This window comes from Ascaphus truei, chromosome 5, assembly GCF_040206685.1.
Source record: "Ascaphus truei isolate aAscTru1 chromosome 5, aAscTru1.hap1, whole genome shotgun sequence".
Taxonomy (NCBI): Eukaryota; Metazoa; Chordata; class Amphibia; order Anura; family Ascaphidae; genus Ascaphus; species Ascaphus truei.
Genome location: NC_134487.1, coordinates 29,945,094 through 30,017,182, shown reverse-complemented (window position 1 = coordinate 30,017,182; position 72,089 = coordinate 29,945,094).

Genomic DNA, 72,089 nt, shown 5'->3' with positions numbered 1-72,089 from the left:
TCTGGTTAGACTGTCCTAAAGTGCACAGGATGGACAGGGAAGTGCTTCCCGACACCTTGGCCTAGGTTCTTGTGGAAAACTCAGGAGCTCCCAGGGTAAATACATATATATATATATATAACAAAACAAAACAAAAAATCAAAATAGCACCTCTATTGTATCCTAACAACTGTGATAAAGTCTACCTAACTGTGAAGTAAACCAATGGGGTGGCAAAGATGGGTATATAAATTTAAAAACCTATGTTAACTTAAGGTATAACATTTAAAAAATATTTAAAAAAATATAAAACAATGTACTAATACTTTAATAGTAAAAAATATTGAAAATTTTTTTGTGTAAAATTGGAGTAAGTAAAAACAATGGATAAAATCCGTAAAAAACCTTAAAAAACACAGAGTCCTGTTCCAAATGAACGCATCCAGGTAATAGGCAGCCCGTTAAGAAGGGATCACTAATCCCTGTAGATACCTATGAAAAAGAAAAGAAAAAAACAGGAGCACACCTAGTGCATTAAAGTATAACAATTCGGTTTATAGAACAATAAAAACAGTCAAATGCCCACTCACAAGTGTACACGGTATATAAGCAGGTATGAGATAGGCTCTCATTAGCCAATACTGCCATCCGACTCAGCAATGGTGTCCTTCTCCTGTGTGCATCTCCGTGTGGTCTCCTGCAACCGGAAGTGACGTCCACCCGGTCGGGTGCCCCGCACAGGAAATCCCTCCGGGAACCAGTACCTTCAGCTGCCTGCTTCTGGTCACTGCACCACCGGGGGAAAGAGGGATACAAACTTCTGCTTTGCCTCTCAAAGCCTGCAATAGTTCTCAACCCGCAGTAAAGATCTCCATGGGAAAATGACTCCTCTGTCTTAGCCACGCCCTACGCGTTTCGTCATCTATGATGACTTCATCAGGGGTTACCCATTGGATGTGCCCCCACAGTATTTATAGCAAGGATATTTGCATATACTAATAAAACAATTAAAAAGTTAATTACAAAAGTTTAACCAGTCTATTGCTTTAATCTTAATGCAGTACAAATCCCAATAGACAGGTTATGAGGACCACACTGTCTTTCAAAAAATGTGATTAGATAAATATTTGTATCTTACAATTTATAGAGATATGCTCAATGTATTGGATATTTTGCAGATTATTGCTTGATGTATTAATGCATAAGCTTAATATGCTATTAACATTGTTTTGTAGTAATTAGTATTTAGTTCTATTTTTGTTTATAAATTGAATCTGATTTTAATTTTAATTACCTCTTATAATAATTTTGAAGTTTGATTTGAACGAATGACTAAGTGACAAATATGTTATATATGAAAAAAGGTTATGTCCAGAATTGGAGAAGTTATTACATGTAGAATGAAACTACCAGTTTAACCCCTTACACCATTAGCCAACAGCTTAGTTGCTAGGATATTACACGGACTGAAGTTCCACTTACCAAGTCTTAGCAAATATACCTGCTGTTATCCATTGGCAATTTACAAGTATATGGATAGCAGTTGGAGTCATAGGTGCAACAAAGGTTGTTATTAAGCAAGGACAGAAGAACCCTCAACATGAAAGTGTGTATAATATAAAAGTACATACTATTAACCTATGTGATGTTGATAAAACTACCTACTGTATATGTGAACCATGAAATAAGTTGTGATGTATATAATAATGATGTATAATATAAAATAAATGTGAATAAATATATGTGTGTGAATTAACGTGTATAAATGTTATAAAGATCTAACTAATCAAATAATGTGTAAAATTAACACTAAAGCTATTTATGTTGTGACTAAATAGAGTAAGGCCATTCGCGAACCAGAACAGACACATCCGCAATATGGTGTAAACCATAGATAAACCAACCTACAATAGGGTTATTATATATAATCTCTAAAGATAACAGTATGGAAAGTTATATTTTTAGACCTGGTTAGCGATCCAGAAATTGGTCATCTTTTGCCAAAACATGCTACTGTAATTTTCAGAAAAGCAAGGAGTATCAAAACAATGATTGCTCCAAGCAAATTAAGCACATCAAAAGTAGTAAACACAAAAAAAGTGGGGGAAAAAATTACTACTCAAACAATGTTAATAGCATATTAAGCTTATGCATTAATACATCAAGCAATAATCTGAAAAATATCCAATACATTGAGCATATCTCTATAAATTGTAAGATACAAATATTTATCTAATCACATTTTTTGAAAGACAGTGTGGTCCTCATAACCAGTCTATTGGGATTTGTACTGCATTAAGATTAAAGCAATAGACTGGTTAAACTTTTGTAATTAACTTTTTAATTGTTTTATTAGTATATGCAAATATCCTTGCTATAAATACTGTGGGGGCACATCCAATGGGTAACCCCTGATGAAGTCATCATAGATGACGAAACGCGTAGGGCGTGGCTAAGACAGAGGAGTCATTTTCCCACGGAGATCTTTACTGCGGGTTGAGAACTATTGCAGGCTTTGAGAGGCAAAGCAGAAGTTTGTATCCCTCTTTCCCCCGGTGGTGCAGTGACCAGAAGCAGGCAGCTGAAGGTACTGGTTCCCGGAGGGATTTCCTGTGCGGGGCACCCGACCGGGTGGACGTCACTTCCGGTTGCAGGAGACCACGCGGAGATGCACACAGGAGAAGGACACCATTGCTGAGTCGGACGGCAGTATTGGCTAATGAGAGCCTATCTCATACCTGCTTATATACCGTGTACACTTGTGAGTGGGCATTTGACTGTTTTTATTGTTCTATAAACCGAATTGTTATACTTTAATGCACTAGGTGTGCGCCTGTTTTTTTCTTTTCTGTTTTTTTTTTCTTTTTTATATATATATATATATATATATATATATATATATATATATATATTATAGTGTGTGTGTGTGTGTGTGTGTGTGTGTGTGTGTGTGTGTGTGTGTGTGTGTGTGTGTGTGTGTGTGTGTGTGTGTGTGTGTGTGTGTGTGTGTGTGTGTGTGTGTGTGTGTGTGTGTGTGTGTGTGTGTTAATGTTTCATATTTGTCATGTTATGTTTACATTAAAAAAAATGAAAATGATCAGAGATCTGTGTAAAAAGATTAAATAAACAAGATATGGGTGGTTTTGTTTAGTCACCGCATCTGACATGTGGTGGTTGGGTAGTGTTGATTATGCACATGATAAAGATTGATCAGTGATCCAGTTTAAAAATGATGGAGAAGGAGTTGCTGGGCTGTGCTAAGGCAGACAGTCTGGTTATGTCCTTCTAGTTTGGCTGGTGGTATTTGTATATCTCCTGCTTTGATGGTACGACTGATGGGTTCTTGTGCGTCATATAGGATGCAGGTGGATTATCAAGTGGGGGTGTAATCTGATGCTGCTAGAAGTTTTTGGTATGTTTAATTAAATCTGTGGCCCATTTTATCCCAAATTTGGAGTCCGTGTTTGGGCAATGTGTGATTAACGGAATGAGGGGTTAACTGAAGACCTCCTGATGTCATGCTATAAATCCTGTAAGCATGGTATAAATGTGTTTGATGAAGAGGAAAAATACTAAAATTCCATAGACAAATCGTCACTATAGCATTTGCATGACAACTTGTACATTGCCGAACATTACTGTTCCTTCTGCCAGAAATGATTACTGTTTATCCTCTTATGGGTCTGGTTGTCATTTTCTTTAGTTTCTGACTACATAAAGCTATACATAATGATAAACATACATACATACATATTCCATGATTGGTTGCTGATAATAAGACTAAGCATTCAATTACAAAGAATAAGGGTTCCCCAGCTCCCACAAGACAATTGAATTATGGTCAAAGTTTTCAAGTGCAGTTGTGGATTGGTGCATAAAAGTCAGATATATCAAAGAAAATGTTCTATTGGAAGCTGAAGGATTTTCCATTCTTCCTGTTTTTTGCACTTACTTGGACCAAGAAAACGTTGACACATGATTCCCAGGACCATACAGACTATGTGGTGCATGCCAACCATTTAAAGTAAGTGACTGGGCCTTAAGGTATTTTAAGGCTTAGCAGAGACATAAACCCTTCAACATTCTAGTAGCCTTATTGGTCCTGGAGAAGTGTAGATTTGTTGTAGAGAAAATCTTCCCCCAACGGGACAGGTAGACAGCAGCACAGCAATGGAAGGAGAGAGGCTGGGTTGAATTAAAAGTAGACTTTAATCAGACATCGTGCTGACAGGTCCTCTGATGCATTTCGGTCCGTGGGACCTTTATCAAAGATTTGTTGTAGGTTGTAATACATTTTAATGGATCAGCATGAGAGGTCCCTATTGATTAAATTCTAGTTTATAGAGTTTGATCCTCACAGATTTCTTCTTGAATATACTTGAAGAAGGGACCCGTGAGGTTTTGGAAGACCTTGACACTATAATTTCATCTACAAAAAACTCTCATGTTAGTCCATGAAAAGATTTTGCAACCTAAAAAAATATACACACTGCAGTTTGTCCAGGCACCAAGCAACTATGTAAAATAGCGTAGAGCTGCTGTTTTAGGAGATAGCATAGTTTTCAGGGTAATTAGGACCTATCATACATATTAAAAATTCTAGCTTTTCCTCTCTCAATCTCTCTCTCATTTCAGGGCCTGGATCTTCTGGCTCTTTATGGTGGCTACATAGAACAAAAAGCATCTACAGACAAATACCAGAAGGCATGATTACCATCTACACTTCTCTAAAATCACCTTTTTTGATATGACATATTGCAGAATTGTTTTTCTTCTTTAACATATACCGTAAGAGAATTTGCGCTCCTATTGTGCTTTTTGGAAGGGTTTAAATTCAGTCAGTAATAATCAGCCCTATTGCAGATTTCAGGAAATGTATATATCTCTAGAGGGACCGTCCGATGGCTGGGAAAATCCAGAGGGATGAAATCATAGATGCAATCAACAGGGGACAAGTCTTTTTCACAAATCACGAAAGCTCAAATGAAAAAAAGAAAAGAATAGCATGGCACTATGAATTATATTATATTATAAACCAAGAGGAAAAACCTTGTGCAAAAAAAATTATAAAAAATTATAATATATGTGATTTCATATACAAAAACAAAAAAAAGTGTCCTGTGAAAGATATTATAGAATACAACCTTGTGGAAGAGAAAACAATCAAGAGTCCAGTTCTTTTGAGAACAGATGAAGCCTGGTTAATCCTGCAGCCAGAGTCCCAGGGGTTTCCAAACCCTTATTTAACAGATCTAAGGAAAGCATGGCTCCAAGCGCATGGATCATAGTTGCCAGGGTATAAAAGAGAAAAAGGAAAAATATAACAGTTCCAATAGAATATTTAAAAAAATGGTATACACATGTAGTTTGTATCTAAAAGGTGACAAAAAATGTTTGCATTTGGAGTATCCAAGATTTTTACATATATTTCAGAGTAATCTTCTTTTTCAGAGGAAAGAACAAATTACTTACATAAAATAAGTTTAAATGGAGCAAACAAATAAAAAAAACAAATGTCTAGAGCAACAGCTGACAAGCAACTAGCTCTGATGAACAAATAATTGAGCACAGTCTCGCATAGAAATGGAAAAGGATCTTGGTAAAAGTCCCAATCTAATGCCAGGCAATACGGCTTGACTGGCACTTAGTGGTATAATGTCCAGCAAGGTCAGCTTTTTTTGGGAGGTACTCAGCCAGGGAAGGGAATTGCCACCCCTTCCCTGTACAAACCTCTAGCAAGCAATCGCACAGACCTTAAAGATGAATGATGCCGAACTCCCTCTCAACTCCTGAGCCAGACCACGACATGGTCGCTGGTCTCCCACACACACACCAATGGTCCGGAGGAGTATTTGCGTCCTTACCCTCTGCTAGTATCCGGCTCAAATTAGCAAAGACTATGGGACAGAAGAACCAAAAGAGCAAATGCAGACGCTGTCTGTTGCTTGGTAGATGCCAAATATCCAAAAGGCACTGCTGACTTTCAATCAGCTGGTATCCACCTCAGACTGTTTGCATGCAGGAGCTGATGTAAGGAAGCTCCTTATGTCCAAAACACCAAACGCGTTTCTCCAAAGAGTTGGATTCTTCAGTGGTGTTGTTAGTCCTCAAAAAGGACATCATTTAAATACCCTTGAAAGTCAAACAATTAACAGAGTATCAGACCTAATAAAAAATGTGTGTCTCTATAAATGTCAATCAATAATGGAAAACCTGATAAAGAATTGCACAAATAAGGTCCATCATATGCAAAAACTGATTTCTAACCTAAATTTACAGTCAGAAATCCATGCATTAGACCAGGGGTGCGCAAACTTTTGGTGTTGATTCCCCCTGCCTGCTCTCACACAGTACTCGCGCCCCCCTTACGTTTGTGCCAGCGACGTGTCATCCGAAGCGAGCTGAATCACGGTAAGTTAAACATTTTTAACATCGTAACTATCTCTATTATCTATTGTTACATCATGTAATACCTTCTTTGAGGTTATAGGATTATAGTTCCTTTTATAAATTATTGTGGTCTAATGCAGGGGGATATTTTTAGGGGTCGCGGGGTCACTGTAAGTGCCGCGACCCCAAAAATATCTCAAGGGGGCGCACCCCCAGTTTGCGCACCACTGCATTAGACCACAATAATTTATAAAATGAATTATAATCTTATAACCTCAAAGAAGGTATTACATGATGTAAAATATAAAGAAATAAAGTGTGCAACTAATAAACCATTTAACCACAACCCACTTAAAGTGATATAGTATCAATAGTGAAAAAGATAGTTACAACCCTTAATTCTTAGGGTGTAAATACATACAAATTCTGTAAGTACAGTGGCAGCTGCAGCTGTTAGATGGTCAGGGTGGCTCAGCACTCCGACAGCACTACAGACAATAAACACAAAAAAACAGCGCAAACTAGAGGAGAAATTGTAATAATATTGATGTCTTTGATCAACAAGCAGGGAAATTCATGAATAAGTTCATTGAGAGGGGTTACTCAGCACACATCTTAAAGAAAGAACTTTTAAAAGTTAGGAGTATGAATCGTGATTCCATGCTGTTACCTAAAAAGAGGAAAGAAATCAACACGAATAGTGAGATTAGTGTGCCTTTTATTACAAATTATAACGTAGCTCAAAAAGAGATTGAATGCATTATTGGCAAATAATGGGGTATTTTGTGCAATGATGTAGTACTGGGCCCTCATCTCGTGAAATCACCTAAATTTATTTATAGAAGAGCTAGAAATGTAAAAAATATTTTGGTCCCCAGTGACATTGGCAGGAGTGTTAGTAATATAATCCCCAGTAATTGGTTATGTAGTAAACCTAGTGGCAACCATATTTGTGGGAAGTGTTCTATTTGTAAATATATGCATCCAGATAGAAAACAGATCATTTCGAAAAGTAACAAAGAATTTTTTTCAGTGGATGACTTTATACTCTGTACGTCAATGTTTGTGGTATATGTAATCGAATGTTTATGCGGCTTACAGTATGTAGGCAGGACTAAGCGCTGCCTAAAAATCCGAATCCAGAAACACATCAGAAACATCAGAAGTGGATATGAGAAACATAGTATTTTCAGACACTTTTTGTTACACCATAGGAAGGACCCTTCAGGTCTGAGATTTAGGGGTATTCAACATATACCTTGTGAAAGGAGGAAAGGTGTTAGAGTTAAGAAACTCTCCACTCAAGAAACGTTTTGGATATTTAAGCTAAATACTATGTCCCCTAAGGGATTGAACGAAGACATAGATGTCTGGGCTTTGTATTGATTCACGAGGAGTGTGTCTCTCTCTCTCTAGTTTGATTATAGTTTTGGTATCTTCACCATCTTTTTTACATTATTTGATGTGTAAATTTGTCTGCCATTTTATGGATTAAGATGCTGTTATTAATATTGTTTTCTTTTCATTTTTAGGTTCTTATTTTAGATTTGGGATTTTTTATGTCAATAAAATAATGTGTAATGTGTTTTGATTGCCAGTGAGTTGTTGATCTGCTTTGGTTACCCCTCCTCTTTTCCACCCCCTTCCTATTATTATTCTGATTGGGAGCTACTAATTAATCACTGTCCAATACGGACAGAGGGAGGTATACTTAATGCAGACTGAATTCATTGCCAAACTAGCCCTTGATGAAGTAGCGTGAGCTATGAAACGCGTAGGATTAGTTGATTTTATTGTTCTATTTTAATTATTTCTAGTGGTGCTATACTGCCTTTTTGTTATACTGCCTGGTGGCTTATCGAACTTCTATCCCCATTGATTTGGTGTATCGGGACTCTGGTACATTCCGGACTCATTACACGATCTACGTGTACCACGAGGACTTTTACGCATGTCGCTGTGACGTCATCCAGACGCGACCCGGAAGTCCGACGGGAACACGCTTGCCAACACCGCTGGGAGGAATTCACCTCCGAAAGAGACAGCCCCACCGGATCGAGTCGTTTTCTCCAGGATCGTGTACCGAGGACGTGCTGATGACCTCAGGAATCTCTGCTGCTGCGATACCCAGAGCTGCCTAACGCCTGTTGCTGAGTGAATTTGATCGTGTACCGAGGACGTGCTGATGACCTCAGGAATCTCTGCTGCTGCGATACCCGGAGCTGCCTAACGCCTGTTGCTGAGTGAATTTGATTGTGTACCGAGGACGTGCTGATGACCTCAGGAATCTCTGCTGCGATACCCAGAGCTGCCTAACGCCTGTTGCTGAATGGTAACTCATCGTGCTTCTAGCACTCAATGTGCTTGTTCTATCTACTTAATGTACGCCTAATACTTATCCTTATTTATGGAACAATAATATTTGATATACTTCACTATGTAGTTCGCGCTGTTTTTTTGTGTTTATTACATGATGTAACAATAAATAAAAGGGATAGTTAAGATAAAAGATTAAAAAAAAAATAAAACACATCAATCTAAAATAGAAATAAAGTTAAAAATATTTTTAATCTCAAATTTATCAATGGGACTATATTGTAAATAGACTTCAAACTATACTTTAAGGAAGGTGTTGATATATGAGGAAAAAGTAGAAACTTTCCAAAATGTCCTCTTACCCGCCATTTTATGAAGGTCAGATCAAATTTAAGCAGGTATATCGAAACAAAATACATACAAATTATACTAATGTTCCTATTATAAAGATATAGCTGCTGGAAACTCTGGGCTCAATATATAGGTATGAACATACAAATAAACAAAAGATGATAATAGTGCAATATAAATGTGAAAATATATATATAACAATAGACACAATATTGCTAAAAACACAACGTTAAATAAAAAGAAGAACATAATTTTACAAATGCAAAACCTGTTGGCAGATCTTAATGTGCACATCAGCCGGTTCTATATATCATAGCTAGTCCAAACAGTACAATTTCAATGGACAGAAAGGAGATACAGTTCTAAAATGAATATCAAAGAAGGCTAAATGCATGGATGAGCTGGAATACACCAATGTAAGGCCGCTACCCACGGCGCCCGCTGCGGCTCTTACCTCCGCTGTCGGGGCGCGCGGCACCCGGTCACGTGGTTCCCCTTCTCCTCCTGCAGCTCCTGCTGTCCATGCACGCCGCCGTGGTAGACCCGCGTGCGCGGCTACAGTTCCGGTTTTTCTTCCCGGCGAACTCAACCCGCCCCTTCCGTCGCGCGCGTCGCGCGCGTTGCTCGCGCGCGCGCTACCATGTCCATCTCCACTGCCGCCAATGTTATTGTTCCGTTCCCACCTGTTCTGCATCCTGCCTCAGCCTATCAGCGCTCTACCTTCATCTGACATCACCGCTGGAGGTTTTCATTGGCTCCAACCAGCCCAGAGCTGATTGCTGAGCATAGTCAGTCTCTAGTTGTGCTTGCTACAAGCTACTTCGCAGTCTGCTCTTGTCTTCCGTTACAGACCCTAGCTTGAACCTGGACTCCCGATCTCTGGCACCCTCGAACCCCGGCTCGCCCAACGGACTTCTACCTTCTCCTCTCCTCGACTTTGGCTTTGGACAGCGACTACTCTTGATCTCTCCTACCCCGGATCTAGCAAGTACCTCTACCACTCTACACTCTCCTGTCCCGAACCAGGCTTTCTACATGACTCTGCTAACCGGACCCGCTCACACGGCTGTAGGGCGGTGGTTTTCCTGTATCCCCACCTCGGCCTCGCGGTCCAGTCCGGTTTGTGGTGAGCACTCCTATATTCTCGTGACAACCAATTGGAAAGGAGCAGGACTTTAGACTCAGATAGAATAAAAACAATTAATAAAATTAGCATAAAATATAATTAACAAATGACGATATTACATTTGACATTCCTAGACTAGATGAAACACATACTACAGAATGACAAATTATAAAAAAGAAGCTTAATCTATGTCTATGTTGAGCCTGCTGGAGACAAAGTTTTCATAGTGTAAATCCAATACGTCTCCCTTTGTGATGTGTTTTGGATATTATTACCAAAAAAAAATAATAAACTAGCACTCGCCCTGTCTACTATAATTCAGCTTGAGGTGATATGATCCTGCATCTATACTGCAAGATACATACAACTATACATAAAAAAACTGGATCGGCACTCAAAGTAAATCAAAGAAAATGAAGGACTTACATCTTACTTTTGATCTCACCAAGTTTGTTCTTTAATGTATCAATACATATATATTGATATACATTAAGGAAGAAACTTGGTGAGATCAAAAGGAAAACGTAAGTCCTTCATTTTCTTTGATTCCCTTTTTGTGTGCTTATCCAGGATGGTTTTGGGATATTATTGCCTCCTCTCCAATTAATTGTGACCAGTTCTATCCATGCCAAAACGCAGGCTACAAGGATTAGATTGATGCACACACTTAAAGTGATCGGACACACTGTGAGTAACTAAACATTGTTCTATATTTTGTGCGTATTCAGTTAATCTTAAGAGTTCTAGTGGTGCGGCCAATATATTGATTACCACAGCCACATTCTAGCAGATAAATAAAAATGTTGCTGTGGCATTAAATATTTTCTTTAATTTCAAATAGTTTCCCCAGTTTGATTGGATAAGAAGTCTCTATTTTTAGATAGTATTAGAGCATGACACCTGCATGCTCTGCAATGTGTACAACGGGGGGAAAACAGGAGTACCTTTGTTTAACCAACATAACTCTTTTTTTTCGCCTTAAAAAAACTAGGTACTAATTTTTGTTTACGATTTGAGACTCTAGAGAAAACAACTTTAGGTCTGTCTGTTACAATGGTTCGCAATAACTCGTCTTTCTTTAAAATGCGCCACTGTTTTTCCAAGACTTTATTTTTTTATTTTTAAGGATCCTGCATGGTAGTTGTTTATGAAAGTAATAAAGTCATTGAACATAAAAGCCATTTTATTTTGTTGTCGATATTGAAGCAATTCCTTCCTGTCTATTTTAGCAACTTTATCCAATGCACTAGATCCTTTTTATACCTCCTATCAATGAACTATCTTGATCAGCGGAACAATTTCTCTTGAGGTGCCTAAATTGGCCGTATGGGATATTGTCTAGCCAATTTTTATGGTGACCGCTAGTTGCCACGATAAAATTGTAAGAATTAACCGGTTTAAAATAGGTTTGTGTTTTAATACAGTTTTCTTCTACTGTAATTGGCAAATCTAAGAATTCTACTTTGTTTTGAGTATGTGTGAGTAAATCTTAAATTGCACATATTATCATTAATGTGTTAAAAAAACAAACAAATAAGACCTGCTTCATCACCCTTCAAAATAAGGATCACATCATTGATTTATCTTATCCAGAGCACCAGGTTCCCGCCATGTGGGTGTGACCAAATAAATTGGTCCTCCCACAACCCATAAACAGGTTGGCATAACTGGTGCCTATAGCTGTGCCCTGTAATTGTAGATGGAACATGACCTCAAACCAGAAATAATTATGATTAAGAATAAAAGATATTCCCCTACTATCGTGCACCTCAGCTCTATAGGCGCGTTGTCGGACCACGAGATCTCATGGATCTCTGTATGGCCCACCACTGGAACCACTCTGTTTGACACTAGGAAGTAGTCTATTCGGCTGTATCTGTCATGGGGGTGTGAGTAGAAAGTGTATTCTCGGGCCCCTGGGTGTTGTTCTCTCCACACATCTGTCAACTGACAATCCTGGAGGCCATTGCGTATGGTTAATAGGTCCTGTCTATGGGCTGTGTTAATTTGGGTGCATCTGTCCAGGTCAGGGTCCATTGTGCGATTTAGGTCACCCGCAAGGAAGATACTTCCCTTAGCTATTTTATGTAGTTTGGCAAAGAATTGTTCGAAAAAAGCGGGGTTTTGCTCACAAGGGGCATACACTGACGCTAAAGTTACCTGTTGGCTTTGTATTGTGCCCGTCAAGATTAGGAATCTACCTTGTAGGTCGGAGTGTTGTTTGTCTATGGTCAGGGCGAGCCTGTTATGTGTGATTATTGCCACGCCTCGCTTTTTGACATCCGCAGATGCTAGATAAAATGTTCTATAGCTCTTATCTAGAAATTTTGGGTGGTTTAGGCGGGAAAAATGAGTTTCCTGTAGGAAAATTATGCCGGCCTTCCTCCGATTATATTCCCTAAAGGCAATTCTTCGTTTAGTGGGACTGTTGAACCCCTTCACATTATGTGAATTCATAATAATATCACTACTCATCTGGGCGGTATATCGTGGACAATCTGTGTAACAGCTGTTCTGGACTGTTTGGTGCGGTTACTCTGCTTATCCCGCTGTGTCCCGGTTGGACTCCTCTCACCATCGGTGTCTGACGTCGTCCGACCTCTCTCCGCTCCTCCTCTGGATCTGTAGGGTCTGTAGCCAGCGGCAAAGGGGGATTGACACAAGTAGGGGGGGGGAGGGTGACATGTTGACAAACATAAAAACAATTTTTAGAACAGTGGTCACTTGACCTTGGTACCAGTACCGCGGTCCTGTGATCCTAGCCCCTGGATAAATGGCTGGGGAGAACTGACGCGCTCCCTCTTGGCGCCCCCCCACCTCCCATGCCGCCCAACCCTCCCAGGGGGCTTTGCCGGGGACCTTGGATGTTGTCCAGGTAGGTCCCGACATGGAGATCATGCGGGGATCAGGGCGGGCTCGAACTCCACCGCCCGTCCCCGCTCTGAAAATAGTCCTTATACAATAACGGAAAACTTCAACTTTAACTTTAACTTTAAGCTGCACTGACCCCCTACTCCCTCTCTTATACCCCCGTGCTCGGGACATGCTGTCTCTTCAGAATGCGGGGGCCTCTATGAGCTAACCCTTCATTTATGCCCTGCTGTGGGCACTTCTCTCTCCTACGGCCCTGGGCCCTCATGGTCCCCCCCATATGCCAATAATTGGAAGGGCTTGCTGCACCTATGTCCTCTGAGCCGGGCTCCCTTGGAGGAGAGGGTGTGTGGATACCGTCCCTTGTTTGTTTCTTTATTTATTTATTTGCCCCCCTCTCTTATATGCTTTACCCTATGGAACCACTCGTCCCTCCGACTCCTAACCCCGTCTATGATAATTAACTTCTTTACGTGGCCTGGCTGCCTTCTCAGTCCACCTCTTATTCCCTTCTACCACAACTACTTCCACTGCTTACCTCCCTATCTTCTATTGCCTGCGTCTAAGCCCCCTACGCTCTATCCACTTCCCCCCCCCATCGTGTACCACCCAGCTACTAGCCTCGTACCTCCTTCTTCCCTACCTACTTTCCTGTCTTAACTTGCTTTTCCCCTCTAGTGTCAGCTCGTGACTTCTAACCTACCTTTTTACCTGCCTTCACTTACCTTCTCCCTCTGCTAACCTCGCCACCTTGTCGTCTCTGCCTCCTTGTCATTTTCACTTGCTGTCTCCCTTTACTTACTTTCACTCTCCTTTCTCTCTACCTACACTCCTTTCCAAACTTGCTTACCTCTCTCCTCCATCTAACTCCCCCTCCTCTCCCCTCTCTCCCTCACTACCTATATGTTCACGTCCCCCTTCCTTTCTTGCGTCTCACCTTCCTTGCCTTTCCTGTACTCTCTCTTGCCCAGTCCGTGTCCTCCCGCCAACCTTATCTCTCGCTCCCCCCTCCTTTCTCTTTGCAAAATGCTATCCCTCTCCTCCCACCGCCCCCAGGAACTCTCGTCCTCTTTATTATTGTCCTGGGTCGTTGGTTCCTGGATCTACGAGCTGCGGTTCCTCGGGATGCTCGTGTCACCCTCTCTGCTCCGTGCCAATGGGGGTGTCACCGCTCGGTCTGCCGGCTGTGCGGGGAGCCCGCTGGCCCCGCAACTTCCTTCCTGTGCCTCGCCGGTGGATGTCCGTCCTGCTTCCGCCGCTCCCAAGATGGCCGCCTCTAGGTCCGCCCCTTCCGCTGACGTCTTTCCCCTGGCCGCCATTTTGGAGTAGGCCGTCCCCAGGAGAAGACGTGTCTGCTGCTGCTGCCGCCCCCTTCATCTGGATAGTTTTCCCGCCTGGTGAGCCCTAGACAGACCCGGAGCAAACTGGAAGCTTAATGAGCTTCTTCTCAAGGCCCCGGCTACCGAAAGGGCGATACGGGACCGGATAAAGGACTTCTTTAGAGAAAATAAGGGAAGCGTGCAGTCGCAGGCCACGCTCTGGGAAGCCCATAAGGCTACTCTCAGGGGATTCCTCATGAACATAGCTGGTAAGCGGAAACGGGAGAAAGCGTCTAAAATAAAAGAGCTGCAGGCGAAACTAACACTCCTCACTGCACAGCATTCTGCGGACAAAAACCAGAACACGTGGCAAGAATTGATAGATACTAAGGCGGCCCTTAATTTAGTGTTATCATCCCGGGCCGAGAACGAGTTAGCTTGGTCCAAACGCAGATTTTATGAAAAAGCCAACAAGCCAGATACCTTACTAGCCAACAAGCTCCGAAACAAGCTTCCAAACTTCCGGATAGCGGCAATTAGAACACAGCAGGGTGACCTTACCTCCGATCCGAGACAGATAGTGGAAGCATTTCGGAAATATTATGCTACACTATATGATGGAGATAAGGTTACCCACAATCAAAAAACTTCAGCTACCTTAATGAGGTTTCTGTCGGAGGCGCAGCTCCCGACCCTGGGCAGGGCTGAGAAAGAGGCCCTACAGGGTGATTTCACCCTGGAAGAGATAACAGAGGTAATTAAGTCCCTCAAACCAGCCAAGGCCCCAGGTCCTGATGGCTACTCTAATTTGTAGTACCAAAAATTTTGTAAGACCCTAGCCCCTCATCTTCTGAAGTTATTTAACGGGATCCTGAAGGGGGAGCCCTTCCCGACCCAGATGCTCCAGGCGTCTATCTCAGTGATCCACAAACCCGGTAAGGACCCGGCAGACTACAAGCGCTACCGGCCAATCTCCCTGATTAATTCGGACATTAAAATCTTTTCCAAACTATTAGCAAACAGGGTGGGTAGCGTCCTTCCGGGCCTGATTCACCCGGATCAAGTAGGCTTTATTGCAGGCAGACAGGCAGCAGATAACACCAGATGGATAATAGATTTGATAGATTTAGCAAAAAAGAAAAACATACCGTCAATGGTGTTGAGTCTGGATGCCGAGAAGGCATTCGATCGTATCGATTGGTCCTACCTACGAGAGATGCTGGGGGTGTTTGGGTTTGGGGGCCGCTTTCTAGAGGCAATAATGGCCCTATACTCAGGACCCACAGCGAGAGTAAGACACCAGGGTTTCCCTTCGGAACTATTTAATATACGGAGTGGGACCCGTCAGGGTTGCCCGCTGTCCCCATTACTTTTTGCCCTCTGTATTGAACCCCTCGCAGCCCACATCAGGTTATGTCCCAATATAACAGGAATTCAAACGGGGGGACAGCATCACAAAGCTGCGCTGTATGCAGACGACGTGATCCTAACTATCTCTAAACCGCTGACGGCCCTGCCCAATGTCTTTGAGATCCTGGGCACCTTAGCATGGTCTCAGGGTTTAAAATTAACCAGGCCAAGTCAGAGGCGCTCAATATCAATCTGCCAAAACCAATTGAAAAACTATTAGAACTAAACTTTAATTTTAAGTGGCAATCCTCCGCAATCAAATATCTAGGGGTATATATCACCAGGGATTACAATACCTTATATAAGGCAAATTTCCCCAAGATGATGAAGAAGCTAAAGGAGGATCTCAGGGTTTGGGCGGGTTACGGGATATCATGGTTCGGCAGGATTAATAGCGTAAAGATGAACTTACTGCCCAAGCTGCTATATCTGTTTCAGACCCTACCAATACCGTTAGTTAAATCTGAGATCCAAGCCCTTCAAGCTCACATCATCCAATTTATTTGGAATAAAAAACGCCCACGAATTGCAAAAAGCCTACTGACAAAACCAGTGCTAGAAGGAGGATTATCGGTACCTTGCCTGATGGCGTATTATAAAGCGGCACAATTAAGCCAAATTATTCAATGGCACGCGGACCCCACAACAGAAGATGGACAGAACTGGAAAGGGAATGTTGCGCGCCAGTGACACTCCACGATCTGATCTGGCTACCAAAACAATGCAAAAAAGGCATTGGGACGCCGCTCTGCACAATAGCGAACTCCTTGGCGGTTTGGGAGACATCCAAATTGAAAGCTAACCTAACGTCACCACAAACACTAATGACCCCCCTATGGGGCAATCCGGATTTTGCTCCGGGGCTGGTAGGCGATAAATTTATAAGATGGACGCAAGCAGGGTACAATCGATTAAAGGACCTGGAGGGTACAAGATCTATCAAGACGTTCGATATGCTGAGGGACGAATCAAAATTACCAAATGTAGAGTTATTTAGATTCCTCCAGGTCAGGGCATTCTATAACAAATTCCCCGTTCATCCCGCACGAACTAATTTTGAACAGCTGTGTTCAAATCCAACGGACACAAGGGGACTAACTTCTCGAATGTACAGGGAGGTAGTCTGTCCGGCTCAAGTAGACAGCCCCCGCCTACGATACATGCGACATTGGGAGACAGAGCTAGGGGATACTTTAGAGGACGAAGAATGGGACTACATATTGCAAGCTGCCGCGAAAAGCTCAATATGTGTCACATTGAAGGAGAACGCATATAAGATCCTTATGCGGTGGTACCATACCCCAGCTTAATTATCTAAATTTGTCAGGGGTTATTCGCCGCTCTGCCCTAAACAGTGCGGGGAATTAGCTGACCTTAAACACATGCTGTGGTCTTGCCCAAGGGTGGCCCCGATTTGGGAAAAAATTCGAGACTGGCTGCAAGGGATTCTCGATTTAGAGATCCCCCTGGACCCGTGGCTGTTCCTTTTGGGCAGGCGGCCCCAGGACATGTCTAGAACGACACACAAATTGGTCATGCACTTCGCGACCGCCACCCGATGTGAGATCGCAGCATTGTGGAAGCAGAATGAGATCCCAATTATCCCCAAAATCAGGAACAGAATTTGGCATGTTTGCCAGATGGAACAGTTGACGAGTTGGGTCAACGACTCTGGCACTAAATTTTTAAAAGTCTGGGACCCATGGCTAGAACAAACCAACATCCCTGGGTTGGACGCCGCCTCAATTTTGCACTAATAATAATAAATGTGTTCTCCTTGGATGGGATAGACTAGACACGGACGTAGGGACACACTAGTCAGTGCCACCCAACAGTTATGCTGAGCAACTTGTTCACGAGAGAGAATACCCAGTCACTCAAGGTCGCCTAGACCCTCCTCCAGAGCTTCGCAAGATCACCCCCCCTCCCCCCTCGCCCACCACATGTGTACCCCCCCCCAGTCTTGTGAGTCGAGTATGTCTTGTCTTGTTTCCCTGTATGTGGTTCGTCTAGTGCTGTTAGTGTCGACAGCTGTTCAACACAAAAATGTGGTTTGACTGTAATGTACGCCTATGGGTGGTGAGTTTCTGTATATCTGCTTTCCACAAATAAAAAATGAAAGTTGAAAAAAAAAAAGATATTCCCCATGCTATATAATCTATCATGCTGGGTTTCGTCTCTCCATAAACTGAAAGGGTGTGTGTAATAGCGTCACAATCTTGCTTATGATCAATGCACATATATATGCACATATATAATAAGGTTAAATCACATGCTATATAATAATCTTTTCCCCATTTTATATTTTTTAAAATGGTAAAACTGTGGTGGTATTGTGTATATTGGAAGAGAAACGGGAAACATAAATTTGCAAATGAGCATCAATATAATCTGATAGATGTTTGAATAAGGGAATTTATCTCTGACACTATTGGTCTCCCAGGAGGGTTGGTCAGCTTTTTGTGGACCTTAGAGATTTAATAGAAGACCGGAATTTTTGGATAATCATTCTTAATATGCTCATTCTTATTTAAAAAAAAGCTTTCTTTAAACTTTCTTCTAAAAATGTTATCAAATCATTAAGAAAAACAGGCCAGATCTTTAAGTATAGATTGATATGTATCTTTATCTCCTAACGATCCCCTTGCCTCCTTTAGATAATATTCCTTAATCAATAACACTGTCCCTCCCCCTTTATTGGTTGGTTTCATAACCTCATTTTATTTTCCAACATTTCCTTCAAAGCACTCCTTTCTTCTTTGGTCAAATTACAGCTCAACCCTGTTATAGCGCGATCCGCTATAACGCGGATCGCTTATAACGAAGTTTGAGCGTGGACACCGAATATTTAAAAAAAAAAAAAAAACATTTTTTTTGCACACTCACTGCATACACACTGCACACATTCAGAGCATACTGCACACACTGCACACACTCACAGCACACTGCACACACTCAGCACACTGCACACACACACAGCATACTGCACACACTCACAGCACACTGCATACTCTGCACACACTCACAGCACACTGCACACACTCACAGCACACTGCGCACACTCACAGCACACTGCACGCACTCACAGCACACTCCCCACACTGCACACACTCACAGCACACTGCACACACTCACAGCCTCCCCTACCCCCCTACCTCCCTACCTTTGGTGTTAGCTGCTGGGGCATCATGGGGCTGCTGGCGGGGATCCGTGCGGGGATGGGGGGGATTGGTGCGGGGCTGGGGGGTGGATCAGTGTGGGGCTGGGGATTAGTGCGGGGATCGTGTGGGGCTGGGGCGGGATCGGTGCGGTGCTGGGGTGGGGATCGGTGGGGGGATTGCTGCTGGGGGAAGTGAGGCTGCTCAGGGGAGTGCGGAGAATGCTGGGAGAAGTACGGTGGCTGCTGGAGGACGTGTAGGGCTTCCAGCGCCTCACTCCACCTCTTCCCCCCTCCTCCCTCCTCCCCCCTCCTCCCGATCGGTCACGCGGTAGCCATTTTTGTAAAAAATTAGCGCGACCCCGGTTTTAGCGAAGTCGGATTTGGTGGCCCCCGAGGACAGCGCTATAACGGGGTTGAGCTGTAATTCTTCCAGGATTAGTTTTAATATCTATTTTTTTCATCCTCTACTATTCTCTGAAAGGTTTCAACAAATGGTCCTTTCTTCAAAGGGGTATGTATAAATCCTCCCTTGGTAAGGTTACTTAAATTATCATTGGTAATAACAGCATTTTATGAACTCATCTGTTTAATAAAAAATCTTTTTAATGTCAAGCGTCAAATATATTTTTGTATGTCTATATAAATTTGAAACTTGTTCATTTTACTTGTAGGAACAAAATCTTGTCCCTTATTTAAAAGTGATGTATGTGACTTCTGTAAATTAAAACTGCTCAAGTTAAAAACCTCATTTTTTTTTACTAATGAGCCTGCCTATTTGCAATAACTAGCTCCTTCTCTACATCCTCTCTTGGTTCTTCCTCCCTTTTTTCCTTTGGGGAGTAGTCGGTTGGAAGGGATTGGGAGAGTTTGGTCTATTTGTGCATATCCCTTTGTCTCAAATTAGTGGAAATGGGATCTTTATCTATTGTTTTCCAATATTTGAACCAATTATTTTTCTAATCTAACTTGTCGCTTCAAAATTTCTTTCTGTTAGTGGCTATTACTGTTTCTCCTATTGAATGGAACTTCTCTTTGATACTTTGTTCTATCAACCTAATTCTGAGAATGGTTCCATTTTCTTCTGAATTTCATTTATCTCTAGATCTAATTGCTTTAGAGATATCCCTCTATGCATAGTAAGGAGTTTCATAAGTACAAGAGCTGACCTTACTGTCCATAATACCAATAAGTGGAAGTCAAACCTTTTTGGCTGGCATTTGATTGTGACTTTTACCTAGGCCCTTTCCATTTCTGTCTGGGACTATACTTATTTATTTTTAATCAGAGCTACTTGATTGACATCTGTGGCTCTAGACATTTGTTTTTTTTTAATTATTTGTTTGCTCCATTTAAACATATTTTATGTAAGCCATTCGTTCTTTCCTCTCAAAAAGAAGATTACTCTGAAATATATGTAAAAAGCTTGGATAAGCCAAATGCAATTATTTTTTATCACCTTTTTCTTTTACAAACCACGTGTATACAATTTTTTAATATTCTATTGGGACTGTTATATTTTTTTCTCTTGTATACCCTGGCAACAACAATTCATGTGCTTGGACCCATTTTTTTTCTAATAAGAAAGCTCTAATGTCCTTCCCAATTTCTAGGTTGAAGGCCACTTTGAGCTCATAAACAGCAGTGTTTTCCTCACTTTTTCCCCCTCTCAAGCTGCTTTAAGCACCAATCTGCATTTGTAAAAAGCTACCCCAAATACACATTTTCGTTTTATCTAAACCTTGGATACACATTTATTTTTTTCCCCAACTTATCCTTTCTTATCCTATTTATACTGTAATTCCCTGTGTAGAACTGCTTGGAAGTTTGTGGGTTTTTTACCAATTTTAAAGTAACGGCTATTTCCACTTAAATCTGTAAAATACAAGGACAATCATCCTTGTCGATTCATTGCTGGATGAAGGCCTCCCCAATTGTCTTCCATGTACTGTAACCGCTCTCCTGCACATTGCTCCAATACATTTTCTGATTTCATTCTGCCATCTTACTTTTGGTTGTCATCTTGGAACTTGTAATTTCCCTTTGAATCCAGTAGAGTCCCATCTTTGTCCAACAATGGTAATTTCTTCATAAGATAAACACCCCCATATATACCCAAATACATCTTTTGTCTGAAACATTGCAGTCACGTAACTAACTTTTCACATATAATGTATCACTAGTAGTATATTTTCCATGTATTTTCATCCTAATGAAGATTCCCCTGGGGACCGAAATGGCGATATATGTCTGCCTGATGAACTGAATAAACCTTGTACTGTGATGGTATTTGATCACTTTCTTATCCTTCCCTTTATCTCTAGATGATGCCAGTGGAATCTGCTTGGAGCGGGACACAGGGCAGCTGAGGAAATTTAGACAGGGGCCAGAGGTAGAGGAAACGGGCCCCCAAATTCCTGTATCCGGCCCTCAGTGCATTTCTTCGCATTATTTACCTTTTATCTTCTTGATTCTACATAATTACAGATAGATAGAAAGTCTTACTCTTGTTAATTGATGCTCAATAAGCAATTAGAAGAAAGAGCTGCCAGCCCAGATGACCCCAATTCCCATCCATAGATACCACGCAGCTGGCTGCAAACAGTTTTGCCCATGGCCAATAGAATCCTCCCAAATCCTAATTCATCAACGCAAACCACGTCCTCCAATTCACTAACTACTCAATAGTCATGTACAGCATGTCTGTATGTCCGCGTCCTATTTTGGTCTATGCAGTAAGATAATTTAGTGTAAGTTTCACGAATGGGACACTTTTCTCAACAGATTTTCCAATGTATAATAAGTTTCCAATGTATGACAAACTCCACACAATTACCATGACGTTTCGCTAACTTGTGTGTGATAGGAAGCCTTACTGTATAGTTTTGACAGTATACAGTATATGAAGAGAATTCTTGAACATTTTAGTAACCAAATACGAATGTGACCGTGGCATTCATTTACCAATATGCCAATCAAAAAGAAAAACATTATTACAATGTACAACACTCTCCATATTCATTGACTTGCAGACGATATTGCAAGTGGCCTTTTTTTCTCTCCCAAAATGCCAGGATTTGTATTTTAAATATATATTGTGAAGCTGAAAAGGGAAGTGGGGACGTTTCTGTTAACAAATGTGTGGTCATTTTTCAGGTGATTTCCCAATACAGGTATAATACTGTAAGTAAAGTAAGAAGAAATATATATAATTATCTCTGGAGGGGACTGCTGCTTTAATCTAAAGATCTATCTGCATTCAACAGTAGCAAGCAAGCAATGAAAGCAATTGGTGAGCACAGAACAATAAATTATTGGTGCAAGATACCACATGGTACGCTCTTCATGTCTTGTCAAAGCATTCTTTCCATTTCTCTCATTACCTCTTTGTCTTGTCTATGCCCTAGCCATCTTGTGCCTCAGAATCCCTTTGTCTGAGGGAATTGTGCTTTCCTGTGACCCTGTCAATGTTATCTTTCATCCTGTGTCCCACCGCACCTTAAAGACTTGTGTTCTATCTACTTGCCTGTGGCATTTTTTTATCCTGCATTTGTCATCTGTGTTTTCAAGTCTTTCATATTTTTCAGTGATTTCCTCCCCTACCAGATCAGCTTTTTTCAGTCATGGGTGAGCAGAAAATATTCAGGCTTTTTTTTTTTTGGGGAGGATTAGAGGAACAAAAGAAGCTGAAGGATGGACAGCTGCTCCTCAAAGCACAGTCTGTACAAATAAGAGAATAGGATGGAAAGAAGAGCTAGGAGCAGGCAACTTTCTAACTTCTGACAATGAGTGGCGAGAGTAGTGCAATAGAGGCATATCTTGCTTGTAACAGATGTATGGCCTGTGTGGTGTTTCTCATTTGTACAATAATACAGAATCTCTATGTATTTACGCCAAACACAAAAAGTCTACCTGATTGGGGCCTGCATGAAGCTGCTTGGATGTGGAGCAAGTGTTTCTGGACCTTTTTTTTTTTATACTCGCCACTGTATGATCTAGCAATTTGCCCGTAAACTTCTGAAGCAACTGTTATATATATTTGCTAAGATTTAGTAAGCTAACAGGAATATTGTGCATGTTTATAATGTAAAATCAATGTGGTATGGAGCCCCAGTGTTGTAAATGCAACATAAAAAAAGGAAGTTTTAAGAATAAACGTGATGTGCAAGAACAAAAGTACTGTATCTCTCTTTCTTTGAATTAGTACTGTCCCAGGTAAGTTTATTATACCTATGTGATGAAATTTTTAACATTTATAGTGTATTCAGTGCTGTTTAATAAAAGTAACAATCCTCACTGTTTGACTCAATAATCACATGTTTAATTTTTTTTATAACATTTGAGACTGTGTGTGCCACTCTCTCTCAAGTCCTGTTTTTTTTTAATCGAGTCCTAAAAAACAGAGTCGCAGAAGGGATTAACCCAGAATGTCTGGGGCACCAGTATGCTCACGTAGTATCAGATGGCCCGGACATTCCCCTGAAGTCCTCCTCTCCCTTTCTGATTATGTCAGCAGCTCTCAGAAAGCCAGGGTTGTGATCTGCTGCTCCTATGTTACCAATGGTTGTGCTGTCCTGGGAACGGCACATGTGCATGTTGGTTAGGGTGCCATTTCTAGAATAGTAATAGAGTGATGATATAGTCAAACAATGGATAATAAAAAAAAAGCATTAATTACACCTTCATTAAAAAAAAAGTGTTTTACGTGTGAACCAAGGTATCATAATGTGAATATAGCTTTATGTACATTTTGGAGGGAATAGCTTCTTTAAGTAAACAAATGATGCTCACATGAAAGTCAGTAATCCACTGTGGCTACAATCCAAAATGTATATCTGAAACCTGATATGTCACATCCTGGAGCAAAAATTGCTTAGACTGAAGGAGTGTGTGCCGGAGCACACAAAAAGAGCTGTCGGCGGAGAATTCCGTTCTATGCTAAGCTCAACCTACAAAACAAACGCTTTTACCAATATCCTGAGTGACTGACCCGCTGTGGATTTAGTCTGGGAGAATAAAACATCTCAATTATTTTCTCTAAAAAAATCATCCTAATTGTGATTGCAGATAATCAAGTCAAACAAATGTAGGATTGATTAGACATTTTATTTATCTTTATAAGTTACCAATCTACAAACTACGACTATGAGACACAATCAATATACATTTAGGCAATCGGGTAGGTAAAATGTAACATTGTAAAGAGAATTAGTTTAGGAGAGGTATGAATTGATTTATTTGTTTGCGATTGTGCTGGCTTAATTAGCATTACTTTTCCTAAAGCTACCAGGCATTAGTTTGTGTCTGAGGGGATGTAAATATTTGAGGTCTAATTGCTTGTAAGATCGGATTGGCTTAAAGAATACAAAGGCAGAAGTCAAATTTGCCGTGACATTTCTTTGAGTACTTTAGAAGCTAAGTTTGAGTCTGATGTCAAGTGTTTAGACTCCTAAACTTTTTGTGATATACAAATCCAAATATAAAATTGAGATACATGATTGATAGGCGGTTATTTACCAAGAACAAAGAGCAAGGTATATATATATATATATATATATATATATATATATATATATATATATATATATATATATATATATATACACACATACACTATATAACTATAACTATATATATATATATATATATATATATAAAAAAGAAAAAAGAAGAGAGAGCGCACGCCCATAGCGTAATAGAGTAAATTTAATGAAGGGAAGGGGGGAGGGGGGGGTAAAAAACGCACTTACAAGAAGTACAATAAAATCAAGCATATGTGATAATAATCACCACAATCCGGTCTAACTGCAAGCTCTTGGGGCAGTCCCAGGCTCCGTTGGTGAAGGAGCAGCGTCTCAGCAGATTTCCAGGACTGATGTAAATATCCGGTCAAAGTGCAGACTTCTGGGGCATTCCCAGGCTTCTATTTGTTCCTTAGAGGCGCAGCTTTTTTCCCTTATGTTTGTTCCATATATATATATATATACTATATATATAGTTACATTTTAAAAAGGAAGTTATGGTAATATAAAAAAACATATTCTAAAGCATCTAACTGGCACAAATTATATATATATTAAAAAAGAAGTTGTATTAATATAAAAAAACCTATTCTAAAATATATATATATACATATATATATATTTTAGAATAGTTTTTTTTTTATATTAACACAACTTCTTTTTTTTTTAAATGTAACTATTTGCAATTCATTACAGATTTATAATTGCTTTGCACATTATCAGTGCTATATAAGAGAAACATGTTATTGCTGATATTCTTAAAATTATTATTATTTTGGATAAAAGTGTCTGATACATTTTCTGCATAGCTAATAACTGACTACAGAACATCCATTTGGACATATAAGCTTGGTTGCTTGCTCTGCATTGGGAATATAATAATATAGTATAGAAACAATACACAAAAGCAGTAGATTAAAGGGATAATCCCTCCCAGGACCAAAGGGAACGAATTCCAGTTTAAGGAATCTCATCTGGGTTATTGATACTTTTTTTTTTTTTTTAACTCATCTGACAACTCTAAGTATTTTTTTCATTCTTTTTTAAAGTGATGTTACTCCCTTTAGTGTGATGTGCCTGTGTGATCAGCGAGTGCTTGTACAGCCAGAATCCCCACTCCCAACCTTCCCTTCCCTTAATTGGCTCTCTGATGATGCCAGAGTGGGATAAGAGTAAAGACAACCCTTGATTGACAAACACTTCCCCACTTAGAGACCCCTAAAAAATGTAACTTTCCGACTAGCTGGAATTGCACCTTCTAAATCAATGTAAAATCTAATCCAATGAAGTTGCACTGCTTTGTTACTTATGTGCTTCAACAGAATAAAATATGCAAGGAATGCTATTACATTATTAAAATACATCATTATGTCTAAATTGCCATAACAAATCATTGTTCATAACGAACTGAAGAGAGAAGACATCCAGTCAGTCGCTTTACAAATCCAGATCTTGGTAAAATAAAACTAAAATATATTCATTGCTTTCACATTTTTCCCATTTTTATCTTGTTATGGAATATAAATAAAATGATTTCATTGTTTTATCAGGTGGCTAATTGAGAATTGGTGTACATTGAACTCAATTTTGTTAGTGCCAAAGACACATGCTACAGATGTAGCCAGACATTGTTTTCGGTACCGTAACAAGGTGCGAGATTACACCCGCGTGAACACGATGTTCACTGCGGCTCGCCCGGAGGCCAGCCACCATATGCCAGAAGATTTATTTCTGGGGTTTATTAATGTAATTGCAATTCGGTATGTCTGGCAGATGGCGCACTAAATATCTTTGCCAATGCCTGGGTTTGACCTAAAAACAATTCACACTTGTTTCTATACAATATACAATGTAACAATATTACTAGAGATGTCCTGAAACACTTTATAACTAAGATGGCAGCCAGATGTGAAGGCCGCCCACTGGATCCCCACCGAGCATCACCACATTCCTGTGCCGGAAGTACTGATGGACAGCATCTGGGTGGTACTTTTCCCTATCAGAGTAAGTGTGAATATGGTACTAGAGTAATAATTGCATGTTGTGTGTCTTTATGTACAATTGATATATGCAACATACTGTTAAAATCTTTTATTACTTTAGGTTTTGCAGAGGTACATTGGCCGAGTGTAAACGCTCCTACGGCTCTATGACCAGCTATGGCACGAATGGTGATGAGGACAATGACCTCTTACGGTGGCTGGAGGAGGGGGGGGGTTAAAGGGAAATACAAGGGGTCAGATGGGAATGGCACATTCTCTACACTTATCCCGTGAGTATCTTGTCTGTGTGCTGTTTGCAGATGCAGAATGTGTATTGAATTACTTGTTCATCTTTTAAAACTGCAGCCAGAACTTCATATTCTACTCCTCCAGCGTGAGGAAGAGGAGGAGTCGCCATCCACCACCCTGGTGAAGCCTGATCCTGACCCATCCTCCAGCTCCAACCAAAGGAAGAGGCCCCCCCCCACTCCAGGACGTCCGCAACTGCCAGCCAAGAAGAGGGCTACTAGAGGCCGTTAGAGAGGTACTTGTGTTTTATTAATAACCTAGTGGAAGAAAATGGGTTCTGAGCTTGCAGAGTTAGTGTGTGGTTGTTAATGTCAATTTGTATTAATTGTTTGGAGTTTTGTGCCCCCCCCCCCTCCCTGCTCAGCCAGCCCACTTTTAAATAGTAGGTTTTGTGATGCACCTGTGAATGATCGGTCTATTAAGACTTCTTCCTCCAACAGAGAGGTAAAGAGAGTTTTTACAGGTAGTGTTAGAGCCTGCAGAAGGGGCATACCGTGGCATGGTTGTAGGCGTAAAAAATAATTTGGCAAAAACAATTAACTAAATGACCCTTGCTTATGAGAAGGAAAATAGATAAGTATTTAACTATATCATTTGTCATATTGGATATAGCGCTGGGGCTTTTTGTCATACTTACTGTACACACAGTATATATTATATGCAAACAGTATATATTACAGTATACAGACACATATTATATTATATATATATACACACACAGTAATGATGAATTCTGAACAAATAATTTGAATCAAAGTATAATTTTTTTTATTAACAGTAAAAAGTACAACAATTAAACAAATGGAGGGAAAAGAGCTTCCGACAGTACATCAGCATATTTTACATAGTGATCTTTGCCTTTTCCTGCAAAACCACCCCCCTCTGCCCCCCAATAAACATCACAAACTTGCTATTAGAGCATTGCAAATCTTGCAAACAGTTGCACAACGAGGAAGGCCCGGTGCTTAAAAAAAGTAGATGCATTTATAATTTACCGTACTGGGCTAAGGTTCCTGTTTTCATGTTTTTAGAGTGTTTCCTGCAGTCATTTATGGCATAATTATCTGGGCATAATTATCCTGCTTTGGTTATACTGTACTGCAGCACACACAGTTATGGCAATACAATACTATACCCACATCAAACTTTATTTTATCTACAATGAACGTACTGTAGTGAGATTGTCATCATCATTTGTGGGAGAGAGTGCTGTTTGGTTTCTGGTGTGTGGTATATAGCCTGAAAAAAAGAAGGGATTAGGAAACACGATGTGACTTTGAACGTTATGATGAGTAGGCCAGAAATGTGAATTTGACGACGCCAGGGGTAAGGAGGCTATTCCTATCAATTTGAGGAGAGCTATTTTTAGATGAACTTGGGAAGCGGTTTACATGCACAACTGCAGGATTCAAGACCATGAAAGACACAATCAGTGGACTTTTATGGCATCAGAAGTCTGTGGGCTGGACTAAATGGTGAATGAAACGGATGACTAAAAAATGACATTTTTATACGTACAGATTTTAATTCAGTAATGTCTTTTTTGTCATTGTTTTATCCTTTTTTTCATATTTATTTTTTTACTGGTTCAGCAGGCTGATCAACATCAACACCTTGTTCTTGTATGAAATACATTCAGCGGTAATGGATAATTAAGGCAATGCACTGTATGCGTTCCATTCAATTCGCAATACTTGTACTGCGTACAAATCCAATGAAATGCATATACTTTCCATACAGTTCACATACCCCTAGAACGCGCACGTGCATGGGCACAAAAAAAACCTGCATATACTTTCCATACAGTTCACATACCTCTAGAACGCGCATGCGCACAAATTCAAAGAAACGCATATGCTTTCCATACAGTTTACATAGAACGTGCATGTGCACAGACACAGCAGCACAGTGTAATTAATGCATATATTTATTCTCAATTATTTCCAGGTGACAAGAGACAGCCAGAAGAAGATGTTGATTAAAGAAGATTGTATTATTTTAGGAATAATTAATTATTTCACAAAGTGTTGGTATTTATCTCTAAACGCTCATTTACTCTAATAAAAATGTCATACTTTAAAAATACTCCTTTGTTATTTTAAGATTTTTATGGGAAAAAAGGGGTGGGTTACATTGCATTTAGATTAAAGACACACTAGCACCAACTATCACTACTACAGAGTACTATGGCACCATTTTGCAGGCATGGTCGTGGGCCACAACATGCAAATAAAGGCTGAGGATTTACACTTGGTTTGGACAGCACCGAAAACAGTAAGTAAGTCTGGCCAAATCTGTATATGGTGCCATTGTTTAGTGCAGAATTTTTGAGGTGGTTGGTGATCATTGTACAAAGTTTGAATTTTCCAAGTTGTCCAGAAAGTAAAAAGAATAACCAGGTTGAATTTACGATATTTATATATGTGCTATCGAACTGCAGTGATAGATGAATTTAATGACAATGCAAAGTTATGTATTTGGTTCTAGGAATTTAGCAAATCTTACTATGTACAGCTTCAGAACATGACAGACAGATGTATGCAGGAAAGATAATAGTCACACAAGCAATCATTGTAATTTAAGTGGGTTACTCACTAAACAATTGTAGCAATCTCTCTGAGATGGCTGACAATGATTGGAATGGCAAATACCGAGCTTTAGTAAATTACGCCCTATCCTAATTGATTTGCAATATGTTTCAAATTTTGTGAGGAAAATGGCCCAACTTACAAATATACTGTAGGATAAAGTAGGTTGCAAAAACGTCATTTTTGCTGGTGTCTAGCCCCACTTTTTTTTTATAGCTGTGCTCCACTTTGTTCCTTGTGAATATCTTCTCTGATGAGGGTACATACATTTGTTTTGGAGGCGCACGGGATCGTTCACGCGAGCGCGCATGCCGCCACTTTAATCGCGGCCTTAGAAGTCCTGTAGCAGAGCGCAGCAGAACTAAAATGCTGAACAATTAACAAACGGGAAAAAAAAGTTAATGTTATACATTAATTGAACAAAAAATGACTTTTAAAAACAAATATATTCCTTTAAATGTATTGCCGTTTAAGAACACAGGACATTTAAAAAAAAAATAACATTGCAAGAAAAGCAGACGTTGCATCTATCAGTGCTGTAAAAAGAACCGCGTGCAATGAGGTAATCCCTGTTGGAAATGACCTCTACAGTTCTGTAGATGTGATTATTAATGAACAAAACAAAGCCTGGATAGTTTTAAGACCACAAAATAAAACGGTAGCACTATCCGAACCCTTCAAGGATAAAGTAGTCAATTTCCTGTTCTGTTTTGAATTATTTTCATACCTTCTACATTTCATGCTTCAATTGTTATATATAATCAAATTTGCAGATTTTACATTCAAAATGTCATTGATATCAGAGGATATACTGTGCAGAAAATTAAATAAGTAATTGGGTAATGAAAATATCAAATAGTGTGTAACTAAAGGGAACGATGGAGTATGTACAGCAAGAGGCTAAATCCATGAATGTGTCAGACAAATGACAAAAGATGAGAAATGCTGTTTGAAATGTATTAGATAACTTCAGACCTACAAAATATGCATAAACAAAACTGTATGACTACAAATAAACAGGTAAAAAGACACACTTAAATATTGTCCTGTATATGTGTTAACAAAAACAAAGCTGTGATGAGTGGAATGTGATAATTAATTGTACAGAGCCTTGTGTTTCATTTAACAGGCATCAATTCATTTTTTTGTTTCTAATTTCCAAGGTGTGAACTGCAGATATCACTACAGTACTTGTACGTTGATCAATTTATGTTTTGTTGGATGAGCGAGCAAAGTCAAGCCTTTAACTAAACTTTGCTGCCACTGTAGGTGTGTGCCTGTGTATTTTTTGTGTTCGTGTGCTCTCTCTCCACTGGCCAAATGCCTTGACCAGAATTTTGCGGCTTCCTATCTGCCATCCTACCTTAGATATGCCAGAAGTTTCAACCAACTTGCTGCATCCTCCATCTTGGAATTATTTTATTGTTTTTTGACGTTTGTGTGTTCTCTCAAAAGGCCAAACACATTGACCGATTCTGATAAAACTTTGAGGGTAGCTTTATGCCATCCTAATTTAAATCTGCCGGAAGTTTCAACCAAAATGGTGCAGCTCCCATCTTGGAATTATTATTTTGTTTTTGGAAGTGATAAAAAAAATTGAACAGTACCTCTCATCGACCCATTCTTGATAGGAAACATTAAATGTACTATTTTGCAACTTGTACTCCATTTTCAGACAATTTGCTGGAACCGTTTCAGAGAAATTAAATATTGAAAGTGAAAATAAATTGGTAACCACGGTAACAAAAAAAACCTGTACAACATCAACCTGAAGCTTTACTTTGACATCTAGGGGGCAGTCATAATTATTCACTGCCCAATAAGTTTTTGATAGTTTTTTCACAATATCCACAATGTCAGAACTTATCTTTTGTCAGGCATTAAAGGGGGGGATCCACAGGGAGATACCAAGTAAGGAGTTGTCAAACTGAGTCAGGAACCAGAAATACAAGAGTTCAGAAAATACTAGGTATTGCAACAGGGAAGAAACACAACCTACCACGGCTAGAAAGGCTGTTGAGAAGCCCAGAGGTGAGGAACAGGTGGCTTCCTATAGGCAGAGGGATTCTGGTGTTGCAGCAAGCATACATGTAGCTGTCCATTGAAGACTTCCACAGAACAATGCAGCCTTAACGCATAAGTCCGTACACTTGCATTAAATGAGGTATGTATGGAAGGGAAAAAAAGCATAATTATGCCACTGTATAAAGTATTAGTAAGACCACATGCCAAAGAAGGACATCTTCATTCTGCCTCCCAAGCCTTCTGCCCCATTCTACATTACTATTGGCAGTACCAGTATCACAACGCTACACACATTTGACTCCCCCCTCATATTCTCAATGTAGCTAAAACCTATTGTTTTTTCCTCTCTAACATTGCAGAGATACGCCCTTTCTTCTATCGCTCTACTGCTTTAACTCTAACGCAGGCCCTCATTCTCTCCCGTCTTGAGTATTGTAACCTTCTAGTGTCTACTGTCCGACCTTCCTGTCTCTCACCTGTCTCCCTTACAATCTTTCCTAAATGCTGTTGCTGGAATCACTTTACTCTCTCCTAAATCTCTCAGCATTTTTTTAATGTGAGGCTTCTTTTGGTGATTGGCAGGTTGTATATTGCCTGGCATGGTGGCAGCTCAAGTCCACGGGGCATGGGTGTGCCATCATGCCAATCAATGTTTTTTTGGGCATTCTTAAGATTCAAATTGAATGCGTTTTAGATTTGAGGCTTGTTTTGGTGTTTGGAAGGTTGCATATTTCCTGGCATGATGGCCTCATGTGCCACCGTGCCAATCAATAGTTTTTTTGGCATTTGTAATGGGTTTTAATTTTCTATGTAATACTTAATACTTAATAATTATTATTATTATTATTAATACTGTGTTTTATTGTGTGCCTGTTTCTTTTAGCTTTCACATTTATTGCTATATTTTTAAAGCATGCCCATATTGTATGGGCAAGCTTTAACACTGTGAAAATCAATGGGTAATGGGGTGGTGTCCCCAGGTAAGATGGGTGGGCAGCAGGGGAGGGTGGGCAGCAGGGGAGGGTGGGTTAACCCCTTAATTACTTTAGCAATAACTAACCGCTGTGGTGATTAAGGGGTGTGGGGCCATTAGATTGTATTTTTTATTGTGCTGTTGCTATTGATGCCCACGGAGGACAAGGATGGTCATGAGGATGAGGACAGCCTTCATCCTGGTAAGGGTAAGTGCCAGTCTAATTTACTTTATGCTGCTGATTTATGTTTTATTTTAAATGGGCAAATGCACAATTATCCATATCTGGATAAGATAATAGTAATTTTGCCCATTACTATACTGTATGTATTGGGGGGGGGATATATATATTTTTAATGTATTGCATTTTTTTATGCACTGGATTGCTACCGCAGACCAGCTGAGACCCCTGGACACCTGCGGGGACCACTTGAGGACCCCTGGACACCCATGGGGTCCATCTGAAGGCCCCCGGACACCTGTGGGAACCACCCGAGGACCCACGTGGGGCCCACGAACACCCACCGGGACCACATCGAGGCCCACGGATGCCCACGTGAAAAACCCCTAGGACCCCCAGACACTCGCAGGGACCACCCGAGGACCCCCTTTGGGCCTCTGGACACCTGTGGGGACCACCAGAGGACCCCTGTCAGCCTCTGGTATCAATCCTGTGCAGAAAAAAAATCAAAATGTTTTTATGTTGGGGCACAGGGGGTGGGTTGTGTATTGGTGGGTAGTACATATTGTAATGTTTATTGGGGGCAGAGGACATGTGTGAAGGGCCAAGTACCCCCTTCACTCACCCCATCTGTAATCTGGGTTCAATCCTACCTCTCTTTATCAAGTGTCGCCTTATGGTGAGTTATATCCTGCTCTAAGCAGAGAACACAAACCAAAAATGTTGCACTTGAAAAAGCCTCGGCCACACCCTCACATATTATGATATATGGAGGGTATTGTGAGATTATTATTTATAAAGAAAGGGTACTCAGAGTTTGTATAAGAAAAGGTTTATCATTTATTGTGTTACAACAATATTCAGAAATATCAGAAATATCAGAACAAGCTTCTTATAAGCCAATGGCTAACAGTTACAGTATGTTACCAATCCATTCCTAACTATGCAGAGATTATAACTAGATATGCATTGTCAATACTCACAAACCAAAAGATATTATGTCAGGTCAGCCAGTCCCAGTCTCATCTGTGTGACTTCACACTTAAGTTCGGTTCTCTTTCTCTCTCTGATCTAACATGGAGTCGGGCCAACCTAATATAGAGTGTATTAGTTACTGCGTACGTGTGTCACGTGTCATGTGTCCATACTCTGTGGTTTGTGACGTATGATGTTTACGATCTTAGGACTTGCATTTAGTAACCTAGGATATTTCATAAGTTACTGTTCAAACCACGGCGTGTTTACCGTTATAAGTTCCCCTTTTTATGTCTTTGTAACCTGTCCCAATATCCTGCCACTTCTGAGCAAAACAAGCTATTATTTCTAAGACAAGAAAACCAGGAATTTAACAATATACTCTAAGCTATACTAGGCCTTACTATGATACTACGTATATAAGTACCTGTGACCTGTATTCATTATGCATTATATGCCAGAAAATACCTGTAATCCATAACATCTGCCCCCAATCTGCCCCTCTGCCCATTGCTATTGTGCCTTATCCCCTTCACTGCCTTATTGGCTAGCCGCTAAGGTAGTGAAGCTGCTTACATTTTATTTTTATTTATAGTGTGCGTGAGCAGGGGGTCTCCTGAGCTGAATAAAGTTGATTTCAGCCTCGGGGACCACTACTTCCTGAGTTACAGGCACCACTATGGGTGTTTGATACTAGAGTGCGGGAGCAGGGGTCTTCTGAGCTGTACCGCATTGATTTCAGCCTCGGGGACCCCCTACATCCCGAGATACAGGCCCCGTTATGAGGTGCCAGTATCCCTTGGCTTTGTTTAGATACCACGGTCACGTGTCCCACAGGATTTTAACATGGGGATTCTGGCACCCATAACGGGGCCTGTATCTCAGGAAGTAGGCGGTCCCCGGACCTGAAATCAATGCGGTTCAGCTCCAGAGACCCCCTGCTGCATTACTATAATTTTAAAATGAAATAATAACCCTGCAATCGCCTGTTATAGGCATGCATGTAGAGTGATTGATTCAGCCTATCTCTTTATGCGCATCTCTTGCAGACAAGTAGACCCTGGTAGGTTTCACACAGCAGGGACCCGTGCGGTGTTAATCCGATGTCCCATTAAATCTGCAGTGGACCTTCTAGGACCTCCACACACTATATTGCGTGATTCAACCTAGTAAATGGTCAGATAACGACCGCTGCATCTGTATACACCTCATACATCGACCGTGGCACCTTGTAGACGCACTTACCAAAACACCTTCCTACTGCTTCTGTACATCTTTCCACTTACCACTTGATTGTAAGCGCTTCGGTTAGGGACTCTATCTTGCCAAATGTTACTTTTATGTCTCAAAAGCATATTCCCCTTTTGTATTATATTATTAAGTCACGTGTAGTACTGCTGTGAAGCGCTATGTACATATACAGATGCAGCAATGAGTATCCGAACACTTGCCTTTGAAAATCTGGGGCAATACCCCAGTAATGCTGCAACATTTCTGTGACATTTCTGCAGACAGACTAATGGCCCATCGGATTAACACAGCGGGGGTCCCTGGCAGTCCCATTCAAACTGAATGAGACTGCCAGGGACCCCCGCTGTTTTAATTCAGTTTGAATGGGACTGCCAGGGACCTCCGCTGTTAATCTGATGGGCCATTAGTCAATGCAGAAATGCCTTAAACTTGCCTTAAACATGATCCAGCATGTACCCAGCATGTACCTGGGTCTTTTTGGCGATTGTCACTGGTTTGTGAGAATAATCGTCGGCACTACAGTACATATACAGGCATACATACACATCTACAGATACTATATACATACATACATACATACATACATACATAAATACATACATACATACATACATACATACATATGAGAGAAAGAACACAAAATGAGCACTCCAGCATACCAAAAAATATCTATTATTATACACTAATAGAAAGTTGAAATCCTAATTAAACGCTCAATACTGCATGAAAATAAGCAAAACAGACTATTTTACCATAATGCACTCTTGGGGGTATAATAATGAAGTCTCCAATATATAAATGGTAAACTGGTGGAAGAAAATCAAACCATGGCCAAAGTTAATGTAGCGAGGAGACATGCTTATTCATAGAAGACAAAGAAATTTGTGTTCACAGCTACATTGAATCTCAACACCCCCCAATGTACATCTGCATTGCCCCAAAGGCAGACAGTCTGATGGGGCTCCCCAACAGCTGCTTCACTCTGCACAGGACCAGCGTGCTAAGGGTTAACATTTGTTGTACTTTGTGGAACGTCAACCACACCCACTGGAATATTAATGAGCAATGAAGACAACGATCTTTGTATTCACAGCTGCATTGAATTTCAACACCTCCAGTGTACATCTGCATTGCCCCAAAGGCGGAAAACCTTTGGTGCAGCCGAAGGACAGCTAAAGTGTGAGAGCCGCTTGGTGCCGTTCGCTGATGTTTGGTTATGTTAAAGTGATGTTAAAGCTGCTCTATTTCAATCTGAAACTCACACGCCCCTTATCCCTTGTACTCAATTTTCCTACTTTATCTGTCCATGAAATGCCTGTGAATTGACTGTTTAACCTCTGTTCTTTTAATGTAACCATGTATTTTTATAACTCTGTGCCGAGGACATACTTGAAAATGAGAGATAACGCTCAATGTATTACTTCCTGGTAAAACATTTTTGTAAATAAATAAAATGCTTGACATAAAGACTAAGGGCTCTATGCAGTAAGCGCCGAAAAAGTGCAATCGCCAAGGGTACCTTATCAGCATGATTCTGCCGATTTTCCCTCTCCGTATGCAATAAGTGCCGAATTCCTTCCGAATCAAGCCGAAAACATTTGCTCCCACTCTGCCGATGATTTGCCGATCATACACAGGTGTATCGGCGTGCATGGCGAGGTGGTGTTAGGTTCCCCAATAAAACTTCTTTCTGAATCTGCCGAAGCAAGCATGTTTTGGATTGAGTGGCCCATTTAAAGGCAGCGTGTATATTTATTCATTCTCTGTGTTGTTGGGAGAGAGAGAGACACACACAGAGCTGGCCGATTTACATATTTCATATTGACTGAGACAGGTGTGGTGTATTGTGAGAGGTTTGTCCTGTGTTGTTTTGTTTACATCTTTGTCTTGTTTTCACTTTGTAGGTGTTCAGTGCGATTGTCTTTAAATTTCTTTTCTGTTCTTTGTGAGTGCTAGAGGTATGGCCGCAATGCGTGGGAAGAGTGATGCTGGTGTGAGTGGTACTGGTAGTCATGTGAGTACGCACCTGAGTGAACGTAGGATTCAGGGGAGTGCTGTTGCTGCGAGTGCGAATGGTGTTACTGGGAGTGCGAGTGGTGTTGCTGTGAGTGCGAGTGCTGCTGGTGGCTCTGTTGCTGGTGCTGCTGGGGTGTCTGGTGGTGGGGTGGTTGCTGGTGGCCCGCTTGTGGAGTGTCTTCCATTGGAAGAAGGAGAGTCCAGTCAGCAGCAGCCAAGCTCTGGGCCTGCACATATTCGGAAGAAACGTGTGGAGCGGCCACGTAATCCTCGGTTCAATGAAGAGGAAAACACAGTTCTTGTCACAGGGATTCTGGAGCACTATGACTGTCTGTATGGGCATTTACTAGGTAAGTCTATCTTTGCATTGATTCTTCAAAGACATGTTATCCTAGGTCATGCGAGATGTCTTAATATCAAAATATTATTCTATAATATCTATCAATTAAACTTAATTGTTACACACATATTCCTTCACGCTTTAGAACGACCATAACAATCAGTCTAAAAATGTTGCCAAAGTTCATACAATATTCATGCAAGCTTCCTTACATTTGTATGTTTACACGTAAATGCTCATGTGGTACACATATTACACCTAAATCAGCATGTTTGGTATCTCTTGGAACAGCTAGCAGTTTAGGAAACTGATCGTTTTTATAATAATAATTAACGTCATATATTTTGTATGTATTTCAAGGGCGGACAAGTTCAGCATCAAAAAAAAGAAATGTGGGATCAAATAACCTTGGCTGTGTCTGCGTGTGGGAATCATGTCAGGGACCGGGCGAATTGTCGGAAGAGATTCGATGATATCAGGGCAAACTTAAAGAAAAAAATACAAGCACAACGGATTCATGCTTCTGGCACTGGAGGTAGGCCGCCAGCACAATCTCTAATCTTAACACCATGTAACGCTGTGCTCTCCACGGACAAGGAGAAGAGTAACACCTGCACCCACAGCTACGGGGACACGCCGGGAAAGTGGAAAATAGGCGTCTGGAACCGTACAGGAGTATAAGATAAAGTAAGATACTCGCCGGACGAGAAGGGAGGTTCCAGAAGATAGTTGGTACCGAGAGCCTGGGGTCCAGAGCCAGAAGGTAGATCAGAATCCGTAAGCAGAGGAAAGATGTCAGAGAGTTCAGGAGGTCAGGACACTAGCCAAAAAGGTCGAAGTCCAAAGCGGATCCATATCCAAGCTGGCTCGGTACACAAAGGATCACTAGAAAAGACAAAGGGACAAGAGCTAAGACAAACACGACCGTGGTTAACACTGGTCATACAGTACTATGCTCAGCCAATGAAGAAATGGCTGAGCAGGGTATATATAAGAAGGTAGACCAATGGGAAGAGGGGGAGGAATGGAGGCGTGATCCCATGGGAGACAGGGATAGGAGGAAGTACTGCCCCAGCTGATTTGCCTGACGCGCAGCTTGTGAGCGGTGCACGCGCATCAGGCGTGTGCCCCGTGCGGTGGAGATGCACGCGGCCTGGGCTGTGGCCAGGACTCCCTCTCGTGGGAGGAGATAGAGGCGCGCGAACGTGTGCGCGCATGCGCACTTCCAGTGGCATCCGCGGAGGCCAGGGAAGGGGAAGGAGAGGCCTGCTCATGGGAAGATATAAAGGTGCGCAAATGTGCGTGCGCATGCGCGCCTCTAGTGGCAGCCGCAGGAGCCAGGGAAGGGAAAGGAGAAGACCGCTCGTGGCGGAGATCCTGTGGAGCAGGAGCCGAAGAGCGCCGGGTGAGTTGTGGCCTGGGGGGAACCCTCTTGGGGAGAGATGTTCCTCAGGGTCTTACACACCATTGAAGGAGCAGATGCGGGAAAAATTTCTTCCTGTCGTCGTGGAGGGTTTGCCCGGGGACAGAGATATCGGAATTTATTCTGCTCCATTTCCACCAGGTGACAAATGTTACTGTACTAGGCGTGTCGTAGGTTACAGTTCTTATCTATATTTCCGCTGCAACTTATACTTTCTTCCCAATATAAGCATACCTACATATATATCTGTATATATGTCTCTCTCTCTATATCTATCTATCTATCTATCTATCTATCTATCTATCTATCTATCTATCTATCTATATATCTATCTATATATATTTATATCTAGTTGTCCTACAAAAAGTAAAAAATAATATATATGGTGGCAAAAGGTGGTGCTCATTTGCATGTAATTTCCCAGAATCCCTTGCTGCAGTGGAAGCGCTGTATGCTCTGCGATAATGGGGAAAGACAGGGTTGCAGACCTGTCTAAGACATGCAAATGAGCATACAGTAATATTTACACTTGCTATATATATATATATATATATATACATAAATTCGTGATAATCTGTTACACCTATAAACAGGCCATTACTGCCTCATCAAGTCTTGCATGGAAGATAGTGCATTCAAAGGCAAACATTCATAATTTGCACAAACACATTTCGTTATGTTTAATTAAAGCTCGTTTTTTGCTTCATGTAGTATACTGAGAGCATAAATAGGAACATGTACCATATGGTATTTAATTGTGTTCATATGTAGCTCACTTCAGATTTGTCGTTCGCTCATGTACCAGTGTGTGAAACCAGCTGCAATTAATATGTAATCACAGCATAGAGGAGAACACAGGGGGTGGGGTTGGGCACAGAGCCAGATCACAGGGTCATGTTACGATCAAGTCTTGTGGGATGCCTTACAGGTGGTAGAAACAAATAAAAGGTCAGGGTGCTGTCACGTCTTTGGGGAGCAAAGCAAACCCCTCAAACAATTTGAAACCCAGTTGACGACTTTGCTACATAATGGTCTCAAGGAAGGGGCGTTAATACAGCAAGAATTAGAGTTTTTGGATGTTAAGTGTGCACGCACTCCTATTTTTTACTTTATCCCAAAAATACACAAGAGCACTACACAACCTCCTGGCAGACCTATCATATCAGGTATTGGATCACTAACTTCAAATTTGTCTTCATTTATAGATCACCACCTTCAACCACTGGTACAACAGGTCCGGTCCTACCTGCGTGATACAACACATGTCCTTCAGATACTTAGAGATCTGCAGTGGAAGCCTGAATACATGTGGGTGACAGCGGATGTCACCTCACTGTATACTACCATCAACCATGACAAAGGATGTCAGGCCATATCACGCAGGTTAGAACTAGACGACACTACATCACCAGCACTAAAAAAAAATTTGGTAGATAGTATATATTTTATTTTGACACACAATTATTTTCAGTTCGATTCACAATTTTATTTACAGACCTGTGGAACGGCGATGGGCACGAGGTTTGCCCCAAGTTATGCGAACCTATTTATGGACAGTTGGGAGATAGATTATATTTGGAACAACTGTCCATTTGGGGCACACCTTGTGCTCTGGCGCCGTTTCATAGATGATATCATTTTTGTATGGTCAGGCAGCCAGGAACAATTAGATTTATTTTTTGAATTTCTCAACTCTAATGATAGGGATTTAAAGTTTACTTTTAATCACAATAGGGAGCGTATAGAATTTTTGGATCTGAGCATATACATCTTAGACAACCAAATAAAAACCAAAACATATTTCAAGCCAGTACAGGCCAATAATTACCTTAGGGCAGACAGCCAACACAATCCAAGTTGTGTCCGGAATATTCCTAGGGGTCAGCTCACCCGCCTGAAGCGCAACTGCTCCGATCCTGGGGTGTATGCGCTCCAGGCGTTTGAGCTCAAGGACAAATTTAGAGATAGAGGGTATCAGGATGAACTTCTTGAGGAAGCGTCTGTACAGGTAGATAAAATTGAACGTAATACATTGTTAGAGTACAAAAACAAGAAACCATTGGAATCTACCAATGGAGTGGCCTTCGTCACCCAGTATAATGAGATGGCGCCAAAAATCAGATCTATTTTCAATAAACATTGGCCGCTACTCCTGTGTGACGATGTACTATCCAAATGCCTCCCAGAGAAACCCAAAATTATTTTCACCAAAGCAGCAAATTTAAAGACACGTCTAGCCCCTAGTTGCCCTCTTGACAACACTAAAACAATGAGAGTTAGTAAAAATAAGGGCTTTTTTACATGTGCGAGCTGTACAGCCTGTACTTTCAGCAACAGCATGAAAACATTTAAATCTAATGTAACAGATAAAATTTATAATATAAAAACATTTATGAACTGCCACTCCACATTCGTGATTTATTTATTGCAGTGCCCGTGTGGCCTACAATATGTGGGCAGGACTGGCAGGTGCTATCAACGAAGAATTTACGAGCACATCTATAATATTAGACGAGGATTAGCCACACACAGTGTTTCGCACCATTTCAGCGTGCATCATAATAAAAGCCCTGCTGGGCTGAGATGTCAGGCAATAGAAAGCACACAAGTGCATTGGAGAGGGGGAGATCAGCTACAACAGATCAGTAGGCGTGAAGCCTACTGGATCTATGAGCTGAAAACCCTGTCCCCAAATGGACTAAACATAGACTTCGATCTAGGTGTCTTTCTTAAATAACAGTTTTATATATACCCATAATAATATCAAGGTTTTTAATTTATAAGTATTTATTTAAAGTTTTTATCAACCTTGGAATTTGAGTGAGTCACTAACCAATTCATTTAATAAGTGTTTTAAAAATTTGGATTTTTAAATATAATTTTAATATTCGTATAAGACACCTTTTACTGCATCTTAGATTTTAAATACATGTAGTTTCCGGTGCAAGCTTTGTAGCATGGATGTAGGATGATTAACTACTTGGAGTCATTTACACTAATTTCATACTTTATATGTCAGGATAACATGCTTGATTAGTTTTATGTTTGTAAGATTTTTGTTAAATGTTGTGTATGTTGTTTATATATGTAAGGCTGCCATAGCTTAGCACAACCATGATTGACAGGTTAATCAGCCACTCACTATTGCTGAAAACGAAAGTGTAAAGACATTTTATTTCCACCAATTGGGCTGTACCTGCCATTACAAAAGGCAACCATGGACTGTGCTAATCATCCCCTGAAGAAGTGCGCATGCGCACGAAACGCGTTTGGTGTTTTTAGAGATCATTTGGAAGAGAGCATCAAAGGAGCAGGTCACAGCACCCAGTCATAGCTCGAGCGAACGGTGTAGACGTGCGATACAGGAGAAAGCGGCGGCGAGTAGCTCCACCTAGCGAGTGACGTCACGGTTGACGAGGAATCTCGCGAGGTTTGGCCTGCAGGGACGCTGAGCCCGAGAGTAACCGGAGGAAGCGCCGGCGGCCATTACAGCAGCACCACGCGCCGAGGATAAGCTGATAAAAGAACTGCACAATATACACACCGCTTGAACCCTTCTGGATTGCTGTAAGTAGGATTCCAGTTTTACCACACTGGATCCTAGACCCGCTCCAAAGCTTCTCTTGTTTTTAGTATTGTCATAATAAATCTCTGTTATATTGTCAGCCTTTCTGTTAGTGTTGTTTGTCATGTATGTCCTGTTTGTATGAGTTATATGTTTTATAGTTTGCAGTGTCACGCTATGATCTTTCTCTTTATCTCCCTTGCATGATACCACGTGTGCTGTTGTGGAGTCTGCAGTCCTTCTACCGGATCAGCGTTTTTGGACACTGCAGCACATCTTTGGACTCATTTCAGTTTTGGACTTTGAGGCGCCGGTCTGTATTGCTATCTCTGTCTTTGGGGAGGGACTACAGTTGTTAGAAGCTGACAAGGTGAACAGAAGTTCATCACATTCATTTGAAATGGTAATTCTATGAAGACTTTCACCCACCAGGCCACTATATATGAAAACGTAAGTTTATCATTCGTTCACTCATATCTTCTTTTAACCTTATAGATACGCCACATTATCACACCAGTAGCATCTGTGAGCGACACACTGCATGTTTTGATGAGTGTCAGCCACATTGAACCCTACACCTGCTTCTCTTAAATGTTCACACAGATAACTAAAAACATTCCTTCACATTTCCACAATTAGTTACTGAATTATAAGCAGAGTCAACTTTGCTGTCATGGTAGTGATGTACATTATTATTGTTAGATTACTACACAACATATGCAGTGTATGTCCAACAGAAAACTTAATTTTACAACGCATTCCTGCATGAACATTGTATGTTGTATGGTTTTTACAATAAATGTGCCAATTAGGTTCACATGTACATTGATGTTAAGATGGATAATGTACAGCTTGCAGAAACATATTGTCATTTCCTTATGTGATGCTGATATTTAGCCATAAATACTCCCACTACACAAACTTTATGTTAATTATGTACACATGTCAATAAAATTCTTATGTTATTCTTCTATATAGTTGCTCCTGAAGCTCATGTGTCACCTGACACTGAACATGTCTCATCACCTGGCTCATCCAGCTCATCATCAAGCATGGAAGGTGAGTGTATGAGGTGCAGCACATCTAATGTGTACATTTCTAGATGTTAATTTGCCATGCTAAATAAATGCCTTTCACATGTAATTAACTTCACATCAGTTATTGTCACAGAAGATGTAGTTTTTCATGACAACATGTATTGTGTGTGTTGTAAACTATCAGCTAGGAGTTGTGAGGTTACAACAACCTTTCATTCATTCTTCTTTCACACTGAGTCGAAACATCATTGTTACTTCAAGCATAAACTTTTAATTTGACACAAATTAAAAATTATGGAAACATGTTATGTGTTACACTGTGAGAACAACTCTCATTATATTGATAAACAAGTGAAAGTTCCATGACAGTTCATAATGTCTTTCGTTATTTGTAGAAGCAGATGTTGCCACTCAAGGACAAATTCACTCAAGTGACCATGAAGACGTTCCCACTCCTGGATTAACCCAGCATTCAAGTCCTCCTGCTCGTGACACCTACTCAGCTATTGCAGCTTCTGAAGAAAGAATCTTGGGTGAAGAAAATCGTCGCCATTCAGAAATGATGTCAGGGCTTGAAAGGATGATATCACTGAAAGAAAGGATGCATGAAAGGTCAATATCACAAATGTCACAAATTGAAAGAGTCATCATCCAAGTTCCTAAAGAAATCAAAAATGTAAACAGGACAGTAAACAGTAAACAGGTACCCCTGATGAAGTCATCATAGATGACGAAACGCGTAGGTCGTGGTCTGTGAGAAGCCGTCACTTGCCCATGATCATTTGCCACTGCTGGTCAAAGAACATTGGTTCCTGCTCCCCCGTGATTATATTGCTGGCACTAAGAACCTGGTGTTGTTGTTGCTGGTTTCCGGAGGGACTTCCTGTGTCTGGCGCCGGTTCGGAGAGACGTCACTTCCGGTACCTGAATACACGAAGGAGAGACGCGAGTGGACGCCATTACTCTATCCTGACGGCACTTCTGGCACATGAGAGCCAATCTCATACCCGCTATTTTTACCTGTACTCTTGTGAGTGGGCATTTGTTGATTTTAATGGTCTATAAACATTTGTTATTACGGTAATGCACTAGGTGTGCGCCTGTTTTCTTTTTTCTTTCTCATAGGTATCTCAGGTAGTGAACCCTTGAAACGGGCTGCAAATCACCTGGTGATATTTATTTCGGAACAGGACTGTATTTTTTCAAAGGTCTTTTTAAAGGTTTTTTTAGTTCAAACTATTCTTTTTTATTGTGGAAACGATTTTTATTATTTTTTAATACAATTTTTTAGTACAATTGTTGTTATAGCCACCAATATTTTGTATCTTTGAAATATATGGTTCATAGTATTTATTAGCTTACTTCATACCACCCCATTGAGTGCTATCACATTTAGGATCATTTTTCACAGCTTTGTTTAGGATATATTAGAGGCACTGTATAATTTTTTGTCTTTTTGTGATATATATATATATATACATATATATATATATATATATATATATATATATATATATATATATATATATATATATATATATATATAATCAGAATGAACAGTACAGACCTTCATGGCTCAAAAGAGGCCTTGTTTGCTGGTAAATACAACTTCTACACAGCTGACTCAAATAGGCCCTCAAACATACTCACCCAGTAATGTAATAAACTGTAATTAAGTGTTAAGAGAATTACAACAAGGCCTGTTAGCACACAAGGCCTACAATGTACAGATATATATATATATATATATATATATATATATATATATATATATCTGTACATTGTAGGCAAATATAACTGTATGCTCATCTGCATGTCTTAGGCAGGTCTGCAACCCCGCCTTTCCCCATTATCACCCAGCATACAGCACTTCCACTGCAGCAAGGGATTCTGGGAAATTACATGCAAATGAGCACACAGTGTCACTTTTTGCCTCAATAACCATTTTTAACATGGTTCCCTATAGGCTTAAGCTTGCTGCATGGTCACAGCTTTGAGCACAGCCAGGGTTAAGGTGCATACCCAGAAAACCACCCACAGACAGCTGTTTCGACCTTGATGGGTCTCATCAGTGTGGGGTTGATTTTACTGGGAATGCAAGAGAGGCTATGGGATAGGCTAAACCATAATACTGAGTTAAGTTATGGTGAGTAAAAAAAGTGACAAAAACCCTCCACAGGAAAGCAAATATGCAAATATAACTGTATGCTCATCTGCATGTCTTAGGCAGTCTGCAACCCCGCCTTTCCCCATTATCACCCAGCATACAGCACTTCCACTGCAGCAAGGGATTCTGGGAAATGACATGCAAATGAGCACACAGTGTCACTTTTTACCTCAATAACCATTTTTAACATGGTTCCCTATATATATATATATATATATATATATATATATATATATATATATATATATATATATATATAGGTAACAGAGCAGATGGCACACAAATACAGATGAAGACAGGTGCTTAGTCCCATATGAATGAATATAATCAAAGGCTCCTTACCAGGCAGACCAGAGAATCCAGGGAATCCAAAGCAGGCACAGCAAGGAAGAGACAGCACACTTGTTAGCAAAAAGAATTGTATTAGGCACAAAACACCTGGTGTTTTGTGCCTAATACAATTCTTTTTGCTAACAAGTGTGCTGTCTCTTCCTTGCTGTGCCTGCTTTGGATTCCCTGGATTCTCTGGTCTGCCTGGCAAGGAGCCTTTGATTATATATATATATATATATATATATATATATATATATATATATATATATATAACTCTATATATCTATATACAGTATCTATCTCTCTATCTATCTATATATATCTCTATATATATATCTACATATCTATATACATATATATATCTACACACAATATATATAGTTATTTACATATACATAAATATATATGTTGATATATGTATACAGGCATACCCCGCTTTAACATACCCAATGGGACCGGAGCATGTATGTAAAGCGAAAATGTACTTAAAATGAAGCACTACCTTTTTCCCACTTTACAATGCATGTTCTGTACTGCAAACATCATATACGTGCATAACTGATGTAAATAATGCATTTGTAACCAAAATAAATACAGTAGGCTTTATTAAAATAAAATCTTTAATGTCAGCTGATTTTTCTTATAAGTGCTGACAGATACAACATTGATGAATGGAAAATTATTTTAAAAATATGTAGGAAGGATGAAGGAGAGGGCCTATCTTCTACTGTACAGTATTTTTACTGAAAGGTCATGAAGGTGAGGTGCATTTATTTGACTGACTGATATATTTTTGGGACTTTGATTTGTGACTTTGGTGAAAACAAAACAGCACAATACTGTACAGTACAGTGTTTTACAATGCTGTGCTTCCTTAAGCCGCGTGCATAGTGCCCGCGACTGGCGACTTCACCCATCCCCGCTAGCGAAAGTTATATTTCGCTTTGCGCGGCGTCGCAGGCTCCAGGGCATTTGATTTGTTCACACAATCTCTCACACACTCTCACTCAGTCACGCACGCACTCTCACTCAGTCACGCACGCACACACACACACACAGTCAGTCAGTCACGCACGCACACTCAGTCAGTCACACACGCACACACACTCAGTCAGTCACGCACACACACTCAGTCAGTCACGCACGCAGACATACTCGGTCAGTCACGCACACACTCAGTCAGTCATGCACACACACTCAGTCACACACACACACATACCCATTCAGTCACGCACACACTCAGTCACGCACACACTCCCTCAGTCACACACGCACTCCCTCAGTCACACAATCTCTCTCACGCACTCTCACACAGTCACGCACGCACACACACTCAGTCAGTCACGCACACACAGTCAGTCAGTCACGCACACACACTCAGTCACACACTCAGTCAGTCACGCACACACACTCAGTCAGTCACGCACATACACATAGTCAGTCAGTCACGCACACGCACACACTCAGTCAGTCACGCACACACACTCAGTCAGTCATGCACGCACACACACTCAGTCAGTCACGCACACAAACTCAGTCAGTCACGCATGCACACATAGTCAGTCAGTCACGCACACACTCAGTCACGCACACACTCAGTCACACACACTCAGTCATGCACACACTCAGTCACGCACACACACTGTCACGAACACACACTCAGACACGCACACACACAGACACGCACACACACTCAGACATGCACACACACTCAGACATGCACACACACTCAGACATGCACACACACTCAGACACACACACACACACACACACACACACACACACACACACACACACACACACACACACACACACACACACACACACTCAGACATACACACACACACACACACACACGCACACATACACACACACACACACACACACACACACACACACACACACACACACACACACTGAGAAAGACACACACTCAGACAGCCACACACACACACAAACAGACACACACACACAAACAGACACACACACACTCAGACAGACACACATACACACACACTCAGACAGACACACACACACACACACACACACACACACACACACACACACAGACACACACACACACACACACACACACACACACACACACACACACACACACACACACACACACACACACACACACACACACACACACACACACACACACACACACACACACACTCAGACACAGACATACACAAGCAGAGAATGCAGTAGAAGAGCACCTCCTCCTCCCCCGTAGCCCGTAACTCACATGCAAAGTTCCGTTCTACAGCAGCAGCAGCAGCAGGCTAGAGCGAGCTCTGAGGAGGAGGGAGGGGCAGGAGGGAGGAGGAGAGCAGGAGGGAGGTGGGAGGAGGGAGGAGAGCGGAGGGAGAAGAGCCAGGAGCTGCAGTGCGGGTGGAATCATTGCTATAGCTGCTGATTGATTGCGTGCCCGATCTCCCCGTTCCCCCTGCCACCTGACCCCGTTGCCCCTTCCCTGCACTCCTACTCAGTAAGGGACCACAATGAAGGAGGTTGCAGTATTGATAAGAGGTGCGCACGCACACCGACCCCTGGTGTCCGTACTCGCGAAGCATGCATACGTACACAGGGGTATGGTGCAATTAAAAATAAATGTACGTACTTGCGAGTGTACGTAAAGCGGGTGTAGGTAAAACGGGGTATGCCTGTATATATCTAATTCTATATATATGTATTTATATATATATATATATCTATGTAGAGGTATCAGTACCGTGTTAGCCGAGCTTCAATAATCAAAAAATAAATAGATTATACCGTTCTGTGGCTAACGAAATGCTTTTATTTGTGCGAGCTTTCAAGATACACTGATCTCTTCTTCCGGCGATGTTACAATGAATGAAGCAAGCAAAAGCTATACCATAAACAGTGTCTATTGGAATGTTATCTGTGCTGGTCCTTCCCCCGGTGTGGAAACTATATCTATATCTATATCTCAACAGAGATTAACAGAGAGAGTCAAAGAGAGAGACAAACAGAGAGAGAAAGAGAGAGAAAGAGAGATAAACAGACAGAGAGAAAAACAGAAAAAGAGACAAACATACAGATGTGTGTGTATGGTTACATCTAGCTAAGTGTAACCAGAAATCTGTTCATCATAGCACTGTAGATGATTTCACACACATTGTTATTCTAATTCAAAGAGTCTACTTGTTTTGCACATGTTGATTGCCTAAGCTGAAAGAAAAGTTTCGATTCCTGTGAAAAGAGTATCTTATCCAAAGAATTTCAGCCAATTATTGTAACAAATTTCTTGTGGGAGAAAATCTAGGCGTATAACTGCTACGTTGTATTATAACCTTGGAAGAAAACGCAAAGATAACATGTAACTATTCACACATTCAGCAGACATCCGTATGCGTTCAACTTCACACAACGTACAATTGAACAGAGAAGAAATGGCAGAAGCTTCCACATTGCACAGCCATCCACGTAAATCATACAAATTTATGATTTATGAAGCAATCGAATCAACGCCAGAGAAAAGTGCAAACGTGGCCAAAATCTATGACTTGATCCAAAAGAAATATCCATACTACCAACAACCTGACATACTACGAAATTTTAAAACTTCTGTACGATTCACTTTATCCGCAAATGAATGTTTTGAGCGTGTCCATGATCTGCTAGATCAACGATATGGATGCTGGCATGTTGCGCCATCATTTAAACTTACCATGGAACATGGAACATATCTTCTGTTAAATAGCATATTTTTGCCTAATACCAGTGACACTGAAGCCGCACCGACTGTCGCGTCTGCTGATCTACCTGCACCCTCCATTCAACCAGACCAGATGCAAAATGGACATAACTACTATGATATGTATCCAAACTTAGATGGGCAATACCAATGTGGATGGGAAAACAACCAACAACTGTACGTACCTCCGGACGTCTTGTTTGAAGAAGCCACTGCAGATCTATATGATGCCCTCATAGAGATGTGTGTGATTCAGGATTCAACGGTTGCCTCAACCATGGATGATACTGTTGTGCCTTCCTGCAGCGAGCAGTTGCAGCCAAATCAGTTTTGACTTCTACAAGAATGGTAAATACAAATTTCGTTATGCCTTTACTCAAATTATATATATCTACATTAATAATATACACCATTTGTTAGCCAAATGAGTGGATACAGCTTAACATTGCAGACAGGCTTACATGTAGCGTGCACAAAGACATTATTTCCTATAACAATATACTACATGACGAACCATTAGTACACATTGGTGACGGAGTCCTACATCCTAGATTATTATTGCTTTTAAAGTATCATTTCAACATGTTACACTAACTGTAACACACACACCTCATTGTTTAGCATTCAACATAAAAAAACAAAGTGTCGCCCACATATGACGTGGGACCGTGGTCATGTCTCAAGGCATCCTTAAAAAGGTTTACCGATGCAAGCCCCACCCCCAACCGACGTGAGCACGTGAAACCGTATTGGCTGAGCCCGTAGCTTATTGTTACGGTCAGTGCAGTGTGTCATGCGCGCGCGTCGGTGGGGCGGTGCGTGCACAGCGCTGGAGGCCAATGTTAATTCAGTGGGAGGGGTATTTGCGTGCATTTCACGGTGCCTTAACATGACGTCACACATCTTTTGTTCGCTCATTGGCTGATCGTCCATTTTTTCCGTGGGCACACGTCCGTATACAAAGTTTAAATATGTACGTGTGTAGAAGTGAATTTGTTTCGCTTCCATATCATAACTTCCAGCCATGACACCATGGAGAGACATGTATTGAACGCACAGCGTACACATCGTTTTGCGCATGCACTAAGACTTAGTCCACACATTCGTGACGTGCGCGCGCAACAGACGTTGTGCGCGCACATTATTATGTATACAGGCACCGGAAAAATCATATCAGTAGTAATGCCAGCAACGCCATTCGAAAAATGACACAGTTCTGTACCTGTAGTTTTATGCTTGCAGTTTAAACATATACGTTACTTATGCGTGAATATCCACAATCATATATAGATGTGTTAAGCGTTGTCATGCTGAGACATATATAAATGTGCCATCTTTGAACATCATGTGTTTGCTGTATTTCACAGATGTCGCAGATGAATACATGGGACCAATGTATGATTTCAGATGAGCCAATCGTTATATTAGATGATTGTGACGACAAAAGAACAACTATTATAATAAATATGTAACAATGCTTTCAATGATTGGTGCCAGATTAACAATCACTACATAATGTTATCCTATTATGCAAATATTTACTATGCACTTAATTAACATAATGATGTTGCTAAGCACTGAATTTAGAACTTATATTGTTTTTTGGTTCTTTTCTACTAACATTATATGTATTGCCATGTGATATATTTAACCAACATTATCACTCAGCAAACACATTAATCTACTATATATTATAATTCCACGTGTGACTTGTCAAAGAATGTAAATGCTACATAACAACTCGTAGACATTGTATCTGAACGTACAGAATAACAATAGGGAGGTGATAGAAACTGTTTACTCGTGTGCATTTTATATTTTCACCTAAGTTATAGTGCTAACCTAACATGCATGAGCTAATAAATGTTAGTTAAAGATCATGAAACCATGAACATTTGTGTGTAAATTTTATTCACACGACTAACTATAGTTTAGTGTTATTAGTAAACGTTCAAGACATACATAGCTAAGTGAGGCCGATGATAAAAGCAACATTATTATGTTTGTTTATATTATTTCACGTAGAAATACATGCATCACACAAAAACTACAACACACACACACTGTTGCTGAAATGTGTGCGTATGCAAATGTCCACTTCATTTATGTTCATATGTTGACATTAGTTATAAAGGATCATGATCATTATGAATAACTAACGTGAATGAAATAAAAATTATATTAACAACATTGTCATTGTGCTGAATGAATTAGGAAAAGTTGAGAGGCCAAAGAACTATACTTTGGAATGGTGTTAACATTTTGACACATGTTACATGTACGTCAAATCAACACACATCTTTCACTTATACATACACATGTGACAATGTAGTAATCAACATGAAGATGAAGTGATACAACAACTAATCACATACATTGCAATGTTAATGATGTTTAAAACATTGGGGTCTTTTCATACAAACATGCATTGAGTGTTAACATCGCTCATGTGCATCAATGGATGTTCTCCTCCCATAATCAATAGCTGAGCAGGGTTTATCTCCTTCTCTCCCCCTACCCCTATATTCCATGAATGGATGTTGTTACGTTTGCTAAATTACATGCTATGTAATGTCCCTAATGGTTTTAAAAGACACTGCACAATAACCACCAAGTGTAGCTAAACGCATGTACACAATACAGAAACGACATGTTTCAATTGTCACATCTTTTCCATTACGTTCTGTTTATACATCCTGTAACTATACCTGTATCGAGGTTTGCACATCTTATGACAGATGTGAATTGAAATACATACCATGAGCAGTCATTGAAGTGATATTCCTTGAAAAAGAAAACATGAATGAATATAAATCATTGTCATGACATGTTCATTAAGGTAAGCAACACACAGAATTGACCATTTTGTGTGTGATATGAAACAACATATAGAATACGTCAAATATGATCTGAAATACACAATAGTATACACATCATTGTGACTCACATGTCACACTGCAAAAGAAACATTGTATGTAACCACACTGCACTAGCTATTGATTATGGACATAGTAGGTTTATTGTGTATGCATAACCAAAAAGAGCATGTACATAAAATATAGATTTAGTACACATTATTTCTTCACGTACACACAACACCTTTTATTGGTAAGAAGTATAATACAACCTGTTGATGAATTATTTATTTATTTATAAAATATTTTACCAGGAAGTAATACATTGAGAGTTACCTCTCGTTTTCAAGTATGTCCTGGGCACAGAGTAAAACAAATAATACATGGTTACAAGTACAGTTACATAAATGAACAGGGTATACATTATATACAAGACATTGCGTGCACAGTTAAAGAAAATATATATTATGAGCGTATGAAACAGTTACAGACCAGGTTAAAATGTGAGACAGCCTTAGATTTGAAAGAACTTAAACTGGTGGTGGATGTGAGAGTCTCTGGTAGGTTATTCCAGTTTTGGGGTGCACGGAAGGAGAAGGAGGAACGTCCGGATACTTTGTTGAGCCTTGGGACCATGCTAAGTCTTTTGGAGTCTGATCTCAGGTGATAAGTGCTGCAAGTGGTAGGGGTGAGTAGCTTGTTCAGGTAGCTGGGTAGCTTGCCCATGAAGAATTTAAAGGCAAGACAGGAAACGTGAACTTTGCACCTAGACTCTAGTGTTGACCAATCTAGTTCTTTGAGCATTTCGCAGTGATGTGTGTTGTAGTTGCATTGGAGAGCAAAACGACAAATTGAATTGTAGAGGGTGTCAAGTTTGCTAAGGTGGGTTTGAGGAGCCGAGCCATAAACTATGTCTCCATAGTCAATAATTGGCATTAGCATCTGCTGTGCGATACACTTTCTGACCAGGAGACTTAGGGAGGATTTGTTCCTGTAAAGTACCCCTAGTTTGGCATAGGTCTTGATTGTCAGGGTATCAATGTGCATCCCGAATGTTAAGTGGGAGTCAAACCATAAGCCCAAGTATTTAAAACTAGTGACAGGTGTTAGGGTGGTGTTAGCGTTGGTTCTAATATGGAGCTCAGTCACTGGAAGCTTTACAAATTTAGTCTTGGTCCCAAATACCATTGTTACAGTCTTGTCAGTGTTTAAAAACAGTTTGTTTTGGGAAATCCAGTTTTCGAGTCTCAAAAAGTCAGACTGAAGTATGTGTTGAAGGTCAGAGAGGCTATGGCTGTGTGCATATAGGATTGTGTCATCTGCATACATGTGTATTGAGGCTTCCTTACAAGCTGTGGGAAGATCATTAATGAACACTGAGAAGAGTTTGGGCCCCAGAACAGAGCCTTGCGGGACACCACAGGTGATATCAAGGGGGTTGGAGTTAGAGCCTGAGATGGACACATGTTGGGATCTTCCTGATAGGTAGGACTGAAACCAGTTTAAAGCATGCTTCCCTATTCCAGGGCTCTGGAGTTTGTTAAGCAGGATAGCATGATCAACTGTGTCAAAAGCCTTTGCAAAATCTAGGAATAATGCACCACTGAGTTGTCCCCGTTCCATTCCACACTGGAATTCATTGCAAACTTTTAGCAGGGTAGTTACGGTGGAGTGTTTGGGACGAAAGCCAGATTGAAATTGGCTAGGGAAATTTGTCTTGGTATAGAAATCGCTTAATTGGGGGTGGACACATTTTTCCATGACTTTGGATAGAATTGGGAGAAGTGAGATTGGCCTGTAGTTTGAGACAGTGTTTTTGTCCCCACTTTTGAAGATTGGGACAACTCTGGCAGTTTTCCAGGTCTTAGGGATATGGCCTGCAGACAGGATAGAGTTGACTATGGACGCAATTGGTTTGGAAATGGCTGGGGCACCAAGTTGTAGGAACCTAGATTGTAGTAAGTCGGGTCCACATTGGCTGCTTAGTTTTAGTTTGAGGAGCGCTTGTATAATCTCCTCTTCAGATACTGGGCCAAATTGAAAATTGTGGGCAGTGTTGTGAGGGGGTGGGACTGTAGGGGTACTCCCAGGATGAGATTCAGGTTTGTGGTTTGGGCTGCGTTTCGCTAATAAGTTAGTGGCACACCCAACAAAGTAATCATTGAATGCATTTGCAATGTCAGTGGGGTTTGTCAGAGTAATACCCCCCTTAGTGATATTACTTGGTTGTTGATGGTTAGGAGGCTGGAATATATTGTTGATAACCTTCCAGAAGTTAGCTGGGATTGATGTATTCTGGTGGAGATTGTCAGGGTAATATTGTGCTTTTGCATGCCTTGTTTGCCTTGTGCACATGTTCCGCATGCATCTGTAGTGATTGAGATCCTTGGTAGTGCCAGTTACTTTGTAGCTTTTCCACAAGGCATCCCTGAACTGGTAGAGTGCTATAAGGTCAGGTGTAACCCATGGAAGGTGGGCCCCCCGTACCCTCATTTTGCGTAGTGGAGCATGGGTATCGCAGAGTTTTAAGAACTCGGATTGGAAATAGTCGAGTGCAGAATCAGGGTCGGGAATTAAATCGATTCTGTGCCATGGGCAGTTGGTAAGGTCATCCAGAAACTGTTGTGGGTTAAAGTTTTTAAATGTTCTAGTGAGGAGAACTTTAGGGCTTGAATGGGGCGGTTTAATTTTTCTTACACAGTACACTATTGCATGGTCACTGAAAATATCAGGAAGGATGCCAGAGGATTGGATTCTGCTGGTGTTTGAGGAGAGAATCCAGTCTAGCAAGGAATGGTTATGCGATTTCAGGTTTATCCGTGTGGGTTGGGAAATGAGTTGCGATAGGTTAAGTGACTTGAGTTGTATCTGGATTTTGTGGTTTTTAGGGTCAAGCCAATTGAAGTTGAAATCCCCAACTAGCAGCTCACTCTTCTCATTCAGAGAGGAAATGGAGCCAAGAAATTGGGTGATATCAGTCAGGGATTGTAGAGGGCTTTAGGGGGGCGGTAGATGCCAGCAAGCAAGATGGGCTTAGAAAAGGGGAGGCAGATTTTGCCAACTAGAATTTCAAAAGAGGGTGGGCTTGGTGGGCAATTTAACAGTGTAAATTGTAATGTGTCTGCAATATAAAATAACACCCCTCCTCCTCTCTTTGACCTATCTCTCCTAAAAATGAAGTATCCCTGAATGGAAATATTTGCATCAGGGTTTTAGGGGATAGCCATGTTTCTGTAAGAACGATGACTTTGGGTTTATGCATAAGGCACCATGCCCATAGTTCGTCCAGTTTGGGCAGCAGGCTCCGGATGTTTATATGGGCGACAGATAGCCCTTTCTGGAATTTAAAGGTGGAATTCTCAGGGGCATGGGACAAAGATGAAATGGGAGGACCTGGGTTAGGTTCAATATCACCTGCTAAAGAGAGTAACAGTATGAGTAGAAATTTGGTTAGTTGTTTGCAAGTTGTAAATTTGTCGTGTTTGCCATTAGAGTGAGCAGTGGTTGGTGTGCTGGTTTTTAGAGTTCTCCACCAACATTCAGTAGATAGTGTAAGGCTTCTGAGTAGTCCATGGTGTATGGTGATGTTGGGTGTGGGCCAGGATGGAGGAGTTTGTAGTGGGTAGAGGGAGTAACATCTCCATGAGGCCAGGAGAAAGAAAAAAAGTTAAAATACATAGCAGGTTCATGATGCCAGAGGTAGGCAGTGCTGCAAGGAGCTGTTGTGAGCAGAGTGAGTGTGAGCAGACTAAACAGCAGGTGTGTGCCTGTTACTTGTCAAATGTTTAGCTGTATTGCAATGCTAGAGTCAGTTCAGGGTTTCAGTGTATTGTGCAGTCAGTTTTGGGAGAGACTGCAGTAAATAAGTTGTAAAGGGATGGGGGGTTGAAATAGGCAGGTTAGCAAGCTTGGGATCATAGTGTGATCTGAATAGCTTACCGTTTGTTGTCTTGAGTAAAAGAGTTTGTAGTAGATCCAGTCCCCAGTCACCTCTAGTCAAACTATAGTCTAACTGTATTTATCACTTAAAAAGATCACTTTAAATGCCTCACTGTCTAATGCCTAATGCAGTTCCGGCAAAGATGCAGGAAAGGGGTTGGTATTATAAAGATAAAGCAGTCACATGACCCTCCCCCTCCCCAATAAATCAGCTTGTTCCAGTTGGTCAATTAACAGCACAGAGTTAAGAGGGAAAAAATAAATAAAAATTCTACAAGGCCAGAGTCAGTCTTTTACACAGGATTTGCACATCAGGAACATACTTATATCAATTCTACAAGGCCAGAGTCAGTATTTTACACAGGGTTTGCACATCAGGAACATACTTATATCAATTCTACAAGGCCAGAGTCAGTCTTTTACACAGGATTTGCACATCAGGAACATACTTATATCAATTCTACAAGGCCAGAGTCAGTCTTTTACACAGGATTTGCACATCAGGAACATACCTGTGAAGCGAATGCAATTAGATCCATGTCATATCAGCTGAGGTTATTGGTCTTGCATGAAAAAAGTGAGTATATTAACTATAGTCTAACTGTATTTATCACTTAAAAAGCTCACTTTAAATGCCTCACTGTCTAATGCCTAATGCAGTTCCTTCAAAGAATGACATACCGGTGCCACATGCAATTGTCCACACAGCAGAGAAGAGAAAGGTGTGCGAACCATATTCATCTGTTTCCTAAGTTAATGGTATTTGGACAAATGTATTTATCATAACAAAGAATGAATACATCTATGTAGTACTATGAACATATATGTATTTGCTTACATGAAAAAAATGTGTTTATGACATTCAGACGTGTCTCAACACCACTGGCTGTTTGGTCAGTGTCAGCTAGTAAATTGACGGGATGCTCCTCCTCCAAGCCCTGACGTATGTCTGTTTGTACATTATTGCGGAGTGCCACATTGTGCAAAAGGCAACATGCAATTATAATATCAGACACTTTAGCAGGCATATATTTAAGTGCCCCACAAGTTCTATCGAGACACATAAATCTTGTCTTGAGAAGCCCAAATGTCATCTCTATGATGGGTCACGTAGATATATGGGCAACATTGTACCTCTCCTCTGCTTCACTTTGAGGGTTTGCCACAGGGGTCAACAGCCACGGCCTAATTCCGTATCCTGAGTCACCTATAATCCATCGTGCACAAATATGAAACAATTTGTGTTAACAATATTACATACAACATTTCCTAGAAAACCAAGAGTTGTTGTTAACACATCATAATATGTACTCACCCACAGCCAACTAGGTCCAAAATTGCCTTCTTCGAAAGCATGGAAGACTGATGAGTTTCTCAGGATAGAGGAATCGTGACTGGAACCAGGGAATTTGGCTACCACATGCATAATCTTCATCATGGCATCGCATACCACCTGTACATTCAGGGAATGGTAGTGCTTACAGTTGCGGTAAGCATGCTCACTCTGACTAGGTGGGATCAAAGCAACATGGGTGCAATCGATTGCACCCATCACACCTGGTATCCTGGCTATGGTACAAAAGCCATTCCTGACTTCCAGCCACTCTGTGTGCTCTGTAGGAAAATGAATATAATTCCTAGCGCGTCTATTGAGTGCACATAGAAACTGGTTAAAGGCCCGCGAGAATGTAAATTGCGAGACCCCGCCCACTATGCCCACAGTTGTCTGGAATGACGCGGAAGCAAGATAATGTAATGAGCACAGCATTTTAACAAGCCCAGGGACTGCTCGACCTCTGGCTGTCACAAAATCTAAATCTCCCCGTATCTCTTCATAAAGAGCTAAGATTGCTGCTGAACTCAAATGATAGCGACTTACAATCTCCTCCTCACTCATCCCATCTAAAAGGGTTCTCTCCCTGTACAAACGAGGACGAGGCACAACTTCTCTCCTCTCTCTTCTCCTCTCATCTCCTTGCCCTATCCCTCTCCCTCGACCTCTCCCTCTCGCTTTCCTATCCGCGTGCCTGTCCCTGCCACTGTCCCTGCCACTGTCCCTGCCCCTTCCTTGGCCTGTGACATCCTCTCCATCAGCAAGTCTCTCGTTCAATAGAATCTTCCTCCGTGTCATAAACATTCGCATCATTTTCAGGTCTGTAGCTGTGAATGCGCAGGTAATTTCCCTCCTTTAAATACCTATGTGATGATGTCAGGTGACTTGCTGAAGTGCAAGGTGTTACATTAACATATCCAAGTAGTTCACTCCCAACGTGTATCCAGTAGCAATTAAAATAATTATTTAAGTGTGTTCACCAGGCAATCATGATATTTGAGAATGATGTAACGTTAAGCTTTGTACAAGCATTTATTGTCAAGTATTTCTGGAATGTGTAATGCATGTACCACTTCTGAACGCAACACTCAGTCATCTAATTAGGATACAACCATGACATTGACGTTGAGAAACTACGTTGCAACATGTGTAATTTGGCAAGTTCTTGTCACCTGTTCACATGAAGTAATTGTTAGTGCATATGCATAATTTATGCCATCGGGATAGTTGCTATTGATTCAGTTTCAATCGTGTAAAAATGAGTAACTATTATAGATGTGTGTATAACTTAGCATGAAGTGATTGTAATGCATCGTGTACAATGTAAACATGCAATGTTATTGAGTGTCCAATTGCGGACGTCATCAAAAGAGGGAGGTCACAAAGTACATGTAAACATGAAAACAAACAGCTACATTTACGTTTGATCATGCGTTACACATTACAAGCATTGTATAATGTATAGCAACATTACTATACGCTGGATCTGTTAGATGTGTGAAATGTGTTATATCATATAATAAATTGAAGCACACTTAAGTAACATGTTTGATATGATGTGACCTGTTCCTTTAAGACTTGAGTATAGGATTTTCCCTTGACACATCATAACATAAAGACTAATGTGACACGCAAATCATCATAACATTGAAAAGTACAATGCTATGCAAATAATAAACGTAAGGGGTGACACGATGAAGTGAATGACCTCGACACTGTAATGCCAAGCACATTTTTATTATGAGCAATAGAACGTAAACACTACTATAATGTTATAAGTCCCCGCTCCATTCACTCCATTGATGTAGAGATGAGGTTTTTTATCTAAGTGCTGTCCCGGCAACCTTGCCGATCGTTCTCCCCTCCAACTTGCCAACTTTAGTTGGCGAGACCAATTGCCGATGAAATCTCAAATTTCTGAGTGCCGATCAGCACCAATAAGCTGATCGGGCCTACTTGAATACAGCCGATTTCAAAAAGTGCCGAAAAGTGCCGATAAGTGGGTTATAATATTTTTCGGCAAGAAAAACTGCCTATTTTGAGCACTTATCGGCGCTTACTGAATCTCAAATCCAATTTTGGCGGGAAAATGCCAATAAAAGCATTATCGGCACTTACTGCATGAGGCCCTAAATGAGCCTAGAATAAGTGGACTGAATATAACACTCCCGAGTAAAGACAGGATGAAGACGTGTGCAGCCCATCAAGTAGGATGTACATGCATGATGGAACAAGCAGAGAAGGCAGAAAAGACAACTGCAGTCCAGCAAAATCAAGGGGAAACTGAATAGGGTAACATTAGAGATGTCAGTTCGATTATTATTGGAATCTGGAGTCCCTAATTCCGGACAACGTTGTGGTCTCATAGCAATTTTCCTGGTCCCATAAATAAGTGAGTGGTCCATTTGTTGTGTGTAGAGTGGAGGAAGGAGAGAGGATACCCTGATGCACGTTTCGCCATGAGGTTTCTTCTGAGGGCGCACACTTATGATGTTGTGAGTGAGGTGTTTGTATGCTCTTTCTGTGATTGGTCAGGACGTGTTCATTTGTGTGCACATACATATATATATATGTTGTGGTAATTTGGGGGGTTTCTTAGAGCTTGCTGGGTATCTGTGTGTTTATTAACTTTGTCCAGCTGGTCTCAGCTATTTTGGAGGTTAGTGGCTCCTCCCTCACAGGGTTTAAACTCGCACCTCCCCACTTTTCAAGTAAGCAGGTTTTCTTTTCATGCAGCTGTTTGTGACAGGTTCAATGCAAGGACAATTCTTCCTCTAATTATAGAGGTACATAAGAATTTTAATCCGTTAGTGTTAGGACCTGCAAATTGGTCATGCCTTTATGTGGCTTGTAGACTTATACGCTTTGTCCAAAGGGTTAACTAAATGAGCCTTTTTCAAGAGATATATAGGTATTTCACTGTGTATTTTTGTCACATTGGATGTTGCTCTGGACTTCTTTGTTTCTTGTTATATTATTTTAAATAAGTTTGAAGCAGTGGGTCTCCGGAGCAGAACCACATTCCTTTCATCTCTGGGGACCACCTACTTCCCGAGATACACACCTACATGGTGCTGGTATCTCTCTGCAGTTTAAATGTCTCAGTAATGGCTTTCTATTGGTCCACGTGACCGGGACATTGAAACTGATGAGATACCAGCACCCCTTAAAGAGGTAAGTATCCCCAGATCTGAAATTTATGAGGCTCAGCGTTGGAGATCCCCTGCTTCAAACTATTTAAAAAAAAAAATAGAAGAAAAAATGTATTTTGGAACCAGTCCAGATTATCAATAATAAAATAATGCCAAATCAGTGGATTTTTTTTGGAGGGGGGGGGGGGGGGATTGTATTGTATTGTATGTCTTTATTTATATAGTTCCAAAAGTGTACTCAGCGCTTCACAAAGAATACAGTACAGGGAATTATAATAATACAATAAGTGCAGCAAAATCAGACAATGGGAAGGGAAATCCCTACCCCGAAGAGCTTACAATCTAAGCGGTTTAATGGGAAACTTACAGAGACAGTAGGTGAGGGAGTAAGTGCTGTAGATGGCAGTGCTTGGTCATAATGTGTGGTGGGAGTGACTGAGTGTGGAACAATAGCAATGAGAGCAGGCTATTGGGATACTTGATTTGTGGTTTGAGATTTAAGGCTGGTCAGTATTAAATGAAAAGGTTAACACCATTTACAGAGGAAGAGATGGCAGGGACGCATGAGTGAGATCAGGTGTGTATATCTGACTTCAGGCTATGGAGAGATCCCCAGCAGTGGGAAGGAGTAGATAGAGGGTGTGAATAGAGGATTTGTGTGGGTGTTTTTTTATTGAGGGGTATAGAAGTTGTTGGGAGAGGGGTGTATAAATAATGGTGCAGTGGGGAGTGGGGAAGTTGGAGAGAACAGAGACATTCACAAAGGAGTGAGGAAACAGTAAACAGAGAAAGCAGTAGGGAGGGCATAGTAAGATGCAGGAGGAGAGACTTCACAAGTAATGGAGAATAAAAATGACCAAATAATCACAGATGGTAATAGAGAATGTCTCACAGTAGCAAAGTTGTAATGCAGAGTCCAGATCTTCCTCTAATCTTCACCTCCAATTTCAACTCCAAACTTAACTCTTGTATACACTTTAGATAGTGACTATTTTGATGTTACACAGCCATATGGCTCACAGCCAAGTTACACTGACTTAAGTACCCTAATCACATGCATTTGACTAACACTTAAGGGAGAGGTTTGCCTAATCAAATCAGACACACCAAATAGTTAATTAGATTATCAATTGATGAATTTGGACTAAAGTATCTGGGAAATTACAGGGAATAGATCCCTAAGAGTAGCACAGCCTCACATGCTCATCAATAGCCCAAGCCCACAAGTAGTTCAGTCCTACTAACAACATGCTTACCATGCAAACAATGCACCTGTCAATGCTGAGAATAGGTACAAGTCGGCCCAGGGGAACCTGACCTTGTCCCACCCTGCTGTCTTCTCTGTCTTGCTCTCACTCCATGGCCTGTTGTCTCTCGAGTAGTTGTGATGAGTGAGGTGGAGTGTGGTTCAGGAAGAGGAAATTCCCCAAGGAGAGTGGGGGAAGGATGAATGCCCACAATAAGACTACTCTTATGAGAAGAATCAGACCATTGAGCACATGTGATAAAGGTGTGGAGGACCTCCCACTTCTATATCTGGGGGTTGTAAAGTTACTGAATATGCTCTTTTAGGGTGACCAGGAGTGTTTTCTCGTGTCTAAAGGAAGAAGTAGGGGATGGTTGCAGAGTCCCCGTGCTCTTCCCCCAGGGCATTTACATTAGATGCCAGGGGATCACGTGAGGCTCCTGCAACACTCCACTTACTGGAATTCAGCCGGCTGTGTGACGCGTTACCATGGCAACGCGGCATCAAATGATGCCATCGGTCACGTGATGCAGATGTAAGGTAGGTAGGAGGTGTGAGAGCTGGGACAACAAAAACAGGGGGCTGCAGCAACAAAAGTTTGCACTCCCCCGCTCTAGATTATAAACTCTCACAAGCAGGGCCCTCATTACCTCTCTGCATCTGTTTGTGCTTGTTTGTCCTTATTTGTATTTATATACAACTCTATTTATGTAATTATCAAATCTCTATTCACCTCTTGTACCATGATGCAGAATATCTTGGTGCTTTACAAATAAATGATAATAATAATAATCCAATGAGTGGGGTTAGAGAAGGCCCACCTGCTCTAAACCCAACTAAACCAACCTAGCTTCCTTAAAACTTAAAAAAATGGATACATCATTAGGGACACACATTATGTATGTATGTATTGTATGTCTTTATTTACATAGCAAAGGTATGTGGGTGTGTAGCACACCAAAACAATGCAAATAAATGCAAGAAAAATGCGATACTTGCGCACAATGCCGGAGCTCCTGGTTCAGGATGGCCTATCTGCAGCAATCCAGATATACAGCAACAAGAGAGATGATCCAGGGCTCCATGGATATTTCAGCAAAATAATTTATTCATGATACACAATGTTTCGGCCACACTTAGGCCTTTATCAAGTGACTGGTAGAGTCTGGTAGTGACTTCCAGACACTGCCCAAGTGAGTTACCTCATATAAAGAATTCAGAACAAACCCTCCTGTTAGACAAGGATTGGAATATCAATGTAATATTATGTAATATTATGAATATACTTTGCAGTATAGCCATATGTTGATGGTATGGGGCAATAGCCATTCATACTGTATGTTTCAAGCTCCTGTAGACGTAAAATCAAAACAATTAAGTCCAAAATTGCTGGGTAAGTGTCACTCAAATTATGTCAGTTTCAAGCATTTTCTAAATGAATTGATTTTCCATGATGATCGCTCACATAAGGTCAATCAAATCCAAATATTTAGATGAGAAGCCTACTGCATTTTTTTTTCCTTCTTAAAGTCTTCTCTAAAAATACCATGAACAAAATGAATACACTTACTGTATTAACAAACAGTCTCAACAACTGGCAACTTAACAAATATGCAATAAGATACATGAAACCCTCTCCTGCTTTGCAATGCATTTCAAGCCCCTCTGGCAGTGAAGGGGTTCAATCAATGTTTAGGTGGCTTTGCTATACTTATCCAATTTCTCTAAATAGTTTACTTAACTTTGGGAAACTTGTCTCTATTTGGTCTGCATCTTATCTCCATGACTGTGCTGCTTATACTCGCGTTATCTTCCAAAATCATGATCTTCATTCGTTCATATTGTTCTAGATTTGTTTACATTTTGGTTGTACATGGTTAGTTCATTTAAACAGCGGTTTAAACTGAGTCTTAAATATAAACTTAAATATATTTTGAAACGTTTCAAGTTAATGCAGGGGATAAAGCTACACTTGTCCTAACCTTCTCATGATTTGTTTATGTAACTTCTTTGCAACGTTGTTTTAATGTATTCTTTCTTTCATTTACACATCACGTTCTTCTACATTATACCAGCCATGTTTATTTTTACAGAAACGTGTTTAAGGCATGGGAAATTTGTTAGGCTGACTATCTGACTATTGAAATACCTGCTGAACTTCTGTATACTTCTTAATATGCAAGACACACAGCCATGTAGTTTAAAGTAAATAAAATGTATTTGTGTAAATGTTTTGTATTAATTATCCATTTGTTTGCATACAGTAGGCATATATTGGCTCTAATTTCTCTTAAATAAGGTATTGTGTATATACATTTATTTGAAAAATTAAAGTTGGATTTGGCACTAGGTTGTTAGGTTCATGTAATATTTTATAGCAAAACCCACTAAGGGAATTATTCAATAAAATGCGCAAGTGCTGATTCGGTGCTACATGGTTAAGTTCCATTGATTCAATGGGACTTTGTCCTGTAGTGCCGAATCAATGCTATCACACTTTATTGAATAACCCCCCAAATAATTTAAATTGAATGTCTTTTTAAGCAAATAATATATTGAAGTTAGTGATTAATCACTGATCAGAAAATTCCTCCATTTGTATTACATGATGCTGCAAAGTGCACTGTTCAAATGTAGGTATCTCACTAGAGTAACCCAAAAAGAACGATTCCTGCACTCCTACCAATTAGTCTAAAATAAAATAGTGATTTCATGAATAAGGGTTATTTAGTTAAACCCTTTGGTCAAAGCATTATAAGCTGCAGCCCCGTCAATGCATAGCCAAATTTGCAGGTACCTACACTGAATATATGTAATTATTGTCCTATGGACTGGTGAAAAATGTGAAAAAGCCCTGAAGGGGTTAAATAAAGCATTTGCTTTTGTGAGTAGTGCAATTAAAAGCTGACCAAAGCCAGTATCATAGTTACCTTACTATAGAGGTAAATGGTGGGTGGCACCGCCAATGATGTCACTGAGACGAGCTCACTGCTCAAGTACAGACCAGGCAGCAGGGAGAGAGAGACGGGCACAGCAGGACAAATCTGTGGGCACCACACTTCCCCCCAAAAAGTGTGAAATCTGTTTTTATTTTTTTTAAAGTGTCTTTTTTTTTTAGGGTTTTTTCAGATACATCTCATACATTTCACTGTAACATATTGTATTTACATGTACAGTACATGGGACATCCTATAATGTCTTACATTGCTGTCACAGATATTTGTCCTCTTTTTCTCTCTAGGCCATCTACTTAGACCACTTTGGAGCTTATACTTAATTTTTTGTATATCAGGGTACTTCTCCGTGTTTGGTTTAGTTTCATTGACTTAATGTTTCATATTTCAATACATTTTTGCTATACCCATTTTTCTTCCTTGCACTATATCCTTCCTTCTTTCACAGATGTAGCAAGGTTTACTGTTCCCATAGCCGTTGGTAAATAAGTGAAATGCCTCGGCACTTCATTGTGTGCTGTGGCCCTGTGACAGCGAGGCTTCCCTGTGGTGTTTTGTGGTTTCTTTAGTTCATCAAATTATCGATAGGTGATGCTAGTGTATAGAATTGAATACATTATTCAATGTATTCTGAGGCTATTGCTATACTCATACACATTTTGTAAAGTAATGTATAAGAAAAGTGCCAGCTGTTTTTTAAGATGCCCATAGCCAATCCCTGAACAAGGCACCAGTAAAACACACTGGAGTTTGGTCCTACTTGGGGAAAGCTGGGTCCGAGGTGGCAAGAGCTGGGTTGGCAAGGTGGGGTGTGCTGGGTCCATGGTGGAGTGAGCAGCAGTAGCTTGGTGTGATAGGGCCTGTGGTTAATGCAAGGGGGGTGAGCTGGGTCCTGTGTGGAGTGAGAAAGGTCTGGGTTTGGTTAAGGTAGGTGCTCTTGTGATCTCCATGGAACTTGTCTTTGCATCTGCATATTTAAAAAAAGAAAAGGTACATTTAATAAGGTTTTGCTTGTTTAAAGTCAGGACTTTTCAAAATTAAATCCAACATTATAACATCAAGGCAATTGTACATGTAGCCCCGAGGTAAAATTTAGCTCCCTGTTCTCCCTCCGCGCTTACCGGGTGGTCGTGGGTGCCGCCGGAGGCAGCGGTGGACCCGCCGGGAGAACGCGAGGGTGGGGGCCATTGCAGGGAGCGGTGCAGGCTGGTTGCCGGGGACGCGATCGGGCCGTCGCTAGGGCCGCGATCGCGTTGCCACCGGCTCGGCGGCTTGAGGAGAGTGCGCCGCCATTGCGCGTAGGTTCGCGCATGCGCAGGAGGCGGCCAGCGCGCGATAGGACTCCAGGGCTAGGGAGAGGTCGCGCGAGAGTAGGGAAGGTAGTAGAGAGGTTGAGGCGGCCATTAGGGGTTCGCGCATGCGCAAGGGAAGCGCGCACGCGGCCCCAATGCATAGACAGCCCCCTGGGAACTACAATTCCCAGGAGGCTTAGGGAGACAGGCATCAGGTGCCTGAGTGTGGCCAATAGGGCTGGAGGAAGCTCAGCCCGGGAATATAGATACATTTCCCGGGCTTTGCAACAGGCAGTCAGGAAGAAGCAGAGGAAGGTGTAGGAAGGGTGCAGGGAGCGTGTGGCTCCTGCATCAGGTAAGGGTCCTCCCTAGATTCCCAGGCAGGCCCCAATTCCCGGGTAAAGGGCAGGGGGTAACTGAAGAGGGACGCCTTAACTAGGGAGGTGACCCTTGAGTGCGGAAGGTGCTGGTTTGGCAGTGTCGCAGCGGAGAGAGCTGTGGGCACTGTCAAAGAGGCACAGTGTGCTAGCAGTGTGGTTGCTGCGGGATCCAGGGGCTGTGTGTGATTGCAGCTGCCTGTGAGTAGTGTCGCTGTATGTGCTGGGCACAGTGCGTGCAGTGTGTGTGAAGTGTGGATCCCTGCAGGCTGACAGTGTGAGCGGTGTGTCAGCTGCAGGTGCTTTGGGAATAGCTAGTTAATAGCTAGTAGCAGTTACAGTTAGGACTGGGTAGCTGGGGAAAGGGGGGCAGGTTATGTCCACAGGCCCTAGGAGTTTTCCCCCAAGCCATCCCAGGTTGCGGTTCCTCAGGGACAGGCCCTAGGTTAGGGTTGCTGTCACTCTAGTAGTAGTTAGTGATAGGGATAGCGGCGGTTGCTGTTCCCATGCGGTTGGTGTTGCCGTGATCCGGTTGCAGTTCCCGTGGAGCGGTGGGACCCTCGTTGGGGTCCACCGGCAGAGTACCTGGAAAGGATCAGACGGACGTCTGACCCTTTTAGAAGAGAGTTGCGGTCCCGAGCATCGGAGTGCTCGGAAGGTATCTTCAATATTATAAAGTGCACCAACTGGGCCCTAGCTTAACATAGTGACTGCGCAGTCACCCACGACCTTTCGCAGGATTGCGGGACATTGGGTGTGGGGTGATCACAGGACACTGGGTGGGGAATACCAGACATTGGGCTGAGGGGATGCGGATAGAGCATCCGGTTATGTTATGATGTTATGTACTGTGTTATGTGTTATTAAGTAAAGTGTTAGCTATTGTTTTATATCTACGTGTGTTATGGTATTTCTTATTCAGGGCTATCTTTCCTAACGGGGGATCCTGGGTAAGTGGAGGCGCTGCACCAGGTAATGGTAAGGGTTTCCCCAGGCTCCCAGCTAGCGGAGGCTCAGATCTCCTGGAGCCGCAGGTGTGTTTCAGTACCAGTAACCCTTTAGGAGCAGGTGTGTTGCAGGGAAAGGGACCGGTTAGACCACGAGGGGCCAATGTGAGATTGGGTGGGTCGGCCGGTTCACAAAAAGGGCTACATTTGGAGGCGCTGCTGAGATATCAGACCTGGGGTGCCCTGTACATGTTTTTGCTAAATTGTGTCCTATTTTTGTTCCACCATGTGGGTGCTCTCAAAGCAGGAGGTCTACGCGTGGGCCTTGAAAGTAAACGTGAATCCTAACCGCGTGGTTGCCGTGGGGGCAGTCCCGGCTGGCGTGCCCTTGTTAGATGTCCAGGCGCAGGTTCGGAAGCTCCCTGGACTGTCGGGTACGTGGGTCAGAGGGCGAAGGTATGATGACACCGTGCAATGGAGTACTGTCCTGATATATGTAGGCCAGACCCTAAGCGAGGAAGATGGCCCTAAGTTCTTAAATTTGCCTGGGGGTCCGACTGATGGGTGCCCCTTTATCTACCCTGACTTGGCAGTTTCTACCTGCACCGAGAGCCCTATAGACATTGACCGTGAGCCCCACCTAAAATGGCGGCTCCCGCCAAATCCAAATGGCACGTGTGCGGCTGACTGCCAGCCTGCACAGGGAAATGTTGCAACCATTCTCCCAGGACTGGCGGGAAAGCCAGAGCCCCGCCCCCACACTGTGAGTGACTCAGAACAGAGCTCGCAACATTCCCTGAAAGACTGTGCTGCTCCTCCTATAGAGTCCACCAGGGGGAGGGAGTGTCTTGAGCAGAAATCAGAAATTTCTGTTCCCCCTAAGGAAAGCAAGGGATGCCGAGAAAAGCACCCTTGGCTGTATAGAATCGTACGGGCCCCCCATTTAGACTTGTCAATGGTGGTGTGCCCGTGTGCATTAAGAGACTGGAAAGCGACTGGTGGCTGGGCGGACGGGTCCCCTGAGTTAGCCGTTGCCCTCACGATGACCGTGGTAGACGGGGAAGAATTCCTGCACGGCCATCTGCATGAATGTGAGTGTCCTGTGGGTGAACTGACCCGAGGGCCCGAGTGTCCTGACTGTGCGGCGCAGTTCCTGCAACCCAAACTGCCGCAGCCTACCGAGCTGCCAGTGGGGGAGGACACTGTAGCAGAACTGGATTGTTCTTTCCCTGAGAAGGAAGAGCAGGAACCTCTGAGGGCGGAACCTGCGGAGAAAGAGGCGCCTGATGGTGCCACCAAGGTGGGTGAAGCCGCTACTAATTTTTCCACTTCAGCGATGGAGGTGGTGGAGGGGCCGTGTGCCCAAATGAACTTTCTAGATGCTGAGCCAGAGCCGCTGAAGGCGGAGCTCCAGATGTCGGAACCCCAGATGTCGGTTCCAACCCGGTTCCCGAGCAGGAACCACCGAGACCAGAACCACCGATTCCAGAAGGCCAGAGTAAGGTGTTTGTACCCCCGCCCATGTGCGATGATCCTAGCGACCCACCGAGCGTGGTGATGCGCCTGCCGGCGGACCACTCCAGTGAGGTCACCGAAGCGACCGTCTCAACTGATCCAGACCATGATGTGGGCCCGTGTGCCCTGCAACGGCCAGTCCGGCCTACCACCGAGGTACCAGCGGTCCCAGGCGTGGGATCAGTACCTGCCAATACCGACCGGGGTAAGTTGACTGCCCCAGGGGTGTCGGGTGTGGGCTCCCCGGTGATCGTGGGGCCTGGTGCTCCAAAGGTAGGGTCACCCGGGCGATGGGCTCACCCCGGCATCGCGTCCTGGTGGAGGTGTCTCCCCCAGAAGATCTCTGCGAATCGTGGAACGACTCCGACCTCATCAAGGGATCCGGTGTAGCGGACCGGAGCGACACATACGTGAGAGGAGTCTCCAAACGGGCCTACCCGAAGAAGTGGTGCCGTCCGCGGACGAAGTCACCGTTAAAGGGATTGTTGGAGCGGACAAAGACTCTGTGGAGACCGCTCTGGTAGTTGTGGCCTCTCCCAGGTGCGCGATGGAGCGCTATGTTCGCCATGTGGTGGATCGAGGAAAGAGACTGAGCCTCCCTGTCTCCCGTGAGACGAGACCGGAGGATCCGGCAAGGGTCAATACCCATGACCCCGTACATTTTTTTCTGCGAGGGGGAGGCGGTGTTTTGACAGAAGAAACGGGTCTAGAGTTCCAAAAGACTCACAGGAGTCAAGGTGGGATACCCTCACCCAGTCTGTTAGGGGCACTCCAATCTGAAACTCAGCTGGCCTCGGGTATCCATGCGGGGATGTTGGGTACCAATGGGAAATTGCTTTTGTATAATGTACTGTTTACTATGCATTTTTCATTGTGTAAACCACTGCATGGCTGCTACCCAAGCGAGGGCGTTGGAATTCTGCGAGGGGGAGAATGTAGCCCTGAGGTAAAATTTAGCTCCCTGACCTCCCTCCGCGCTTACCGGGTGGTCGTGGGTGCCGCCGGAGGCAGCGGTGGACCCACCGGGAGAACGCGAGGGTGGGGGCCATTGCAGGGAGCGGTGCAGGCTGGTTGCCGGGGACGCGATCGGGCCGTCGCTAGGGCCGCGATCGCGTTGCCACCGGCTCGGCGGCTTGAGGAGAGTGCGCCGCCATTGCGCGTAGGTTCGCGCATGCGCAGGAGGCGGCCAGCGCGCGATAGGACTCCAGGGCTAGGGAGAGGTCGCGCGAGAGTAGGGAAGGTAGTAGAGAGGTTGAGGCGGCCATTAGGGGTTCGCGCATGCGCAAGGGAAGCGCGCACGCGGCCCCAATGCATAGACAGCCCCCTGGGAACTACAATTCCCAGGAGGCTTAGGGAGACAGGCATCAGGTGCCTGAGTGTGGCCAATAGGGCTGGAGGAAGCTCAGCCCGGGAATATAGATACATTTCCCGGGCTTTGCAACAGGCAGTCAGGAAGAAGCAGAGGAAGGTGTAGGAAGGGTGCAGGGAGCGTGTGGCTCCTGCATCAGGTAAGGGTCCTCCCTAGATTCCCAGGCAGGCCCCAATTCCCGGGTAAAGGGCAGGGGGTAACTGAAGAGGGACGCCTTAACTAGGGAGGTGACCCTTGAGTGTGGAAGGTGCTGGTTTGGCAGTGTCGCAGCGGAGAGAGCTGTGGGCACTGTCAAAGAGGCACAGTGTGCTAGCAGTGTGGTTGCTGCGGGATCCAGGGGCTGTGTGTGATTGCAGCTGCCTGTGAGTAGTGTCGCTGTATGTGCTGGGCACAGTGCGTGCAGTGTGTGTGGTGTGGATCCCTGCAGGCTGACAGTGTGAGTGGTGTGTCAGCTGCAGGTGCTTTGGGAATAGCTAGTTAATAGCTAGTAGCAGTTACAGTTAGGACTGGGTAGCTGGGGAATGGGGGGCAGGTTATGTCCACAGGCCCAAGGAGTTTTCCCCCAAGCCATCCCAGGTTGCGGTTCCTCAGGGACAGGCCCTAGGTTAGGGTTGCTGTCACTCTAGTAGTAGTTAGTGATAGGGATAGCGGCGGTTGCTGTTCCCATGTGGTTGGTGTTGCCGTGATCCGGTTGCAGTTCCCGTGGAGTGGTGGGACCCTCGTTGGGGTCCACCGGCAGAGTACCTGGAAAGGATCAGACGGACGTCTGACCCTTTTAGAAGAGAGTTGCGGTCCCGAGCATCGGAGTGCTCGGAAGGTATCTTCAATATTATAAAGTGCACCAACTGGGCCCTAGCTTAACATAGTGACTGCGCAGTCACCCACGACCTTTCGCAGGATTGCGGGACATTGGGTGTGGGGTGATCACAGGACACTGGGTGGGGAATACCAGACATTGGGCTGAGGTGATGCGGATAGAGCATCCGGTTATGTTATGATGTTATGTACTGTGTTATGTGTTATTAAGTAAAGTGTTAGCTATTGTTTTATATCTACGTGTGTTATGGTATTTCTTATTCAGGGCTATCTTTCCTAACGGGGGATCCTGGGTAAGTGGAGGCGCTGCACCAGGTAATGGTAAGGGTTTCCCCAGGCTCCCAGCTAGCGGAGGCTCAGATCTCCTGGAGCCGCAGGTGTGTTTCAGTACCAGTAACCCTTTAGGAGCAGGTGTGTTGCAGGGAAAGGGACCGGTTAGACCACGAGGGGCCAATGTGAGATTGGGTGGGTCGGCCGGTTCACAAAAAGGGCTACATACATGACAGGTTTTCCTGTGACGTTTGATCACAAAGATTTTGGCTTGCTTCTTCTTCTACCACATTGGTCCCACAGCCTGTCCCTTTTTCACTTTGCCGGATTGGATAGGGTTTTCTTTGCCAGCTGAAGTCTGTCAATGACTGGTCTTCAGGGTAACAGGTCATCTGACATTGTCATCAAAGATAGTGCATCTTCTTATGGTCCAAATAGTTTTAACTGGTACTGCCTTGAGAAGGTTCTTATGTCTGTAGAAGCTAACTTTATCCATTGTTGAAGCGGTAGATAGAGAAGAGCGAGAAGAGCGATGTAGCAGAATACAGTAATTCTGATCTAGAATTGCCATTTCTATGTGGTTATATGCCACTTCAATTTTTGGGACCTTTATTTACAGCTGATGTAGTCATAACAGTGCTAGCGATAAAGAATATGATTGGACTTCTATTGTGAAAAGGTGTTAAAA